At 39.3% G+C, this 67017-nt stretch overlaps 5 protein-coding genes across 6 annotated transcripts; 2 read left to right on the top strand and 3 right to left on the bottom strand.

Annotated features, from left to right (window-relative positions):
* Nucleotides 1-12137: 12137 nt before the first annotated feature.
* LOC103516402 (thioredoxin domain-containing protein 11-like) lies at nucleotides 12138-40466 on the bottom strand. The gene is made up of 3 exons (XM_026828811.1): nucleotides 40306-40466; nucleotides 39467-39706; nucleotides 12138-12427 (listed from the first exon to the last, which is right to left on the bottom strand). Exons 1-3 carry the CDS (start codon nucleotides 40420-40422, stop codon nucleotides 12167-12169), a joined length of 618 nt encoding a protein of 205 aa, XP_026684612.1. The 5' UTR covers nucleotides 40423-40466; the 3' UTR covers nucleotides 12138-12166.
* An 84-nt stretch (nucleotides 40467-40550) lies between these two features.
* On the top strand, nucleotides 40551-45172 carry LOC103516401 (serine--tRNA ligase, cytoplasmic-like). 2 transcript variants are annotated; one of them, XM_026828810.1, is made up of 4 exons: nucleotides 40551-40760; nucleotides 41990-42143; nucleotides 42535-42689; nucleotides 44655-45172. In XM_026828810.1, exons 1-4 carry the CDS (start codon nucleotides 40566-40568, stop codon nucleotides 44925-44927), a joined length of 777 nt encoding a protein of 258 aa, XP_026684611.1. In that variant the 5' UTR covers nucleotides 40551-40565; the 3' UTR covers nucleotides 44928-45172. The 2 variants fall into 2 exon arrangements, with proteins under 2 accessions (XP_026684611.1, XP_026684610.1); XM_026828809.1 differs by having other exon boundaries at nucleotides 42535-42705; nucleotides 44671-45172.
* A 182-nt stretch (nucleotides 45173-45354) lies between these two features.
* LOC103516400 (ribulose-phosphate 3-epimerase-like) lies at nucleotides 45355-47977 on the bottom strand. The gene is made up of 4 exons (XM_026828812.1): nucleotides 47787-47977; nucleotides 47342-47586; nucleotides 46548-46877; nucleotides 45355-46104 (listed from the first exon to the last, which is right to left on the bottom strand). Exons 2-4 carry the CDS (start codon nucleotides 47573-47575, stop codon nucleotides 46000-46002), a joined length of 669 nt encoding a protein of 222 aa, XP_026684613.1. The 5' UTR covers nucleotides 47576-47586; nucleotides 47787-47977; the 3' UTR covers nucleotides 45355-45999.
* A 4039-nt stretch (nucleotides 47978-52016) lies between these two features.
* On the bottom strand, nucleotides 52017-52960 carry LOC103516398 (ribulose-phosphate 3-epimerase-like). The gene is made up of 2 exons (XM_008481361.2): nucleotides 52774-52960; nucleotides 52017-52492 (listed from the first exon to the last, which is right to left on the bottom strand). The coding sequence occupies exons 1-2, from the start codon at nucleotides 52915-52917 to the stop codon at nucleotides 52388-52390; spliced, it is 249 nt and encodes an 82-aa protein (XP_008479583.1). The 5' UTR covers nucleotides 52918-52960; the 3' UTR covers nucleotides 52017-52387.
* Nucleotides 52961-55901: 2941 nt separating this feature from the next.
* LOC103516399 (PHD finger protein 14-like) lies at nucleotides 55902-66344 on the top strand (the record flags this gene model as incomplete). The annotated part of the gene is made up of 13 exons (XM_026828813.1): nucleotides 55902-56061; nucleotides 58168-58298; nucleotides 58402-58527; nucleotides 59097-59214; nucleotides 60439-60567; nucleotides 61460-61650; nucleotides 62506-62608; nucleotides 62893-62988; nucleotides 63759-63960; nucleotides 64355-64457; nucleotides 64763-64928; nucleotides 65334-65504; nucleotides 66186-66344. Coding segments are annotated over 13 exons (1848 nt in total), but the record flags the coding sequence as incomplete, so codon positions are not given.
* Between the last annotated feature and the right edge of the window lie 673 nt (nucleotides 66345-67017).

The following is a 67017-nucleotide window of genomic DNA, read 5'->3' as shown; positions in this document are numbered from 1 at the left end:
GTGCGAGTTTTACGGTCTGAGTCACTTAAAGAAGTTTGCTTATCAATCGTCCTCATGAATCTACCACCCCAAAGTTTCAACACAGGGCTGCAAAATAACCGGTTCTGCCGGGAATTGAACTAGAGATCTCTAGCGTGTAAACCTAGTTGGATGTTGCATCCATTCGGGCATGAATCAATATTTGGCAGGTTTTCAAAGGGTTCAATCTGCTTTGAAAGAACAAGGAGAAGTGCTCTCGATGACTGGCAGCATCTCAGGACGATCCAATCAATATGACTTGAGACCATGATGTCTAATAGCCTAATATTCCGGGAAAGGTTTTTGCCTAGTGATGTTAAGTCGGTGGAAAAAAACTTATTTAAGGTCAGAAAAAAACTTGTGCGAGTTTTACGGTCTGAGTCACTTAAAGAAGTTTGCTTATTAATCGTCCTCATGAGTCTACCACCCCAAAGTTTCAACACAGGGCTGCAAAATAACCCGGTTCTGCCGGGAATCGAACTAGAGATCTCTTGCGTGTTGGATGTTGCATCCATTCGGGCACGAAGGTTTATTAGAATTGCACAAAGCCGAAAAAACCTCGACTCTGCCGTGTATTAAACCGAGGCCTCTAGTATCCAAGATTCCAAAAGCATAGTGTAAGTACTAAGTATTCTTCCTATCCTAGTGTAGGTACTTATTCTGTCACGAAAGGTAATTCAAGTTGCACTTAAGTCTCTTCTCTTAATTCGTCTCCGCTTAAGTTATGACCTTGCTACCAATATAATCTTCTATACACTCTGCCGTGTATTAAACCGAGGCCTCTAGTATACAAGATTCCAAAAGCATAGTGTAAGTACTAAGTATTCTTCCTATCCTAGTGTACTTATTCTGTCACGAAAGGTTATTCAAGTTGCACTTAAGTCTCTTCTCTTAATTCGTCTCCGCTTAAGTTATGACCTTGCTACCAATATAATCTTCTATACTTATCTTCTGCACTTATCTTCCAAGCAATAGTCTCAGTGTAGAGTTCAAGAATTCAAGCGCCCAAACTACCTTTCATGTTGGGTATAATCAGCCACATCGAATTGCTAATTGTCGCAGATATACATACGACGTACAGGTGTAACTCATGGTATTCAGGGTGTCGAACATAAGTTGTATTTTCCTACAACGCGTTTCTGGTGATCCTCGCTCGCGTCAGTACTTGGTCCAGAAAATGTCTCTGGTCATCCAAAGGGGCAATTGCTCGAGCATCATGAGCACGTTGCCCTCTGGAATGATGTTAGAGTTAGACAAAGTGTATTATTTGTAAAAATATAGAACCCATTTTCTGATAAGTTAAGTTTGTCACTTTGTGTTTCTTTCAGAAACGGAACCGATTCCAATGGAGCGCCATGTTGGATTTCCTAAGAGGAAGAAAGAGGTGAAATCTCGAAAGGAATATACGACCATTCTCGGTTTATCTTGTGATCAACTTTCGATTCCCCAACGGATAATTTTATAATTAAAGACCCATTTTCTGATAAGTTAAGTTTGTCACTTTGTGTTTCTTTCAGAAACGGAACCGATTCCAATGGAGCGCCATGTTGGATTTCCTATGGTTTAGTTTCTATCACGCCAAAAGAGGGAAAGAGGTGAAATCCCGAAAGGAATATATATACGACCATTCTCGGTTTATCTTGTGATCAACTTTCGATTCCCCAACGGATAATTAAAGATCGCGTATAATATCTCTAGTAGCGCGGTCAAACTTTCTTGACTTGGCGGGGCGGAGCGCTACCGCGCTCCTTAATACTAAAGTTAATCAACATAGCGTGCTAGCGCGTGGTTCCTATCTGGATGGGTGACCGAAAGGGCGATTGCTGGTTGCTGGCTTTTCCCGGCTCTTAGTTGGTAGTGCGTCTGCCTTGTAAGCGCTAGGCCGCGGGTTCGATTCCCGCCCGGGGCGGATTTTATCCTGGTGGGATAATGTTTGTTCTCGGAACGGCTGGCTTTCATTTGCATAAATAGACTAGAACCGGGCTGATCAATTCACTTCTCATGAACCTACTCATATGCCATTGAAAGAAAAATTCCTATTGTTTATATACATTTAAATTAATCATATTTATTGTATTTTTTTAATTCAATATGTAATTGTCATTAGAGATATTATAAGACCTGGTGTGCCTCTAATGCTCCGATAAATTTTAATGAGTTGAACCTTGGAAGGTGATTTTTACTATCTCTTTCCGATTCAGTAGGGACATATTTTGGCACGCAATAATGTTCTGCGACAAAATAGTACATACGTTAATTACCGGTATCAGGGCTATAATCGCGGAATTTGCCCCTGCACCGAATTATATTGGGCCCTAAAATCTACCCAGTGTCCCCGAACTTGGGATCTTAATCATAAAAAAGGTTGTCAGCAAAAAGAAGGTTGTCAACAATATCGTTCACACAGTGCTATTAAATTCTATGACTCCTTGGAATTGGACATCTTCAAATCCATAGTCCACCGTCGCAAGGACTGCATTGGTAATGTGCCCAAAGTTAAAATGTAACTTATGAAATTATACTGTCCCAAATAATTATGTAAGCCCTTTAGACTGCGGGAGTAAAGGGACTTTTCAGTCTCATTCTGGCAGTATAAACAGGACATATTCTATTCTAGAATAAACAACCGTGACTCACCTCTAGTAAGTACCCAGTGAGTACATAGGCAAGGGTCCAGTTCTTCTTCCGTGAATTTGGTCTGGTAGCAGAGGAGATTCCTGTCTGGGGAATCTTGTGGACACCCGGAGGCAGCTGAAAAAACAAGATAGATACAGTCAGTATAGAATCTTCAGTGGTCCATCTGGATTTGAAATTGGCACTTACCTTTGTTTATTCAGATGTTAATCATAAAAAAGGTTGTCAGCAAAAAGAAGGTTGTCAACAATATCGTTCACACAGTGCTATTAAATTCTATGACTCCTTGGACTTGGACATCTTCAAATCCATAGTCCACCGTCGCAAGGACTGCATTGTTAATGTGCCCAAAGTTAAAATGTAACTTATAAAATTATACTGTCTCAAATAATTATGTAAGCCCTTTAGACTGCGGGAGTAAAGGGACTTTTCAGTTTCATTCTGGCACTATAAACAGGACATATTCTATTCTAGAATAAACAACCGTGACTTACCTCTAGTAAGTACCCAGTGAGTACATAGGCAAGGGTCCAGTTCTTCTTCCGTGAATTTGGTCTGGTAGCAGAGGAGATTCCTGTCTGGGGAATCTTGCGGACACCCGGAGGCAGCTGAAAAAACAAGATAGATACAGTCAGTATAGAATCTTCAGTGGTACCTACATCTGGATTTGGAACTGGCACTTATCTTTGTTTATTCAGGTCTAAATTCGAGACCCGTCTCCAGCAAATTGTCACATAAATATTTTGCTATGTATGTATTTCGTTTTATAGGTGTAATAGGTGTAAAGTGACAAGTTCGCGAATGATATAACTATGACAATTTGCTGAATACCAACCTGGAATTTAGACCCGAAACGACCACATCAAATAAAGGTACTTCCTTGAAAATATTTGTTTACCAACGTTGGACAAAATAAGCGTAACGTCCAATCTTAACCAGAGGATTGGTGGATGTGTCTCATTTTCTTTCTTCCAATGCATTACCAGTAGAATAGTTGATGCGTCCGATTTCCCCATTTTCTACAGCGAATTAGACAGGCGGCGCGGCGTGCCGGTTTAATTGTTTTTTTGTTTTAGAGTTTTTAGACAATTTAGACAGTAATTTCAATTGGTACAAACAGTCCTACACAACTATATGCTATTATTAACTTGGGTTGGTGGTTGGCAGATAGAACACTTTACAAACCCACCGAAGTATGTTTTAACATGATACATGATACCATAGACCCGGGGTTAATGACTGGGGTAAACCGTCACAACCAGAAAGTCTCTCTCTCAGACCCGTTTCCAGCAAATTGTCACATACATATTTTGCTATGCATGTATTTCGTTTTATAGGTGTACCTAGTTGTAAAGTGACAAGTTCACGAGTGATATAATTATGACAATTTGCTGATTTTGCTGAATACCAATCTGGAATTTAGACCCGAAACGACCACATCAAACAAAGGTACTTCCTTGAAAATATTTGTTTACCAACGTTGGACAAAATAAGCGTAACGTCCAATCTTCAACAGAGGATTGGTGGATGTGTCTCATTTCCCTTCTTCCAATGCAGTACCAGTAGAATAGTGGATGCGTCCGATTTCCCCATTTTCTACAGGGAATTAGACATGCGCGAGGAGGTTTAATTGTTTTTCTTTTAAGACAATGCAAACCATAATTCCAATTAGTACAAACAGTCCTACACAACTGTTGATATCATTGACTTAGGTTGCAGGTTGGCAGATAAAACGCTTTGCAAACCCGAGTCTCGAGTTGAGTTTGATTTACCAACTCGAGTCTGGCGTTAAATCTCTCAAAGCTCGTTATTCTAGGTATAAAATACCACGTTCACGATTGCTCGCACACAAAGGAGGTGTGTGAAATAACAAATGGGCTACGTCCATACAAGGAGACGGGTGTCGGGTATGATATGGGCACCTATAAATTTCAGCGACCCCGCGCTAGTCTGGGAGTTGTGCTGGAACTTTTATCCTTTTTCGGGGATTTTTCGGGTCTGTCTGAAATAAAAAGGGATTGAGGGATTTTTGAACATTTTAAGAGACTTGACGCTCGCGCCTCCTGATTTCAGTCTTAGCTTTGATTATTTTCAGAGACGTTAATGTTTTCTACAACAACTTATCGTTATTTCCGATACCTCCACTACCATAACGCTGTCAGTTGGCATTCGTAAGCTACAACTGAACAGCTCACATCAGATGCCTTCAAGCACACTCCATTTGTCAAGGGTCTAGGCATTGCCATGCCCTTGGGATCAATTTAATTTGAAGAAATCATTATTTTACTGATGAACTGACCGCCAGCTACTTCTTAAGCTAACTGTAAAAAAAAAGAAAAAAAATCCGAGATCTACAGGATTTGTAAAAATAAAACATCATAATTACCATTTCTTCCCTCATTTGGACAAACGAAAATTGAACACAAACGATGTATCAAATCATGAGCAAAAAAACACGAACACTTAGACAATAAATAACACAACAAAAAAGAGAGTCTTAAAAATAAATAAAAACACCGAGTAATGATTTGAACTTAAAAAAACAAGAAGGTCCGCGAAAACTTAAATAGGTCGCGAAAAGCTTGAAAATCCGAGATCTACAGGATTTGTAAAAATAAAACATCATAATTACCATTTCTTCCCTCATTTGGACAAACGAAAATTGAACACAAACGGTGTATCAAATCATGAGCAAAAAAACACGAACACTTAGACAATAAATAACACAACAAAAAAGAGAATCTTAAAAATAAAAACACCGAGTAACAATTTGAACTTAAAAAAACAAGAGGGTCCGCGAAAACTTAAATAGGTCGCGAAAAGCTTGAATCGCGAAAAACTTTCGGGAAAGTTCGCTCAGAAATGGGCAAATAGATCGTGAATTTCGTGATACGATGAAAAAAATCGGTAAGATCGTTGTCGGATCGGTCTGCACAGGACCAGAGTCAAGAGTCAACTGGGGATCGGATCTAGTGACCAGAAGAACCACACAGCTCTTGTGAGAATGTCCTCCGTGGTAAAGTTTGCCAGATAGAGGCAGTAGAACTTTCAACCCTTGATGGAGCGAGGTGACAAATTTAGGGATGTTATGGGACTTGATGTTTCTGAGAAGATATTATCCAATATTATTAGATAGTAACAGGACCAGAGTCAAGAGTCAACTGGGGATCGGATCTAGTGACCAGAAGAACCACACAACTCTTGTGAGAATGTCCTCCGTGGTAAAGTTTGCCAGGTAGAGGCAGTAGAACTTTCAACCCTTGATGGACTGAGGTGACATATTAGGGATGCTATACCTACACAAGTACACAACCTTCACATAATATATTATAGATTATAGGACTTGATGATTCTGAAAAGATATAGTATCTAATAGTAGGCATACTGGTATAGGTATGCATATAACAGAAGTCTTATGTCCCCTTAGTAAAGTTTGCCAGGTAGAGGCAGTAGAACTTTCAACCCTTGATGGAGCGAGGTGACAAATTTAGGTATGTTATGGGACTTGATGCTTGTCAGAAGATATTATCCAATATTATTAGATAGTAATATTATAATGTAGATAAATATAATTATGGTGTTCGTTAACTGAATTTGAATACGGGGTCCGCTGCTCGTATGAACGGGTCTATTCTTTGAAAAAGCAACCTAGCTCCGTGGACCAGTGGGTATTATCACACCAGAGATCCCGGGGTTGATTCCAGGCAGAGTCGTAGATTTTTCAGGTCCATTTCGTGCTTGGAATTAGGGGTGTGCATGTAGGACCTACTCAGCATCGTGAGGACATTTGAGAAGTAAGTAATGCCTCATACCCACAAAAAAATGTGAAGGGTCTTCTAGTTTCACCAAAAATAGGTAAATAACAACTAACAACTACTATTCATGATATTAAAAAAAAGGTCCGTTTTGTGAAGTGTAGGTATATGTATATGGACAGATGGACTCGTCAAAAAGGATCTTAAAACTTTGGCAAGGGCAGAGGTTAAGGCTTCGGCGTTGAATCGCAGAGAGGCTTTGAGTGTGCTATATGCTACGTTCGGTGTCCTGCCTTATGTATCAGAAGCGAAGGGGAGATGGTTTTAGGGGGTTGAAACTGGTCTTGAATTTAATAGCGGAGATAAAAGTTAAATCCTTGGAATTATCGATCTGATTGCTTGATTTTTATCTTGGGATGAAGATTAGCCAAGGTTTGATACAGGGAACTGTAACAGAAAGGAGGTCTTATGCCGAAACATAGGAGGACAAGATAAGAGAAAGCCACTAAAGACAGCCATTCCGAAAAAGAACATTATCCGTTCAGGATAAAATCCAAACCGGGGCGGGCGAAAACTATTCCGCGCCTAAGGCAGACTACCTTCCAACTACATATATTAGGCTTACAATCTTAAAATGTCAGCTCGACCAAAAAAGGTTAACTGCTGCTTGGTGTTCAAAGTGTATATCCACTTGATGTCTTAGATCTTTAGAAAAAGGATAAAAACTAGAATGGTTTTTTCATTCCAATTCTAAACTGATTTTAGACTGAGAGCCCGCGTCACTCTAATCCCAACCTCCACTGATTCCTATGGCGTTGAATCGCAGAGAGGCTTTGAGTGTGCTATATGCTACGTTCGGTGTCCTGCCTTATTTATCAGAAGCGAAGGGGAGATGGTTTTAGGGGGTTGAAACTTGTCTTGAATTTAATAGCGGAGATAAAAGTTAAATCCTTGGAATTATCGATCTGATTGCTTGATTTTCATCTTGGGATGAAGATTAGCCAAGGTTTGATACAGGGAACTGTAGGTAACAGAAAGGAGGTCTTATCATGCCGAAATAGAGGAGGACAAGATAAGAGAAAGCCACTAAAGACAGCCATTCCGAAAAAGAACATTATCTGTTCAGGATGAAATTCAAACCGGGGCGGGCGAAAACTATTCCGCGCCTAAGGCAGACTACCTTCCAACTACATATTAGGCTTACAATCTTGAAATGTCAGCTCAACCAAAAAAGGTTAACTGCTGCTTACTGTTCAAAGTGTATATCCACTTGATGTCTTAGATCTTTATAAAAAGGATAAAAACCAGAATAGTTTTTTCATTCCAATTCTAAACCGATTTTAGACTGAGAGCCCGCGTCACTCTAATCCCAACCTCCACTGATTCCTACTCAGACTATTAAATACTTGCTAATGTCTTTCCAATGCAGAAAAGAGATCAAGGGTAGAGCTGTCCTTTGGACTCGCCGTAACTGATTAAATTCAATTCGGTCAGACAGAAGTTCGCGTTCGAGAAATGGAAAAAAATGCTACCTTTTTAATTTTCTTCCATCTGAATAGGTCGCCTGCAGAAAACCTCTAAATGAAAATACCTTATGAGTAATTTGAATAATATATTGTGCATAACTAATCAAGGGTAGAGCTGTCCTTTGGACTCGCCGTAACTGATTAAATTCAATTCGGTCAGACAGAAGTTCGCGTTCGAGAAATGGAAAAAATGCTACCTTTTAATTTTCTTCCATCTGAATAGGTCGCCTGCAGAAAACCTCTAAATGAAAATATCTACCTTATGAGTAATTTGAATAATATATTGTGCATAACTAAATTAACTGAATTTGAATACGGGGTCCGCTGCTCGTATGAACGGGTCTATTCTTTGAAAAAGCAACCTAGCTCCGTGGACCAGTGGGTATAATTATCACACCACAGAGATCCCGGGGTCGATTCTAGGCAGAGTCGTAGATTTTTCAGGTCCATTTCGTGCTTGGAATAAGGCGTGTGCATGTAGGACCTACTCAGCATCGTGAGGACATTTGAGAAGTAAGTAATGCCTCATACCCACAAAAAATGTGAAGGGTCTTCTAGTTTCACCAAAAATAGGTAAATAACAACTAATATTCATGATATTAAAAAAAAGGTCCGTTTTGTGAAGTGTATATGGACAGTTGGACTCGTCAAAAAGGATCTTAAAACTATTAAACAGATAGCAAGTTAGGGCGGTATTCGAACTTTAGACCCAGGTACAAAATATGACTAACTTCAAACTAGTAAGTTATCTACCTCCTAGGCTGAGATATAATAGATAACCCTAAACTAAACAGATAGCAAGTTAGGGCGGTATTCGAACTTTAGACCCAGGTACAAAATATGACTAACTTCAAACTAGTAAGTTATCTACCTCCTGGGCTGAGATATAATAGATAACTCTACACCAGTAATTACAACTAATGTATGTGATTAACCAAGAGCTAATTATAAAGCTATACTAATGTATGTCATTAACCAAGAGCTGATTATAAAGCTACGTGCACACTTTATTTATTTGTTATTATTATTATTATTATTTATTGAATCTGAGGTGCAATTTTTTCAACTGCTAAGGCAACAATTTGGCACCTACGAGCAATACGAGCATGTCTTATCAGACTCTAGAGTAGTCCTCACAATAATTACCTACCATCTGACAGACTCACAAACAGACATACAAACATACCTACTGAAATATGTGTTCCCAGTGTGTATGGACCTTTAAAAATAAAACTAACTTGTCCAGTGTATATGCACCTTGAAACTAGCTAGTAAGAAGGTAACAGAACGTAAGGTAAAAACGAAAGAAATTTTCAGCACAAACATAGGAATTACTAGGAGTTATCTCTATGAATAATTTCAATAATCCCTCTTAATAAATTTATGGATACCTAACCAGATAATCTCTGCTATTAATAAATGAAGTAATGAATCCTTATATTCCCTATGCTCATACCTATGCTGTTATTCTTAAATAGCTATTAATTATTATGTCCTATGAATATCTATGAATTCTCAGAGATTTACCTTATTATGCCATTCATGCATTTGATCTGGGCATAATAAGTATTTTTCTTCTGCCCTTACAAGATTAATTATTATCATTATTATGTTAATAAAGATCGTTTGTTCTGGTAATAAGATGTCAAGGAGCCTTCTTCCTTGGAGAAATGTGAAGAATTCGGACGCCTTAAGGACGGCAAGTCTAAAAGCATAAGGCGATCCTCTAGTGGCCGGAACCAGGCCCGTACCTAGGATTTTATTGAGGGGAGGGGGGGGGAGTCCAAACAGTGCTGTACCGGTAGGTACCTACTTTTAATCAGTGTTGAAAAAAAAAGCCTGAAGCCTAATTCTACATATTACAAGAATCTCTTCTGTTAGGTACCTACCTACTGTCCAAGTTTGATATTGGATAGGTGAGTTTAAATTTTTTAAATGATAAAACAAAACCTTATTCTTCTTCAAGTTATCAGGATTCGAACCCAGCACCTCCAGGTTGAGAGCCAGTGCTGTTAGAGAACAGAGGTGGGTAAAGATTTTTCAATGTCTGGATTGATTGAAAGCCAAAATTCTGCCACATACTGTACTCGTTTACTGTGACAGCCCGCCACCTTGACCCAGTTAATATCTGAGAACCTATGTGCTGTATCCTAAGCCACCCACTACACCTAAGTCCACTTCATTATGCCATTATGATCCAATTTGCTCTCTCTTCCATCACGGAAACGCAGGAGCATTGTTTGGGAGAGAGGAAAATAAAATGATAGAAGGAACTGAACACCGAACAACGCAAAAGAGGTCTTATCATCCCGAAATCGAAGAGTAAAGGACAGGATAGGAGCCACCCCGTTCCGAGAACGAACCTTACCTGTTTAGGATAAACTTGGATAAAGAATGCTCTGGGCGGGAATCGAACCTGCGAACAATATTTTGTACCTTACAAGAGATTTGATACCTAGATTACCTAGAGGGAACTGTAACTCATCGTTCCGAAAGGTCTTGTCGTCCCGAAAGCGAAGAGAGAAGGAAGACAGGATAGGAGAAAGCCAGCCTTTCCGAAAACGAACAATGTCCCTTCAGAATAGAATCCGCACCAGGCGGGTATCGAACCCGCGACCTAGCACTTACAAGGCAGACGAGCTACCAACCAAGCTAACTAGGCTGGCGAGAAAAATGTACCGTTTTCGCGAAATAGAAACCGAGTCAAGCGATGTGCGATCACACATAAGCACAGAGCTTTCAATCTACTTGTGAGTAAATGTTTTGAATTGTCTTCCAACAATGCAACAACAATATCTATTGAATCTCATAACGCCATACGGATCTAAGCAGGGTTCAGGGTTAAACTCAAATCGGTTTTCGTCCGAGTACAAACCACATTAGTGTGAAGTTATTTTGGCAACAAACAATGAATTAAAATAGATTGGCAGCGGGTTCGATTCCCGCCCGGGGCGGATTTTATCCTAGATGAGGTTTATTCTGTTTCTCCTATTCTGTCTTCCTTCTCTATTCGCTTTCGGGAAGATAAGACCCTAATTCCCTCTATCAAACCTCTTAAAAAAAGCTCATTGAAAATTAATTTTTATGACTTAATCGACCAATTCGCAATATTTCTGGCAAAATTTTATATTCTCACTTAAGCAGTCAATTGTTTCGTTTCGATATCGATTGGAACTTAAAATACCCCCTGTGATAATAAAGTTCTGTACCAACCTCGGCTAAGATTGAATCCAGGTCCTCCTGATTACCATACGTGCGTCTTGGCCACTACAAAACCGAGGTAGGCTATCAAACCTCTTAAAAAAAGCTCATTGAAAATTAATTTTTATGACTTAATCGACCAATTCGCAATATTTGTGGCAAAATTTTATATACCTAGTGTAGATGAAAATATGGACTGAAAAATCACCAAGTACATTTCTTTCATCACATCTCGAACGTTTATTTTTAACAAATTCTCAAATAGATTTACAAAACTTTGGGTTTCACAGAAAGCTCAACAAAATTCCGTACATGATATTTTAGATATAAAAATACATATTTGAAGATTCATATAATAACAAGAAAATATACAACAACAAACCTAATAAATGCTTTGTTTATCCATTAAAGTTGTAGGGTATTCCCCTACATAGGTAATTATAGTTAATTCGATGAAAAAATAAAAAATACAATGTTCGCCGAAATTCACAAAATACTCAAATAGATTTACAAAACTTTGGGTTTCACAGAAAGCTCAACAAAATTCCGTACATGATATTTTAGATATAAAAATACATATTTGAGAAGATAAGTCATATAATAACAAGAAAATATACAGTAACATACCTAATAAATGCTTTGTTTATCATTAAAGTTGTAGGGTATTCCCCTACACAATGTTCGCCGAAATTCACAAAATATGCAAAATCGACGAAAAATATGCATCTAACAGTTAGTGGTAGGTACAAACAATTTACATTATAATTATCACAATGGCAATGGGTAGTAAGAATAAGTAAGACTTAGTTCATGTGATGGCAAAGTTCCTTAGTTTACTCATAATTATCTAGTACAGGGGTTTCCAATTTCCATGTGTATGCGGGCCACATCCTACATTGGGAGGTACTTCGCGGGCCACAAATGTACATAGGGGAGGGCCGCTAGTTGGAAACCTCTGATCTAGTACATAATAAGTAGTTTTTCCCCAATAATTACGAGTTTACGAGTTGATGCCCTTGCACTCAACCTTTGCTATTCCTCTAGCAAGGGAAAGAGACGTTTAACCTCTATATAAAAAAAAGCATCTCTTACCAATGAATTATTAAAGTTGAGCAATACAAGGGATGGAAACACTTTGGTCACATACAGGGAGACTTGAGAGTTGAGGACGGCCGCAAATTTGATCTCCCTGTAGGCATCGTACTCTAGGAACTTCACAGCCACACTGTAGAACACTTTGTACAGACGAGCCCCCAGAGCAGTGTCCAAGTCTGCACACAGTACTACCAGACCCTGTAGAAACAGAAGAAAGTACTACGAAGAAATACGTAAAATTTAGGACAAGTTTGATAGATTGTCAATGCGAATTAAGTACAAACAAACATTAATTTCCTTCCTATAGGATAAGGAAAATAAAAATATGTCAACTTATCTGGACGTAAATTTAAATCTTATGATAGTATTGTCTAGTCCAAGATTTTTCGTATACTTAAAGCTTAAAACAGAATAGAATAGAAATGTCATTTTACACATAATGAAGGGTAAAAACTAAAAACCCCATCACTAAAGACCTTAGCAAAGACCTGCGGTAGACATTCAACCTCTCTTCTTCTTCTTTTCCCGAGTACAGACGGGGTCGGCGTTTTTCGTCAGCCTCTCAATCACCTAACTAGGGTGATTGCTTTGGGCTGATTTACGAGTTCACGCCCATTGGATGACAGAAATCAGATAAATAAATAAAGATCTGAATGGATATCAGTGATATCACAAACATTAGATGACTCTTCCTCTTGGAGTCATGTAAATTTTGATGTTAGAGTCACGGCTCAGGATAATATACCTATGGTATGGTTATCTTGTATTGTCCTTCTCTGAAACTATTTTTGCCCCATAACCCCACTAAATATCTGCACCCCAGGCTCTCCCCTCGAGCTTCATTTTTCTCCTTTACCTACTGTAGACCAGACTCCGAAAATTGGGACCATACACCCTCTCCCCCCGGTACATCACTGTTTGGATCCCCGGACATTTCCATCAACAAAATTCTGGATACGGCCCTGAAAGTGCCTTCCAAAATGAGCCTGTAGGCAGGGCGTGCGAGGCTAACTAATTATAAACTTACCTGTTGACGTAACGATGGCTAGAAGAAACACGAGGCAGAACCTCCATTCACCCTGGAAACAGAAAAGTGAAACAGAAGAAATCAGTGAGAATTCAGCATCATGTGTTATACCTATTATGACGTATACTCGTATCGAAAAATGAGCATCACGTGTTATAAAAAATGAACAAAAATCACCTACAAATTGCAAGTTTTTCCTTCAAGTTCTAGGTACATGTCCATTTCGAACTTGATGATTAACAAACAGTAGCAATAATAAGTAGCAACCTAGGAACTTTCTGTGACTTATAGGAATGATATCTGCAAGGATTCCTATCCAAGTATACTTAAATGGATAATTTGAAAGATAGGTAAGTAGATATACATAAATCCTTTACGCTTTACGTTTTTCTTTTCAATGAATGGATCATAGAATTCAGTGTCCTTGAGACTGATTGAATAGTAAGTTTTTTCAATAGATACATACTTACTATTAAGTATCTACAATAAATAGGTACAAACGTACTATGTATGTACTTATTATATGTAGAGATGAAAGATAGGTAAGTATACATAAATCCTTTACCCTTTACGTTTTTCTTTTCAATGAATGGATCATAGCATTCAGTGTCCTTGAGACTGATTCAATAGTAAGTTTCTACAATAGATACTTACTTACTATTAAGTATCTACAATAAATAGGTACAAATGTACTTTGTATGTAGAGATGAAAGATGTACGTATTACAATTTACAACACATAGGTAATGTAAAAATGTATTAACCACATAACTAACTACATAAGAAGAGTGAGTAATGTGAGTATAATAATAGGTATTGTAGTTGTGGGTGCATTCAGGTAGTAAGTACCTGCGAAGATGCCTATTTAGAGTCAAGTACAAAGAAAATTGAAAAAACAGTCTATGTATTATTATGATATTAGCTGGCCATCAGTACAGGAAATGATCAATCCTACACCATTTTTCAATCATCCAGAAGTTCATGTAGATTTTCCATTAGGTAAGTTGATCTGAAAATGTATTGATGATTAGGGGTAGAATAAAATTATTCCTTGTTTATCCTTTCTGAATTTCTGAACAAGACTGAGTCCCCTTACTCCAGCAGCCTAAACAAGGTCTTGTCTATATTTGGTGGGATAAATAATACGGTCAAACTTTCTTGACTTGGCGGGGCGGAGCGCTACCGCGGTCCTTAATAATATGTATGTGTATGATCTAATGATTATAAATTTTTGGGTCAAATTATGGCAAACCAAACCCCGGTCCTAAAATTAGTCTAGAATGTCTAGATGGACATACACATGTATGCTCGTAATTCGACTAGTATGCATAATCTGTATTACGTTTAGTCAGAGGTTAAGTGATGGAAATTGCCCAAGGCGTTAACCTCGTAAAGTCACCAAGTGGTACGCTGCTCACAGAATGCGTATACGAACTACGAATACGATTACGGAGGAAATTATTCAACAAATTGACCAATTGGTCACTTGGTCAGAGAAGCTGCGGTTTACGAGTAATGCAGTAACAAGAGTACAAGACCATCTTCTTGGTCTTACCATCTTCAAAAACTACATAAGTGGATACTTCTGAGGACATTAGCCAGTTATGGTCAGTTACGACTTTACCAGACTGTGGGATTAATCTTGTCAAGGTTTGAAATTTGCATCCTGTTGTGTGTTTGGAGGAAGTCTCTCAAACTGGGTCTATAAGTTGGTCCATTAACTTTGGGGTCATTGGAGTGAGTGATCTGTGCTGTGGTCGAGAGGAACTATCAATAGGATCACGTGACACGGGAGGTCATTTGTGAGGAAACAAAATAGAAGATGTAGCTATGGTGTCCGAGGTGTTCCTTTATTTGTCGCCCCTTTTACAAGAGACGCGCATTCGATTATGTGAAATAAAAGTTAGTCAAACATGGCTAAACGTTATACAGTCACATTAAAATCCTGTCAATCAAAAAGGGCAGGAAAAAAGAGCTACCTTGGGTAGATTCGAGGTTTAACATTATAAGTATAGCTACTAGGGTTTTTAACCTCGATTCGATGACAACCTATCTATTCACCAACTTAAACTCACCCAGGCTGAGTGGGGCTTAACTACTGGCAAAGCTATAGCAGCACGCGATTATCCAGATGGCCAGCCATCCGGATACCAACCACGCGCAACGTTTTTAACTTTAGTGATCCATCGGAAACTGATGTATTCAACCTGATATTGTCGTAATTTCACCACTGAAAATTGGGACCAAATCCTATCCCTTGCCTGAGATTGAAACCTGCGATTTCGGGCTTAGGTACCTACCTACCAGATAAACGCCCCATTTTGCTAATTCCGGTATCTTTTTCTAGTAGATAAATTCTGGGATTTTTATTATTTTTTTTTTAGCCAGAGTTAAGCTTTGGATTTCACAAGGATCTGTGCGCAGATGGGCCTAAAATTTCATACCACGCACACTTCGGTAAATTTTTACGCCCTTACGCGCCGGAGGTGATTTCCTTATAGTAAAAGGAATTCACACAACCGCGGGTACGCTATAAATTAGGGACGTTTTCGCTGCACGTAAAGAAAAAAGCGCTTCTAACTCTTGACCAGTGTTCTTAAGGGATTTTTATCCCTTTTCGGGGATTTTTCGGGTCTGTCTGAAATAAAAAGGGATTGAGGGATTTTTGAACATTTTAAGAGACTTGACGCTCGCGCGCCTCCTGATTTCAGTCTTAGCTTTGATTATTTTCAGAGACGTTAATGTTTTCTACAACAACTTATCGTTATTTCTGATACCTCCACTACCATAACGCTGTCAGTTAGCATTCTTATGTTTTGTAGACAGGAGTACGCGTGGTTCCTGTTTGTTTGCAGACACACAGCGAGGTAGATGTGAACGCCTAGCTCCCGGTTTCGTATCCCTCGCACGAGGAACGATACGAGACTCGTCTGCGTGAAGCGTTCACTTCGCTCGAACACGATGGAATCCTCCGCCTCGCGCGCAGGGAATAGGATTAACGTGGGAAACCCGCGCGGTATGAACGGGTAGGAGAGATCATTCGTGTCTCCGTCTATACGCGCGAAGCGAAGCTCCCTCACGTGAGACAACATGTGGGAGAACAAATACACCGTGTGAGAGTACACGTGACATAGGCCGCAGTATTTGGAGTAGAACAGCACAACCACGCTCGCTGTTGAGTTGTGAGTGTGGGAGAGGAAATTCCCAGCGTTAAGTTCTAATAGAGTAGACTCGTGTAGGGCATCAAATTTCCTATTCAGGGAAACTACACCCTTTGCTTGCTCTGATAGATCGTTGCTCCTCTTATACCGCGTGAGCTTATCGTCCAAATAATCCTTCACAAACAGGACCAGACTATCCCGTGTGATATTAGAGTTAAGCAGATAGATATTCTCATTATTATTCACAACGTCGACTATAATCGCGAGCGTCTCGTCCTTGTACGAATCCAGATCGATGTTCAAGTTGTCGAGAAAGTATCGATACCGCTTCGAATCGATAGAGAGGAAATTCATCGATTTATTTGTCGCGCAGTCTGCGAAATTGTCACGCTTACCCGGCTGGCTGTCAGGCGCGACACCATCTTTTCTCGAACTATAGGAAGTTTCAGAGTCCTTTCCATCGACAACGGATAGATCAGGCATCCCCAGGATCCGATTGGCAAGTCTGAGTAGCTTGCACATATGTTTGGAATTCTCGTAGATCAAATTGACAATGGAATATTTGTCAATGTACTTCCCGCTACCAACAGAGGCGCTGGGAAACGTGTTCGCCGCTGTCACTTTGGTGCTTGTATTGAACAGCTCATTCACATTCGAGCTAGTTAGGGGAAACAGAACACCCGTCTCTTTGTTTACATTCAGTACATAGCTCGTGCCGTAGTTCAGTCCAAAGACATGGCCATCTGTCTTGTCCATTGTTTCATTGACGAAACCTTTCGTCCGACCTAAGAAAACAGAAGGAAGAACTATTCTAGTCATGATTTATTTGTGGTCAAGCTGAGAGTTTCTTCACAATTTTTGTGGATATCACAGCATTACTAAGAGCCTCCTTTAGTTGACATTTTTATAATTTTTCTTTTTACTCAGGTAATGCCGCCACTGGTCGCTACTCGATTAAAGTAGCTACTCAATTGTCTTCACGAGGCTGAGTGCACCCCGAACTCCAAGCACAGAGCCGAAAAAAACCTCGGCCCCGCCCGGAATCGAACCCGGACCTCCTGCGTGCAAGCCTAGTGTGATACCCACTCGGCCTTCACGAGGCTGAGTGCACCCCGAACTCCAAGCACAGAGCCGAAAAAAACCTCGGCCCCGCCGGGAATCGAACCTGGACCTCTTGCGTGGTGCAAGCCTAGTGTGATACCCACTCGGCCACGGAGCGGATTTTGATCAAATTCGGTACCCATATTAAAAACATATTGGAAAATTTGTCACGTAATTTAGAGTCCAATTGGGCCTTTAGGGGCCTCGTAAGGTGCCTTTTTCTGAGTTATACAGTTCACTGAACCACTTAGTGGATACTCTTAAGGACCTCTATGCAACTCGAGATGTTGAAACAAGGTTGTACATCAATGCATACAAACCTACCTCACTTCAAGCCACAGAACTCACATTGCTGGAGGCAAAACCAGATCGGAACGTAACCTTAGCTCGGCACCGAATTAATGCGAGTCTAAAAATGGCCAAACTTGTGCCACCTTAACGTTTGAACTTGAAAACTTGAAATACCTAGGCACAGGGCCTTGCTCAGAAAGAGTTAGGCCAGCCTGATCAGGTGGACCTGATCAGGTCCGCCTGTCAGGTCTACCTGATAGTGAGAGGCCGGTCTTAGGAAAGTACCTATAAAAAGTATAGGGCTTCTAGTATTGGGTACCTACATATAGCTTAATTTTAAGAAATTTTCCTTTAACACAAACATGGAGATTAAGTATCATGTTGACTCTGTGCTGGTCCATTTTTGAACGATTTTTATGTATCGTCAATTGGTGCAAATGTCCGAAGTATGTTTTAACATGATACATGATACCATAGACCCGGGGTTAATGACTGGGGTAAACCGTCACAACCAGAAAGTCTCTCTCTCTCTCTCTCAGAAAGAAGCACTCCTTGCACTTGTAATGAGAGAGTGCAACTTTGGTACAATAATAATTGCAGGATTGGAAACCAGTTTTTTGATCAAGAAAAGAACAAAAGAAGTTTGTTTGAGCAGTGGTTTTGTGAAGAAACTAGTTACCCGAGAGAGAGAGACTAGAGAAAGAAAGAAAGAAATAAAGTAGAGAGAGAGAGACAGAGAGAAAGAGGTTTGACAGAAGGCAGAGGGAACTGTAACAACGGAGGTCTTATCGTCCCGAAATCGAAGAGAGAAGGAAGATAGGATAGGAGAAAGCCGTTCCGAGAACGAAACTTATTTCTTTAGGATAAAATCGCCTCCAAAATCGAAAAAAAAACCTGCCAGTCAACTAAAAGATATAGCTTATGCAGTGAATGGTACGAGTAATTTACCCCGCTTTAGCACGGCCTTATTAGAGAAAATACAAATACACAAAACGAATTAATGGCTACGTCCATACAAGGAGACGGGTGTCGGGTATGATATGGGCACCTATAAATTTCAGCGACCCCGCGCTAGTCTGGGAGTTGTGCTAAAACTTTTTGTTGTATAACAATAGAAGATTAAATAACTCGAAGGACATGTTACATATTTATATCATTTACATCAGTTATAGTTTGGCCTGTTAAGAGTGTTAAGCTAACAGCCAGTTAAGTTCGTTTTGATTTGTACAAGCTTAATAGGGTTGTTAACAGGCTGTTAGAGGCTGAAAAGAAGGTTGGTGAAACCCACCATACCTATATCTCCTTCACAATTGAAATTTAGGACCAAAAATGGGTCCCTGCTGAAAAAGATGGTCTTGTACTTTACAGGCTACGAGTTTGAGTGAGAGTAAAATTGCAAAATAAGGGTGTGAGTGAGGGTAAATAAGGGTAAAATCGCAGCAAAACCCTAAAATACGCACTTCATACGCTTCGCTTTTAAAGTACAACACTCTTCTTTGCAGGACCGTATCTGGGACATTCTTACATAACTGCTCTGATCTTGAACTAAATATGACTAATCTACTGATACATAGCCACAGACACGAGCTTAATCTGCCTAGATCTATCTATTTAGCACACTTTTAGAACATGAATAATACCTCGTCGATTTTTAAGTACATAGAAGAGAAAAAAAAGTAACACTTGTTGACTAAAAAACTCAATAGAGTATAGAGATCCAAAGCTAGAAAACGAGAGACCCATAGCTAGAAAAATCTCGAGCTTATAAAAACTTTGAGCTCTACAATGTCATGATATTGTCACACGTCACCTTTAAGCATTCTCAAAGGCTATGTCCCTGGAACTTTTTGTTGTATAACAATAGAAGATTAAATAACTCGAAGGACATGTTACATATTTATATCATTTACATTAGTTATAGTTTGACCTGTTAAGAGTGTTAAGCTAACAGCCAGTTAAGTTCCTTTTGATTTGTACAGGCTTAATAGGGTTGTTAACAGGCTGTTAGAGGCTGAAAGGAAGGTTGGTGAAACCCACCATACCTATATCTCCTTTGCAATTGAAATTTAGGACCAAAAATGGGTCTCTGCTATCATTTACATTAGTTATAGTTTGGCCTGTTAAGAGTGTTAAGCTAACAGCCAGTTAAGTTCCATTTGATTTGTACAGGCTTAATAGGGTTGTTAACAGGCTGTTAGAAAAGCTGATAAAACCCACTTTAAAATTATCTCCTTTAAAATTGAAATTTAGGACCAAAAATGGGTCCCTGCTGAAAAAGATGGTCTTGTACTTTACAAGCTACGAGTTTGCGTGAGAGTAAAATTGCAAAATAAGGGTGTGATTAAAGGTAAATAAGGCTAAAATCGCAGCAAAACCCTGAAATACGCAATGCATAGACTTCCGCTTGTACAGTACAACACTCTCACTTTCAGGATTGAGTCTGGGACATTCTTACATAACTGCTCTGATCTTGAACCGTAAATCAGCAGAAACAGTGCCAGAGCAAAGGCGGGAGAGTATCACATTTCTGTGTTTTCAAGTGTGAATTTATTGAAAACCATAAAATATTCAACGACAAATAATGAGATCGCGATAGTCAACAAAGCAACAATAAGGAATCAGCATCAACAATGAAACAACAATTTCTAACCATACAATGTGACCAAAGAGTAGGTATCGCGTTTCAAAGAATCAAAGAAATAGGCACAAAGAGATGTTAGATACATATTTTAGGTGCCTATTTCAAATTCCAAGTCGGTAAAGGAAGAAGAGGAGGAGGAGGAGGAGGAGTAGGCAAATAATCCTTTCAACTGATCCAAGAAGAAACAAAAGGATTTTTTATTTACATAGAAAAAAAAGAAAAAGCCTTATTTATTTGAAAATAGCCACAATGTCAGGCATTCCTGTCCCCTATCCGTACGTATAATAAAATTCATTGTAATATAGGCTGCACATGCACATATGTAGGTAGGTAGGTACCTATGTAAACAAAAACTTGATACATTTGTGGTTTGAACTGGCTGGAATCAGATTATGCTCAGATTAATTGTGACTGAGCAAACCATTAACTTTGGGGTCATTGGAGTGAGTGATCTGTGCTGTGGTCGAGAGGAACTATCAATAGGATCACGTGACACGGGAGGTCATTTGTGAGGAAACAAAATAGAAGATGTAGCTATGGTGTCCGAGGTGTTCCTTTATTTGTCGCCCCTTTTACAAGAGACGCGCATTCGATTATGTGAAATAAAAGTCAGTCAAACATGGCTAAACGTTATACAGTCACATTAAAATCCTGTCAATCAAAAAGGGCAGGAAAAAAGAGTTACCTTGGGTAGATTCGAGGTTTAACATCATAAGTATAGCTACTAGGGTTTTTAACCTCGATTCGATGACAACCTATTCACCAACTTAAACTCACCCAGGCTGAGTGGGGCTTAACTACTGGCAAAGCTATAGCAGTACGCGATTATGCAGATGGTCAGCCATCCGGATACCAACCACGCGCAACGTTTTTAACTTTAGTGATCCATCGGAAACTGATGTATTCAACCTGATATCGTCGTAATTTCACCACTGGAAATTGGGACCAAATCCTATCCTTTGCCTGAAATTGAAACATGCGATTTCGGGCTTAGGTACCTACCTACCAGATGAACACCCCATTTTGCTAGTTCCGGTATCTTTTTTTAGTAGATAAATTCTGAGATTTTCATTCTTTTTTTTTAAACCAGAGTTAAGCTTTGGATTTCACAAGGATCTGTGCGCAGATGGGCCTAAAATTTCATACTACGCACACTTCCGTAAATTTTAACGCCCTTACGCGCCGGAGGTGATTTCCTTATAGTAAAAGGAATTCACACAACCGCGGGTACGCTATAAATTAGGGATGTTTTCGCTGCACGTAAAGAAAAAAGAGCTTCGAACTCTTGACCAGTGTTCTTAAGGGATTTTTATCCTAGCAAAACCCTGAAATACGCAATGCATAGACTTCCGCTTGTACAGTACAACACTCTCACTTTCAGGATTGAGTCTGGGACATTCTTACATAACTGCTCTGATCTTGAACCGTAAATCAGCAGAAACAGTGCCAGAGCAAAGGCGGGAGAGTATCACATTTCTGTGTTTTCAAGTGTGAATTTATTGAAAACCATAAAATATTCAACGACAAATAATGAGATCGCGATAGTCAACAAAGCAACAATAAGGAATCAGCATCAACAATGAAACAACAATTTCTAACCATACAATGTGACCAAAGAGTAGGTATCGCGTTTCAAAGAATCAAAGAAATAGGCACAAAGAGATGTTAGATACATATTTTAGGTGCCTATTTCAATTTCCAAGTCGGTAAAGGAAGAAGAGGAGGAGGAGGAGGAGGAGGAGTAGGCAAATAATCCTTTCAACTGATCCAAGAAGAAACAAAAGGATTTTTTATTTACATAGAAAAAAAAAGAAAAAGCCTTATTTATTTGAAAATAGCCACAATGTCAGGCATTCCTGCCCCCTATCCGTACATAGTAAAATTCATTGTAATATAGGCTGCACATAATATGTAGGTAGGTAGGTAGGTACCTATGTAAACAAAAACTTGATACATTTGCGGTTTGAACTGGCTGGAATCAGATTATGTTCAGATTAATTGTGACTGGGCAGAGCTATTGTAGTCAGATACAGTGGTGTAGCGTGAGGTTTTCAAAAAGGGAAAGCTATAAATCCAGATACAGTGCTGGTGGTCTCATAATCCAGGATGAATAATCACTAATCCGTAATCAACTAATCACTAATTATTTCTGGTAAGTAGTGAGTAAGGGATGAGAAGAAAAACCATTGAGAGGAAGGAAACCGGTGCTTCCCTATCTTCCCTGAAGAACGCGCCACTGACAGATAATAAGTCTGAAGATAAAACAGATAAACTGAAGATATTCATAGCTAAAAATATAGCAATACATTTGCGGTTTGAACTGGCTGGAATCAGATTATGTTCAGATTAATTGTGACTGGGCAGAGCTATTGTAGTCAGATACAGTGGTGCGTCATAAGATTTGCAAAAGGGGAAGCTACATATAAACCCAGATACAGTATACCGATCTGCTGGTGGTCTTATAATCAAGGATGAATAATCAATAATAATCACTCATTATTTTTGGTATGTAGGTATAAGGGATGAGAAGAAAAACCATAGAGAGGAAGGATTTTTCTTTCCCCTCAAGAGGTTTTGATAGAGGGAACTGTAACTGCTAGGGTCTTATCGTTCCAAGAACGAATCTTATGCCTTCAGGATAAAATTCGAGCCCGTAGCCTAGCGCTTACAGAGAGGAAAGAAACCGGTACTTCCCTAATTTCCCTGAAGAACGCGCCACTGGCAGATAGCAAGTCTGGAGATAAAAAGATAAACTGAAGATATTCTTAGCTAAAGATATAGCGTATCACTTCCCCATAGGATTTATGTAAGGCTGGGGGTTTTTGCTGAGGAATTTTGCAATAGATTTGCATCTGAAATATTTGCCCTGTTCACGCCCATTGGATGACAGAAATCAGATAAATAAATAAAGATCTGAATGGATATCAGTGATATCACAAACATTAGATGACTCTTCCCTTGAAGTCATGTAAATTTTGTTAGAGTCAGGGCTCAGGGTATGGTAATCTTGTATTGTCCTTCTGTGGCACAATTTTTGCTCCTAGAATGATGTTCGTGAGAAAATCTCTTGAAAATTGTGACTTCAGAGTGCGGCAAAAAATAAAATATTGTATTGAGAAGGTTAAGGATATTAAAGATAAAATTAACACCTACCTAATAGAACATGAGGAACTAGGAACTCAACTAGTATAGGGTTAAACCTGATTTTTCCTGAAGATGGATACCAAATGCCATAATAGAGACTATTAGAAACATCTCAAATTTCAACCTACAAGCCTACTGCTATTCTCGTTTTCTGTAGAGGGGCTTCAACTCTGCCAGTCTTCATCCTTGCCATTTTCATTAAATTTACATGTAAATGTGCTTGTTTATGTATGTAGTTATGTACACACGTATGAATATTACATAGGTACCCACATATACCGATATCTCAATAGTAAGGCTTAGATTTTACATAGATAATATACATATAATTACATAAGTACGTAGGTATAAGTATAACTAAACCAAATAGTGTAAATCTTAATTAAAAGTTCTTAATTATAAATTTCTACTCGTAAATTATCGTTATTGTGTCAATAAGTCTAAATGAAAAGGTACCTAGGTGTATCTAGATTGCTTGGACCTATACAGACGTACCCATGAAGGTACAGTAGAACCTCGATTATTTTTCAGCTCTCTATTATTTCAACTCCAAAATCCATTGTTTTTTTTCTATTTTTCAAAGGATATCCGAAGGATATTCGATTATTTCAACCTCGATCATTTCAACTACCCCCGGTCCCAATGAGTTGAAATAATCGAGGTTCTACTGTATGTACATTGTACATATACCGACCTATATGTAAACTTACCTGTTGACGTAACGATGGCTAGAAGAAACACGAGGCAGAACCTCCATTCACCCTGGAAACAGAGAAGTAAAACAGAAGAAATCAGTGAAAATTCAGCATCATGTGTTATACCTATTATGACGTATACTCATATCGAATATATTCGTATCGAAAAATGAGCATCACGTGTTATAAAAAATGAACAAAAATTACCTACAAATTGCAAGTTTTTCCTTCAAGTTCCACGTCCATAAAGAACTTGCTGATTTAACAAACAGTAGCAACAATAAGTAGCAACCTAGGAACTTTCTGTGACTTATCGGAATGATATCTGCAAGGATTCCTATCCAAGTATATTTAAATGCATAGGTACTTCGAAAGATAGGGACCTATATGAGTTCTGATTAAAGGGCAGGTCCCGCAATATTGCATGGCCACTGGCTTCAATAATGGTCTCTTTTTTTGCTGATTCATCATTTCTGAGGTCAAGGTCGCGTAGTTGGTCTTCCCCTGCAGAAATAGACCATGGAGGACCTTGGATGAAACTCGGTGAATTATGAGGGGGTTGTACTCGTACAGTCTTGATGTAGCCATTCTCATGGAGGCTCCAACTTCTCTAGTCTAATGGAGCGAACGAAGAGAGTTTCTAATTTAGTTTTTAGCCAGCCTAGTTAGCTTGGTTGGTAGTGCGTTTACCTTGTAAGCGATTCCCAACCGGGGTGGATTTTATTCTGAACGGATAATGTTTGTTCCCGGAACGGCTGGCTTTCTCCTATCCTGTCTTCCTGCTCTCTTCGATTTCGGAACGATAAGACCTTAGCAGTTACAGTTCCCTCTGTCAAACTTCTTGAAAAAATAAATATTTTTTTATCAGTCAGTTTTATAAGAGGTTTTATAGGACCTGTAACTGCTAAGGTCTTATAGTCCCGAAAGAGAAGAGAGAAGAAAGACAGGATAGGGGAAAGCCAGCCGTACCGAGAATGAACCTTATTTGTTTGAGATAAAATTCCCCCGGGCGGGAATCGAACCCGCGGTTTAACTATTCTCTTCTGCTGGGAACTAAAAGCTCCAACCAACTTCCAGGGATATTCTAACCCACAAACCAATCATTAACATATGTTTTATGACGATGTATTTATGTATGACAATGTATTTAATAATTATTGATATTTTGAGTCGATACCTACGGCCTTGCCTATGTACTTACATGCTGGGAACTAAAAGCTCCAACCAACTTCCAGGGATATTCTAACCCACAAACCAATCATTAACATATGTTTTATGACGATGTATTTAATATTTTACGCCAATAATTGATCTCTTGAGTCGATTCGGCCTTGCCTATGTACTTACAGTATTACGTAATCGGGTTGTAGTCTATGTATGTCCATATTGTCCATAACAACCCATGAAGACCCGGAGTGCACTCCTACTTACAATTACTTTCTTTCATAATAAATGATTTGCTCTTAGTCATCGTCTTGGGTGACGTACGCTCAGGGCTTGATTCAAAATGGCGCCCGGTGGCTCGAGAGGAACTTCCAGGCTATAAATACCCCTTAACTCCGTATAGCAAGCCCACTCTGAGACTTGGTGTAGGGGCAAACAGCCCTGAAAGTTAGGTTAAGCTTACACGAATCTAGAACATACCTACATCTATATTCTATCTCATCCTAAATTTCTTGGAATTCCCCACAATTTTGCCCGTGGCACCTGTTCTTTGGACATGCTAGTCCAAAGCAAAGTTTAGTCCAAAATGGTAGACACCAAAAATAGAGAACATCTCAAATCAGCAAATTTCTCAAGGACTCGCGCAGTTGTAATTATCTTCAGGTGACTCATTGGACTGTGGGTAGGTTCAAACGATTTAACATCACTATCGATGAAATCGCTTCTTCTTCTTCTTCTTCTTCTTCTTCGTCTTCTTCTTTGAGATTTGATAGAGGGAACTGTAACAACTGACATCTCATGGTCCCGAAATCGAGAGAGGACAAGATATGAAAGAGCCAACGAACCTTATATCTGTCTGATAAAGTTCGCCCGGGGTGGGAATCGAACCCGCCACCTAGAGCTTACAAGACTTATTCGTCACGGATACGGCCCATGTCCGTTCCGTCACCTTAAGTCTATCTTTTTCCATATTACTTTACCTAAAATTCCCTGACTTTTCCAGTCTCCATGAAATTCCCTGACTTTTCCCGGTTTTCCCGGTTTTCCAGTCTGGTAGACACCCTGTATTAAACAGATAGCAAGTTAGGTCGGTATTCGAACTTTAGACCCAGGTACAAAATATGACTAACTTCAAACTAGTAAGTTATCTACCTCGTAGGCTGAGATATAATAGATAACTTTACACCAGTAATTACAACTAATGTATGTCATTAACCAAGAGCTGATTATAAAGCTACGTGCACACTTTATTTATTTGTTATTATTATTATTATTATTTATTGAATGTGAGGTGCAATTTTTTCAACTGCTAAAGCCACAATTTGGCACTTACGAGCATGTCCTATCAGACTCTAGAGTAGTCCTCACAATAATTAGGTACCTACCATCTGACAGACTCACAAACAGACATACATACCTACCTACTGAAATATGTGTTCCCAGTGTGTATGGACCTTTAAAAATAAAACTAACTTGTCCAGTGTATAATTGTATATGCACCTTAAAACTAGCTAGTAAGAAGGTATAACAGAACGTAAGGTAAAAACGAAAGAAATTTTCAGCACAAGCATAGAAATTACTAGGAGTTATCTCTATGAATAATTTCAATAATCCCTCTTAATAAATTTATGGATAACCAGATAATCTCTGCTATTAATAAATGAAGTAATGAATCCTTATATTCCCTATGCTGTTTATTCTTATTAAATAGCTATTTATTATTATGTCCTATGAATACCCCCCGACCACAAAGTCTGACGTGTAAAACCCATTAATAAAAATTATTGTCGAATAAATTGATTGCCGCAACCTTTAACGAATAAATACTGAGCTCGTAAAACGCATTTATCAATAAAAAATAAATAAACTGTAGGTAAGTATGGGTATAAAGCTATGAAGTCTATTATTCACCTATACCTACAGGTCTCTCTATCTACTATAATGGTTTTAATGGATAGTGATTACATATTATTGAGATCAAAGGGAAAATTTTCGCTTGGTACTGTAGTGAGAGTGTGGAAGTTGGTTCAATATTGGTCCAATGGAATGACATTTGTTATGCTAATCAGTGGTTCGTAAATTTTTGCTTGACAGTCTACATTAAAGGTAAGAAGGGTGGGTAGGTAGGTATGATCTTTCTTTCTCCAACTCGATTACTATACGTCGCTTCTGGGATTCGAACAGGAGTGCTCTCGGTTATAAATCAAACGAATCTCTTTTAGCAACTGCACGAAGGGAGTAAAGCTGCCTTTTAGAGGAGCCTAGTTTTCACAAGTGTCCAAAAAAAGAGCCGGGCCCCCCCCCCCCCCCTTAATACGGCCGTTATCACGGAGAGGCATGGATGTAAAAATAATATGCCTTGAGTTATAGAAATGCGTCTTGATAAAAATTCCTTCATCGGATGGGATTCGAATATTCGATCAAATTTCAACGAGAAATTTTTACTAAACCAATATTCACTGATCGATATATTTATAAAACTGTGTTTGAGTAGAAAAATTTCAATTCGACCTAATACATGTCAGTAATATTATTTTTCGTTCATTTAAAAATCAAACCAAAATTGAGTCATAGTTCTGAGTTCCTCTGAAATTTTTCACTTCATCCAGATTCAGTGTTCAATTTTTTTCCAAATTCTATACTAACCTACTAACAAGTCGGATTGGATCTGCCACGCCGAGACAGTGCTGTTAGAGCACAGAGGTGGGTAAAGGTTTTTCAATGTCTAGATTGATTGAAAGCCAAAATTCTGCCACATACTGTACTCGTTTGGTGTGACAGCCCGCCACCTTGACCCAGTTAATATCTGAGAACCTATGTGCTGTATCCTAAGCCACCCACTACACCTAAGTCCACTTCATTATGCCATTATGATCCGATTTGCTCTCTCTTCCATCACGGAAACGCAGGAGCATTGTTTGGGAGAGAGGAAAATAAAATGATGGAAGGAATTGAACAACGCAAAAGAGGTCTTATCATGCCGAAATCGAAGAGTAAAGGACAGGATAGGAGCCACCCCGCCGTTCCGAGAACGAACCTTACCTGTTTAGGATAAACTCGGATAAAGAATGCTATTGGCGGAAATCGAACTGCGAACAATATTTTGTACCTTACAAGAGATTTAATATTTAGAGGGAACTGTAACTCATCGTTCCGAAAGGTCTTGTCGTCCCGAAAGCGAAGAGAGAAGGAAGACAGGATAGGAGAAAGCCAGCCTTTTCGAAAACGAACAATGTCCCTTCAGGCCAACTCGATTACTATACGTCGCTTCTGGGATTCGAACCGGAGTGCTCTCGGTTATAAATCAAACGAATCCCTTTTAGCAACTGCACGGAGGGAGTAAAGCTGCCTTTTGGAGGAGCCTAGTTTTCACAAGTGTTCCAACTCGATTACTATACGTCGCTTCTGGGATTCGAACCGGAGTGCTCTCGGTTATAAATCAAACGAATCCCTTTTAGCAACTGCACGAAGGGAGTAAAGTTGCCTTTTAGAGGAGCCTAGTTTTCACAAGTGTTGACAAGTGAATTCACTTTTCTCAAATCGGTTGGTACGTCGCTCCAAATGGGCCCCATGGCCCCAGTTTGCCGACCCCTGTGCTACAGTTTGGGACACATGTAAGGTCACTCTCTTTTGTTCGTTGGGTGTCCAGTGTCCACTAGGGCAGAATTCCAATTGTTTGAAACTTTTCTCTTTGGCAAGGAAGTCATATAATAACAAGAAAATATACAACAACAAACCTAATAAATGCTTTGTTTATCCATTAAAGTTGTAGGGTATTCCCCTACATAATTAGTTAATTCGATGAAAAAATAAAAAATACAATGTTCGCCGAAAATAACCCTATAATAACCAGGGTCACTGCTCGTTTGTGCCAGTTCCTTTGGTAGCAATATTCCACGGACGTGACTTCTGCACAAGTACCATAAAAAATACAATGTTCGCCGAAATTCACAAAATATGCAAAATCGACGAAAAATATGCATTTAACAGTTAGTAGTAGGTATAAACAATTTACATTATAATTATCACAATGGGTAGTAAGAATAAGTAAGACTTAGTTCATGTGATGGCAAAGTTCCTTAGTTTTACTCATAATTATCTAGTACAGGGGTTTCCAACGTCCATGTGTATGCAGGCCACATCCTACATTGGGAGGTACTTCGCGGGCCACATATGTACATAGGGGAGGGCCGCTAGTTGGAAACCTCTGATCTAGTACATAATAATTAGTTTTTCCCCAATAAGTACTACCCCCCCCCCCCCCCACAACTTTTCAGAAATTCAGTCCGATCGAATTTTGAGCGCCGCAGGCGAAAATTTTCAAAAAGTATTCTCTTAATTGTAGCTGAACAATTAAAGGAGGTCAGTTTCCATGACAACTCAATGTACAAATCCCAAAAAGCTTCGCGGTCTGGCGGGCTACATGTGGCCCGCAGGCCGCTAGTTGGAAACCTCTGATCTAGTACATAATAAGTAGTTTTTCCCCAATATGGCGTTGAATCGCAGAGAGGCTTTGAGTGTGCTATATGCTACGTTCGGTGTCCTGCCTTATTTATCAGAAGCGAAGGGGAGATGGTTTAGGGGGTTGAAACTTGTCTTGAATTTTAAAGCAGAGATAAAAGTTAAATCCTTGGAATTATCGATCTGATTGCTTGATTTTTATCTTAAGATGAAGATTAGCCAAGGTTTGATACAGAGAACTGTAACAGAAAGGAGGTCTTATCATGTCGAAATAGAGGAGGACCAGATAAGAGAAAGCCACTAAAGACAGCCATTCCGAAAAAAGAACATTATCCGTTCAGGATAAAATCCAAACCGGGGCGGGCGAAAACTATTCCGCGCCCAAGGCAGACTACCTTCCAACTACATATTAGGCTTACAATCTTAAAAATGTCAGCTCGACCAAAAAAGGCTAACTGCTGCTTGGTGTTCAAAATGTATATCCACTTGATGTCTTAGATCTTTATAAAAAGGATAAAAACTAGAATGGTTTTTTCATTTCAATTCTAAACCGATTTTAGACTGAGAGCCCGCGTCACTCTAATCCCAACCTCCACTGATTCCTACTCAGACTATTAAATACTTGCTAATGTCTTTCCAATGCAGAAAAGAGATCAAGGGTAGAGCTGTCCTTTGGACTCGCCGTAACTGATTAAATTCAATTCGGTCAGACAGAAGTTCGCGTTCGAGAAATGGAAAAAAATGCTACCTTTTTAATTTTCTTCCATCTGAATAGGTCGCCTGCAGAAAACCTCTAAATGAAAATATCTACCTTATGAGTAATTTGAATAATATATTGTGCATAACTAAAAATTAACTGAATTTGAATACGGGGTCCGCTGCTCGTATGAACGGGTCTATTCTTTGAAAAAGCAACCTAGCTCCGTGGACCAGTGGGTATTATCACACCAGAGATCCCGGGGTTGATTCCAGGCAGAGTCGTAGATTTTTCAGGTCCATTTCGTGCTTGGAATTAGGGGTGTGCATGTAGGACCTACTCAGCATCGTGAGGACATTTGAGAAGTAAGTAATGCCTCATACCCACAAAAAAATGTGAAGGGTCTTCTAGTTTCACCAAAAATAGGTAAATAACAACTAACAACTACTATTCATGATATTAAAAAAAAGGTCCGTTTTGTGAAGTGTATATGGACAGTTGGACTCGTCAAAAAGGATCTTAAAACTATTAAACAGATAGCAAGTTAGGGCGGTATTCGAACTTTAGACCCAGGTACAAAATATGACTAACTTCAAACTAGTAAGTTATCTACCTCCTAGGCTGAGATATAATAGATAACCCTAAACTAGTAATTACAACTAATGTATGTCATTAACCAAGAGCTGATTATAAAGCTACGTGCACACTTTATTTATTTGTTATTATTATTATTATTATTTATTGAATGTGAGGTGCAATTTTTTCAACTGCTAAGGCAACAATTTGGCACCTACGAGCAATACGAGCATGTCTTATCAGACTCTAGAGTAGTCCTCACAATAATTACCTACCATCTGACAGACTCACAAACAGACATACAAACATACCTACTGAAATATGTGTTCCCAGTGTGTATGGACCTTTAAAAATAAAACTAACTTGTCCAGTGTATAATTGTATATGCACCTTAAAACTAGCTAGTAAGAAGGTATAACAGAACGTAAGGTAAAAACGAAAGAAATTTTCAGCACAAGCATAGAAATTACTAGGAGTTATCTCTATGAATAATTTCAATAATCCCTCTTAATAAATTTATGGATAACCAGATAATCTCTGCTATTAATAAATGAAGTAATGAATCCTTATATTCCCTATGCTGTTTATTCTTATTAAATAGCTATTTATTATTATGTCCTATGAATACCTATGAATTCTCAGAGATTAACCTTATTATGCCATTCATGCATTATGTTAATAAAGATCGTTTGTTCTGGTAATAAGATGTCAAGGAGCCTTCTTCCTTGGAGAAATGTGAAGAATTCGGACGCCTTAAGGACGGCAAGTCTAAAAGCATAAGGCGATCCTCTAGTGGCCGGAACCAGGCCCGTATCCAGGATTTTATTGAGGGGAGGGGGAAGAGTCCAAACAGTGCTGTACGGGGGGGGGGAAAGGAGGGTCCAAATTTTCGGAGGCCGGCCCACAGTACACGAGCAAAAAAAGAAGGCTATTAAATAAACAAATGTAATATTTTTTACCAACTTATGTTATCTGTTATTCGTTAGGTACCTACTTTTAATCAGTGTTGAAAAAAAAAGCCTGAAGCCTAATTCTACATATTACAAGAATCTCTTCTGTTAGGTACCTACCTACTGTCCAAGTTTGATATTGGATAGGTGAGTTTAAATTTTTTAAATGATAAAACAAAACCTTATTCTTCTTCAAGTTATCAGGATTCGAACCCAGCACCTCCAGGTTGAGAGTCAGTGCTGTTAGAGCACAGAGATGGTGGGTAAAGATTTTTCAATGTCTGGATTGATTGAAAGCCAAAATTCTGCCACATACTGTACTCTTTTAGGTGAGTTTAAATTTTTTAAATGATAAAACAAAACCTTATTCTTCTTCAAGTTATCAGGATTCGAACCCAGCACCTCCAGGTTGAGAGCCAGTGCTGTTAGAGAACAGAGGTGGGTAAAGATTTTTCAATGTCTGGATTGATTGAAAGCCAAAATTCTGCCACATACTGTACTCGTTTACCATGCCTTTTCCACAAGTTTGGCCATGCCTCGGGATGAACTAGCGGGATTCCGGAGCGAAGCGACGGAATTCAGCTAGTTATGAATAAGAATAAGAAATGTTTTTATTGTAATATAAGTTAGAAATGTAACAAATTACAAAGTCATACAAATGATAATGAGGGGGAAAAGAAAAAACAAACAATAATTAGTATTTATAAAAAAGAATAGGTCATACAAGAAATCATGTAATCGGGTTGTAGTCTATGTACGTCCATATTGTCCATAACATCCCATGAAGACCCGGAGTGCACTCCTACTTACAATTACTTTCTTTCACAATAAATGATTTGCTCTTAGTCATCGTCTTGGGTGACGTACGATCAGGGCTGAATACAAAATGGCGCCCGGTGCCTCGAGAGGAACTTTCCAGCAGGCTATAAATACATACCTACATCCCTTAACTCCGTATAGCAAGCCCACTCTGAGACTTGGTGTAGGGGCAAACAGCCCTGGAAGTTAGGTTAAGCTTATACGAATCTAGAACATACCTACATCTATCACATCCTAAAAATTTCTTGGAATTCCCCAAAATTTTGCCCGTGGCACCTGTTCTTTGGACATGCTAGTCCAAAGCAAAGTTTAGTCCAAAATGATAGACACCAAAAATAGAGAACATCTCAAATCAGCAAATTTATCAAGGACTCGCGCAGTTGTAATAATTATCTTCAGGTGATTCATTGGACTGTGGGTAGGTTCAAACGATTTAACATCACTATCGATGAAATCGCTTCTTCTTCTTCTTCTTCTTCTTCTTCTTCTTCTTCTTCTTCTTCTTCGTCTTCTTCTTTGAGCGCCATTATGATCCAATTTGCTCTCTCTTCCATCACGGAAACGCAGGAGCATTGTTTGGGAGAGAGGAAAATAAAATGATAGAAGGAACGAACAACGCAAAAGAGGTCTTATCATGCCGAAATCGAAGAGTGGACAGGATAGGAGCCACCCCGCCGTTCCGAGAACGAACCTTACCTGTTTAGGATAAACTCGGATAAAGAATGCTCTGGGCGGGAATCGAACCTGCGAACAATATTTTGTACCTTACAAGAGATTTGATACCTAGAGGGAACTGTAACTCATCGTTCTGAAAGGTCTTGTCGTCCCGAAAGCGAAGAGAGAAGGAAGACAGGATAGGAGAAAGCCAGCCTTTCCGAAAACGAACAATGTCCCTTCAGAATAGAATCCGCACCAGGCGGGTATCGAACCCGCGACCTAGCGCTTACAAGGCAGACGCGCTACCAACCAAGCTAACTAGGCTGGCGAGAAAAATGTACCGTTTTCGCGAAATAACTTGACCCAGTTAATATCTGAGAACCTATGTGCTGTATCCTAAGCCACCCACTACACCTAAGTCCACTTCATTATGCCATTATGATCCAATTTGCTCTCTCTTCCATCACGGAAACGCAGGAGCATTGTTTGGGAGAGAGGAAAATAAAATGATAGAAGGAACTGAACACCGAACAACGCAAAAGAGGTCTTATCATCCCGAAATCGAAGAGTAAAGGACAGGATAGGAGCCACCCCGTTCCGAGAACGAACCTTACCTGTTTAGGATAAACTCGGATAAAGAATGCTCTGGGCGGAAATCGAACCTGCGAACAATATTTTGTACCTTACAAGAGATTTGATACCTAGATTACCCTCTTTTTTTGCTGATTCATCATTTCTGAGGTCAAGGTCGCGTAGTTGGTCTTCCCCTGCAGAAATAGACCATGGAGGACCTTGGATGGATGGAACTCGGTGAATTATGAGGGGGTTGTATAGTCTTGATATAGCCATTCTCATGGAGGCTCCAACTTCTCTAGACTTATGGAGCGAACGAAGAGAGTTTATAATTTAGTTTTTAGCCAGCCTAGTTAGCTACGTTGGTAGTGCGTTTACCCTGTAAGCGATTCCCATCCGGGGTGGATTTTATTCTGAACGGATAATTTTCGTTCTCGGAACGGCTGGCTTTCTTCTATCCTGTCTTCCTTCTCTCTTCGATTTCGGGACTATAAGACCTTAGCAGTTACAGTTCCTTCTATCAAACCTCTTGGAAAAAAAAAAATGTTTTTTTGTCATTCAGTTTTATAAGTGATCCAACCAGACGTTAAGGTTTTGTAAACCTTGATGATAAGTTCTGTCTACTCGTGCTAAGGCCTAGACTAATAGAGTAGGTAGGTATACTAATCTACTGATACATAGCCACAGACACGAGCTTAATCTGCCTAGATCTATCTACTTAGCACACTTTTAGAACATGAATAATACCTCGTCGATTTTTAAGTACATAGAAGAGGAAAAAAAAGTAACACTTGTTGACTAAAAAGTAACACTTGTTGACTAAATCTCTATACTCTATTGAGACTAATCTACTGATACATAGCCACAGACACGAGCTTAATCTGCCTAGATCTATCTATTTAGCACACTTTTAGAACATGAATAATACCTACCTTGTCGATTTTTAAGTACATAGAAGAGAAAAAAAAGTAACACTTGTTGACTAAAAAGTAACACTTGTTGACTAAATCTCTATACTCAATAGAGTATAGAGATCCACCAAAGCTAGAAAACGAGAGACCCATATTGTCACACGTCACCTTTAAGCATTCTCAAAGGCTATGCCCGAATCGTCCCCTAGCATTCGCAGAGGTGACATGTGATTACCGCAGATTGTAGCCCCGGGAGGTTTACATATTCGCTCAAGTCTTTGTCGGTCTACAATTCTACATTAACTATACTTGAGAAACTGTTGTTTTGTTTACTTGCATCTATGAATCGGATAATATTGTAAACGGACATAAAGAAATTATCTTACTCGTATCTCATTCTATTTTATACTATTCCATTCTATTCTGTCATAAAATCATAAACGATCTCATAAGAATCAGCTTAAAGAAAGATCCACCAAAGCTAGAAAACGAGAGACCCATAGCTAGAAAAATCTCGAGCTTCTAAAAACTTTGAGCTCTACAATGTCATGATATTGTATCACGTCACCTTTAAACATTCTCAAAGGCTATGCCCGAATCGTCCCCTATCCCCTAGCATTCTCAGAGGTGACATGTGATTACCGCAGATTGTAGACCCGGGAGACCTACACAAACATTCGCTCAAGTCTTTGTCTACAGTATACACTAACTACACTTGAGAAACTGTTGTTTTGTTTAATTCCATCTATGAATCGGATAATATTGTAAATGGACATAAAGAAATTACCTTATCTTACTCATATCTCATTCTACTTTATCCTATTCCATTCTATTCTGTCATAAAATCATAAACGATCTCATAAGAATGAGAAGCCATAAATTGTTTATAGCCTCGGATGCCAATAAAACCCACAACAGGAGGAAAACTCGAAGAAAATTGCTGTTATTAGATCAGAGAAGAAACAGTGTAGGTATATTTCCTGCTATTTAACTCTTTCATAATTGTTTTCTGCCCGTGATTAACTTATCTTTCATCAGGTCAAGAGGTGCGGATCGTAAATATGACATATTAGCAATTGGCACCTTACGTAAATACAATGTGTTGGAAGAAGAACACTGGAGGAAGAGGAGAAAGAGGAGGAGGAGGAGGAAGAAGAAGAAGAAGAAGAAGAAGAAGAAGAAGAAAAAGAAGAAGAAGAAGAAAAAGAATCACATTGAGAAATCACATTAGGAAAAAGAAGAAAAACAAGAAGAATGAAGAGGAGGAGAAGGAGGAGGAGGGGGAAGAAGAAGAAGTAGGGGGGGAGGAGGAGGAGAAGAAGGAGGAGGAGAAGAAGAAAAGAAGGCGAAGAAAAAGAGGCAGAAGAAAACTTCTCACTGAGTGAAAAACTGAAGAAGAAGAAGAAGAAGAAGAAGAAGAAGAAGAAGAAGAAGAAGAAGAAGAAGAAGAAGAAGAAATCACATTGAGAAATCACATTAAGAAAAAGAAGAAAAACAAGAAGAACGAAGAGGAGGAGGAGGGGGAAGAAGAAGAAGTAGGGGGAGGAGGAGGAGAAGAAGGAGGAGGAGGAGAAGAAGAAGAAGAAAAGAAGGCGAAGAAAAAAAGGCAGAAGAAAACTACTCACTGAGTAGAGGTGAAAATGATTAACTTATCTTTCATCAGGTCAAGAGGTGCGGATCGTAAATATGACATATTAGCAATTGGCACCTTACGTAAATACAATGTGTTAGAAGAAGAACACTGGAGGAAGAGGAGGAGAAGGAGGAAGAGGAGGAGGAAGAAGAAGAATCACATTGAGAGATCACATTAGGAAAAAGAAGAAAAACAAGAAGAATGAAGAGGAGGAGAAGGAGGAGGAGGGGAAGAAGAAGAAGAAGTAGGGGGAGGAGGAGGAGGAGAAGAAGAAGAAGAAGAAGAAGGAGGAGGAGGAGGAGGAGGAGAAGAAGAAGAAGAAGAAGAAGGAGGAGGAGGAGGAGGAGGAGAAGAAGAAGAAGAAGAAGAAGAAGAAAAGAAGGCGAAGAAAAAGAGGCAGAAGAAAACTTCTCACTGAGTAGAGGTGAAAAACTACTTCCCTGCGGAACGCCGAAGTTAAGCATCATTGATCGTGGTATGCATCTGTATGGGTGGTCACAGTCGGACGTCTTTACTCTATGAGTAATGAATAATTAATGAGCAGAATTTCCTCTATTTATTTCACCACTCAGCAAGATAAATGATTCAACATTAACAGAACAAATGCTTTTCTCAGATCCAAGATCTTGTTATGAAGAAAGGAAAATATTATTTATGGAAGACACCTTGGTCGATGATTATGAGTTTCCTTATTTGTGCCAAACCTACGTTCCATTTCCATCAGGGTTGAAGACATTATTCTTTATTTGCTTACGTCATAGGTTACCTACCGTTCATATGTAAAATCTACTTATATGAGTAAATACATAAATATGTATGTTCTCTACATACATAAGTTTACATGTTATGTGCTACTCTCATGCTTATTTGCTTACGTCATAGGTTACCTACCGTTCATATGTAAAATCTACTTATATGAGTAAATACATAAATATGTATGTTCTCTACATATATAAGTTTACATGTTATGTGCTACTCTCATGAATTTACCCGTGGTAGGTATGCAAATCTACAGGTTTGAATCGACATTGACATTTGGCACAATATTTGGCAGGTTTTCAAAGGGTTCAATCTGCTTTGAAAGAACAAGGAGAAGTGCTCTCGATGACTGGCAGCATCTCAGGACGATTCAATCAATATGACTTGAGAGCATGATGTCTAATAGCCTAAGTCGGTGGAAAAAACTTATTTAAGGTCAGAAAAAAAAAAAAAACTTGTGCGAGTTTTACGGTCTGAGTCACTTAAAGAAGTTTGCTTATCAATCGTCCTCATGAGTCTACCACCCCAAAGTTTCAACACAGGGCTGCAAAATAGTCGGTTCTGCCGGGAATCGAACTAGAGATCTCTTGCGTGTAAACCTAATTTAAAAAAAAAAAAAAAAAAAAAAAAAAAAAAATGTATGTGATTCTGCGCACACACACCTTGTAAAATTTCCGAAACGAAAACTCTCCATTGGTACATTACATTGCATTGAAATGGGGTTCTTTTCTGACGAGATTCCTGTGTGAGTCCAGTGTGTAGGACCAATCTGATTTTCAGTTTCCCACTCTTCCACACGGATGCTACAGCTTGGACACCAAGTTCCACCACACATACAGCCACACCGCTAAATGCTACAACTCTTGCTTTACCCTGTACTGACTACCATACGTCACCTGCCCCGACGGTAGCTCTTTAGATCGTTTCAGTCGTCCGTACACCCCCCTGAGGTGACTTACCAAGTGGTTATACTTGGTGTAGATATTATACAGACAGCGGACGACATGGTTGGCTTTCCGTCGGCTTCGCGAGCGGGATACCAGGCTCCTTACCGCGGATTGAATCAACCGATAGTATTTCATACGGACCAGATAAAATTTCCTTTGATATTTGTCCGCATCTGTACATTACATTGAAATGGGGTTCTTTTCTGACGAGATTCCTGTGTGAGTCCAGTGTGTAGGATCAATCTGATTTTCAGTCTCCCACTCCATCACACTCATGCTACAGCTTGGACACCAAGTTCCACCACGCACACAGCCACACTGCCAAATGCTACAACTCTTGTTTTACCCTATACTGACTACCATACGTCACCTGCCCCGACGGTAGCTCTTTAGATCGTTTCAGTCGTCCGTACACCCCCCTGAGGTGACTTACCAAGTCGTTATACTTGGTGTAGATATTGTACAGACAGCGGACGACATGGTTGGCTTTCCGTCGGCTTCGCGAGCGGGACACCAGGCTCCTTACCGCGGATTGAATCAACCGATAGTATTTCATACGGACCAGGTACTTCTTGATGTTTAAACTCGCCTGTAGGGTCAAAAAAAAAAAAAAAATCCCCGTTTTGCTCTGTACCTATACAAAACGCAAACAAGAGTTTCAAGCCCTATGTGGCTGGGTGGATTGCTCACGAGTAATATGTACCAAAGAGCAGTGGTGAGCAGTATTCAAATAAGGGGAGAACATATGACTTGACAAGGAGAAGTCTGGAGTTTTGACTGGTGAAAAAGCGCATTACTTAGAGGGCGCTGTGCCCACCTCTGTGGTCGAGTGGTCAAGAGCACTGACTCTCAACCTGGAGGTGCTGGGTTCGAAATTTTCTGACCGAACTTTTCTGTTCTTGGAACGACATGGATGTAAAAGAATGTGCCTTGAAGTAATGCAAAAGCAGTTCCAAGCACCAATCATTTGTAAAGAGGGTCAAAAAAAAAAGAAGAAAAAAAAAAATCTGATCCAATCTAAATTTACTTACGTCATTATTTGACTTGAACCGCGACAAATGTGAGGTGGAATCAATCTTGCTGATCGGATTCAGGACATGAGTTACAAAGCTGATGATATGATCGGCATGTAGGTGTCCCTTATATTGGATAGCATGAACTTCTTGTCCTGCTTGAATATAGATCAGAATGACTGGATACCGGGTTAACTTGGTGAAGTGATTACGACAAGTGCTGCCCGGATGCCAGCAGTTGATTGCCAGGAATTTGATCTGGAAGAAAAAATGATTGTTTAGGGATCAGTGTTGTTTGAGCATTGCTAGCAGCTACTACATAACTATTTACATTGTTCCAAAAAGATTAAAATTAATGAAAAATAAATAGGTGAATGACTGGATACCGGGTTAACTTGGTGAAGTGATTACGACAAGTGCTGCCCGGATGCCAGCAGTTGATTGCCAGGAATTTGATCTGAGGGGAAAAAATGATTGTTTAGGGATTAGTGTTGTTTGAGCGTTGCTAGCAGCTACTACAGCAGCTACTACATAATTATATACATTGTTCCAAAAAGATTAAAATTAATCAATGAAAAATAAATAGGTATTTTGAAATTGACCCTAATATTGAAAAAAAAAAACAAACAAACAAACTAACAGACAGAAAGTCAAACAAAGAATTGGAATGATAAGAGCTAGTTACTAGTTCAATTCAATAGGGTGAACTTTGTCCTAAACAGATAAGGGTATGAACCTTATCCTAAACAAAAGGTTCATTCTATCAAAACTAAAAACACAATTGATGACACCAAGGAATAGGTCAAGAAATAAGAAAAGGCTAAAAAACTAAATACCTCCAATACTGGGCTACTCACTTGTTTGGAATAAAATCTACATGTCACATCAAACTCTTGTCTGGCCAGTTGACTGTCAGCATCCCATGGAGCATACAGTAGAACAACAGAGATGTCAGATTTGAACCCCTGTTGCATTGCAACAGCTAGGTTCCCCTCATAGAAATCCGAAACACAGGAGCTGTTTGATGTTTGGAATTGATGCTTGAGCACTTGCTGAGAGCCAGCATTTTGTTCATAAATATGGGTGTAAGTCTCCATGTAACATGTAAACTTACTCCATGATTGTGTTATTGCAGGTGATTGGTAAAGGGGAGAAGGTGGGTGATTCTGCCCCAGAAAAGGACGAACTGGATGATAAATATTTGATAGCCACCTCAGAGCAGCCAATCTGTGCCGTACATCGAGACTCTTGGCTGCCTGAAGCTAGTCTACCTATCCGATATCTGGGAGTGAGCACTTGTTTCCGACAAGAGGTGAGTTGTTTGGCTAGGGGATGTTGAACAGAGAGACTAGTGTCTAGCTGTGGGGCTATAAACAGGGAGAAGAACAGCTAACCCTAACCAGCCTAGCTAGCTGGTTAGGTAAATATTTTTCTAGCCAGCCTAGTTAGCTTAGTTGGTAGTGCGTCTGCCTTGTAAGTGCTAGGCCGCGGGTTCAATTCCCACCAGGGGCGGATTTTATCCTAATTGGGATAATGTTCGTTCTCGGAACGGCTGGCTTTCTCCTATCCTGTCTTCCTTCTCTCTTTGATTTTGGGACGATAAGACCATAGCAGTTACAGTTCCCTCTGTCAAACCTAAAAAAAAAAAAAAATCTAGCAACTTAAAAATAGGTAGTTTTCTATAATTCTAATTCCCCATTTTACTTACCTAAAAATTAATTTCAATATTTTTTAATAATGATAAAACAAGTCAATTTCCAACTTCTAAGAAATATCTATCAAATCACAAATAGCCCAACACTGAAAACTGATGTGGCTCCTAAAATTAGGTGCCATAACTCCATATCATATGGAAGTTTAAACTCCCCCTGCCCTGTTGATAGATGATAGCAGCCCACACACACAATATCAACAGGCAACTATAATAGCACAAAACCACAATCATGTATTGACTGATAAGACTGTGAACTTCAATGTTCAATGTCAGATCTGAAGATTGGTGGTTCACATTCAAGATAATTCAGCACAGTGGTTCAAAGACTATTGACTGTTATAAGCATTTAACTAAATTCCTATTAACTAACACCATAACTGCAACAAAGACCAGGGAAATGGAGCTAGGTATAATCAAAGACAGTCTGAGAGTCTCTATACTTACCAAACTGGAGCATTGTAACTTTTTGCCTACAGGTAGAATTTCAGTGGGATGTTAATCTAGTCAATACTCAAACTCAATAGTCAATACGAGGCCTTACACACATTTTAAGATAGGTATTTCTATTAGATTTTTTTTAATAGATGAACAAAATAACCAGACAAACCGAAATTCGAAATTAACTTGATAAAGTGACAAACTTCCAAATTTGCTAAGTTCCTACCGGGTCTCCCGCGTGCATGGCGAGTGTAGTGACCACCACACCATGGGGGCTGACACTTTCGTGAACAGGCTACTTACAGTGCTTTATTATTTTTTTTTTTTTCAAGCAGGGCTTTACTTTTTATTTTTATTATTTTAGACTAACCACGAGTTTATTTTCCCAGGTTGGTTCCCATGGCCGTGATACACGGGGTATATTCCGTGTGCATCAGTTTGAGAAGGTAGAACAGTTCGTGTTAACCTCCCCTCATGACGATGAGTCGTGGAAAATGCTGGATGAGATGATTCAGAACTCAGAAGAGTTCTATGCTGATTTAGGTGAGTTTTTCTACGCTGAGATTTGATTAATATGAGTTCTATGCTGATCTAGGTGAGTTTTTCTATGTTGAGATTTGATTAACATGAGTTCTATGCTGATTTAGGTGAGTTTTTCTATGTTCAAATTTGATCAATATAGGCCGAGCCCCGGCGCTTCAAACTATTGACATTCGCGCGCCTACCGTCTCTGTGGTTTAGTGGTCAAGACGCTCGCCTGGTAAACAGAAGGGCATGGGTTCAATCCCAGCCGAGGTATAGAATTTTATCCTTAATATAATTTGAGAATTTGACCACAATAATAGTAAGTAGTAGTTAACTGGAGTAAAGGGACTTTTCAGTCCTATGCGAGCAGTATAAATAAGGAACTAATATTATTTCTTCTTCTCCCTAGGTATCGCCTACCGTGTGGTCAACATCGTGTCGGGCGCCCTGAACCACGCTGCCGCCAAGAAGCTCGACCTCGAGGCTTGGTTCCCCGGTTCCGGGGCGTTCCGAGAACTCGTCTCCTGCTCCAACTGCCTCGACTATCAGTCACGCCGTCTCCTGGTCCGCTACGGGCAAACTAAGCAAAAAGTCGATAGTCGATCGATTCACGGGTTGGAAAACCTCGCGCCGCGCCGGCAAGGAATATTTTTCATACAGAGATGATCTTTGTTTTTTTTCTGACCGTGAGATCTACGCGACCGCATGCGCGACCACGCGTGTCATCTGCGCGATTCTCGAGACCCACCAGACGGAGACCGGGGTTCGAATCCCGGACTGCCTGAGGAAGTTTGTGCCCGCTGTGTACTTGAATGAGGCGGGGGAGATTCCGTTTGTGAAGACGGCGCCGATTGATGAGGAGGAGACGAAGAAGCAAAAGAAACAGAAGGAGGGGATGAAAAAGAAGTGAATGGGGGTAGCTGAGACTAGGGGTCAGGACCCCAAGGGGTACAACGGAGATTAGGGGCCAGGGCCCTGTTCCCTAATGAACCTCGCAGGCATTTCATACTTCTCCAAAGTTATGATGTAATATTACTGAAGAAAAATACTTCAATACTTTATACCTATACTATAACATTACCTGGAAATTCTGGCCCCGGAAATTCAAGGCTTGGGGGGGAACATGGAAATTAAGGAAGGATTACAATATTTACAATAGTTGCTGTGACGCCAAAATATTACGAAATGCGAAGTTGTAAATGTAGTGACCACCACACCATGGGGGCTGACACTTTCGTGAACAGGCTACTTACAGCTTACAGTGCTTTATTTTTTTTATATTTTATTTATTATTTTTTTTTTTCAAGCAGGGCTTTACTTTTTATTTTTTATTATTTTAGAATTTAGACTAACCATGAGTTTATTTTCCCAGGTTGGTTCCCATGGTCGTGATACACGGGGTATATTCCGTGTACATCAGTTTGAGAAGGTAGAACAGTTCGTGTTAACCTCCCCTCATGATGATGAGTCATGGAAAATGCTGGACGAGATGATTCAGAACTCAGAAGAGTTCTATGCTGATTTAGGTGAGTTTTTATTTTTACTTTCCTTATCCTATAGGAAGGAAAGTAATGTTGTTGTTTACTAATGCAAAGGAATTGATTATGCCATTTTCCTAGAATCGGGAGAAATTTGATTAATATAGGCCGGGTAGCGCTTCGAACTCTTAACGTTCGCACGCCTACCGGCACGCTTGTTTGGAATAAAATCTTTTCTCGCTACTCAGAGCAGTCAGAGCTAGATTTCTAGCACGATGGCATCTCAACCACATTTAAGAATGAACATGTACAATTAAATGAGTACGAACCTACTCCACACACAGTTCATTTTTGAAGACGGTCTACGCAGGTTGACGCTGAATTCTGACTCCATTCTGTTTTCAGCCTAACGCAAGTTCTTCTTCTTCTTCTTTAAGATACTCGGGGTATATTCCGTGTACATCAGTTTGAGAAGGTAGAACAGTTCGTGTTAACCTCCCCTCATGATGATGAGTCATGGAAAACGCTGGACGAGATGATTCAGAACTCAGAAGAGTTCTATGCTGATTTAGGTGAGTTTTTCTATGCTGAGATTTGATTAACATGAGTTCTATGCTGATTTAGGTGAGTTTTTCTATGTTCATATTTGATCAATATAGGCCGAGCCGCGGCGCTTCGAACTATTGACATTCGCGCGCCTACCGTCTCTGTGGTGTAGTGGTCAAGACGCTCGCCTGGTAAACAGAAGGGCATGGGTTCAACCCCAGCCGAGGTATGGAATTTTATCCTCAAAATAATTTGGGAATATGACCACAATAATAGTAGTAGCCTACTGCTGGAGTAAAGGGACTTTTCAGTCCTATGCGAGCAGTATTATTATTTCTGCTTCTCCCTAGGTATCGCCTACCGTGTGGTCAACATCGTCTCCGGGGCTCTCAACCACGCCGCGGCCAAAAAGCTCGACCTCGAAGCCTGGTTCCCCGGGTCCGGGGCGTTCCGAGAACTCGTCTCCTGCTCCAATTGCCTCGCCTATCAGTCACGCCGCCTGCTGGTCCGCTACGGGCAAACCAAGAAGATGAACGAGAAAATCGAATTCGTGCACATGCTCAACGCGACCGCATGCGCTACCACGCGTGTCATCTGCGCGATTCTCGAGACTCATCAGACGGAGACCGGGGTTCGAATCCCGGACTGCCTCAGGAAGTTTGTGCCCGCTGTGTATGTGAATGAGGCGGGGGAGATTCCGTTTGTGAAGACAGCGCCGATTGATGAAGAGGAGACGAAGAAGCAAAAGAAACAGAAGGAGGGGATGAAAAAGAAGTGAATGGGGGCAGCTGAGACTAGGGGTCAGGACCCCAAGGGGTACAACGGAGATTAGGGGCCAGGGCCCTGTTCCCTAATGAACCTCGCAGGCATTTCACACTTCTCCAAAGTTATGATGTAATATTACTGAAGAAAAATACTTCAATACTTTGTACCTATACTATAACATAACCTGGAAATTCTGGCCCCGGAAATTCAGGGCCTGAAAAAAAAAAAAACAAAAAACAAAAAAAAAAACATGGAAATTAAGAAAGGATTACAATAGTTGCTGTGACGCCAAAATATTACGAAATGCGAAGTTGTAAAATTACTACTTTCTGGAACAAAATTAGAAAAAATAATAATAATCATCACGCACGTTTTTTTTTTTTTTTTTTTTTTACTTTCTGGAAAAAAATAAAAAAAAAAAAAAAAAAACATCCCGCACGTTTTTTTTTTTTTTTTTTTTTTTTTTTAATAAACGATAATGTTCCAGTAAATTTATTATCAAAATACCACAGATTAAATTCAGAATAAGTTACTTTAAGAGTGTCATGGAATGTACATAGTTGTATTGGAAGATAACCTCAGTTACACATTGACAGTACCTAGGTAACACATTTCGTGTGGCCATTACATCACTGAAATGCTTTTTTCAACGTTTAACCAAGGATAGGACAATATAAATGCATTTAGAGTCAGAAGTGATATTGAGGTATTTTTAAACTCGTCACTTCTGTCTCTATGATCCACATAATTATTTTTCAATACTTATTTTTCTTCTATTCTTTCCTGCTTAATTTATTATTTTTGTTTATTTTTATACATCCTAATGTAAGTATGAGTATTAAGCTGATTTTTCAATATACAAAAACTAGCCAAACAAATCTTTCGAATCTCTTGGAAAAGTCTCTGATTGAATACATTTAGGTAGGACGAACTAAGAAGTATACCTTTGCTCAATCTGCAGCTCTACTTGCTAAAAATTTACCCACAACCTTTGATTTTTTTTCATACTAATCAGTTCATCTCCATTTTTTATAGCACCTTAATTTATTGAGCACCTTGGAATTCTTTCAGAAGCCATTGTCTCATCAACTCAGATATTTCTGTACAGAAGATTTCAGAGTGGAAATGGCTTGTTTTCTATCGGGACAGTTGATTACAGCTGTTCCCGATACTATCCAGTTTGCTCCAGCCTGGGGGAAAACGAAAATTTTGTTCAGTATGACATTTTATATTCCAGTACCTACAATGTATGTGGGAAGGTAGAACAACTAGGTAAGGGTAAAAAGTGGTCCTCGCTACTGGAAATTACCCTGTCAGACATTCTGTATCCAGTGTTATGGGGGAGGAAAAAGTGAGAAAAGGAAGGAATCACAAAGTCTAGGAACAGTCAAGACCTGGTAAAATATCTTGAAAACTTGCTTACGAACAAGATCAGTGGATGTGTGGAGAGGCTAAAAGAGAGCCAGAAAAAGAGATGGTTAAATACTTACCTTGGCACATTCATCAATAGTATTGGGTCCAACACCTCCATCCACTTCAATGTTAAGCGTTGGATAGTTCTCCCTCAGCCATTTCACTTTGGGCATCATATCTTGCATGAATTTCTGTCCACCAAATCCAGTTAAACACTTACCTTGGCACATTCATCAATAGTATTGGGTCCAACACCTCCATCCACTTCAATGTTAAGCGTTGGATAGTTCTCCCTTAGCCATTTCACTTTGGGCATCATATCTTGCATGAATTTCTGTCCCCCAAATCCTGGCTCCACTGTCATTATAAGCACCAGGTCTGCAGACTCAATATACTCGGCTATCACATCAACGGGAGTTTTGGGCTTGATAGCAAGGCCCACTTTCATTCCAGCTTCTTTTATTTGGCGTATGACTTGAGGAACATTGTCAACGGGTTCAACATGGAATGTGTATTGGTCTACGTTAGCATCGGCCATGGGTTCTATCCACTGAAATTTGAGATTAAATAATATCATTAGTAGGTACAGTTGGTGTTAATTCATAGCTAAGCATACTGCAGTTCTTTTATTCCAGAAGGGAAAACAAAGTGAAAATCTTGCATAGGTAATTGGTACACACATCTTGCAACACTTGGCCCACTTTCATTCCAGCTTCTTTTATTTGGCGTATGACTTGAGGAACATTGTCAACGGGTTCAACATGGAATGTGTATTGGTCTACATTAGCATCGGCCATGGGTTCTATCCACTGAAATTTGAGATTAAATAATATCATTAGTAGGTACAGTTGCTGTTAATTCATAGCTAAGCATACTGCAGTTCTTTCATCTCAGAAGAGATAATCTTGCATAGGTAATTGGTACACACATCGCAACACTTTTGGGTCAATTTTTCCCCCAGTTAATTATCAATGAAAGATCATTAAAAAAAAAAAACTGTTGCATTTCTCCTACCTGTTGTGGATTTTGAACCATCATGTGGGTTTCAAAGAAAGCCTTGGGAATTTTATTCCTCAAACACTTGACAACAGGATGACCAAAAGTGAGATTTGGTACAAACGTTCCATCCATGACATCTAGGTGCAAATAATCAGCACCTGAGTCCAGAAGATTTTGTGATTCACTGTGCAAATTGGACAAGTCTGAGTTTAAGATGGATGGACCAATCATGCACTGGACGTGGGACATGGTTGGTGGTTCTGAAACAACAAAGGAATAAGGCATTACTTAAGCTTAGAGAATTAGAGGCAAGTCTTTATTTGGACATGAGAGATCTGTCTTCTTCTGGAATAGGATCCAACTTGCCAAGAAGGTAAACATAAAATCTAACCCAAGTTATTAAGCAGCACTCTGCTACCCTTCAATATTCTTTTTAGTGTTACCTAGGTATGAAACTTACATTTAGTCGAAACTCTCCAGGATCTAATGTCACACAGGGAGTTGTGTAAAACTGTTTCCACAAAACAATCAGACTATCAGAGCACAGAAAAATTAAAATGGACTAATTTTAAATAGAAATTAATAAGACAATTATTTTCTAAAATAAAGGGAAGAGGACCAAACCGTGTAAAAATTGGATAACTGATAAGAGAAAAGAGAAAGGTGATAACGATGAGAAATTTTGAAGGTTATCTTTTTCATTTGAACTGCACCAGATACGACACACGGTACGGCAAATAACGCAATGAACATTCCTTGCCGGCAAAATCACGGAGGTTCCGATTGACTGGATTGTTTGGAAACTCGAGAAAAAAGTGCAGCCTAATTTTCGTCGATGCCGGTAAAAAAAATAAACACAACAAATGCGAAGCACAGGGTGTTCAAAAATCAGAACAGTTTTGAAATTTTTGAATACCTACCTAGGTCTTTTACTTTTTTTTCTGATTTTAGTGCATTAGTACAACCAACTTTTAAGAATCTGAAGATTTTCTTAAGTTCTTAAATTCAGGATCTGACGAAAAGTAAGTTGTCCATGTTTTTAAAACTTGTACATTTGCCTATTTACCCACCTATTCCTACTAATCTAGCTTTATGTACAAGAAGCCTTCCAAAAGAGGAAGAATATTTAGTTACAACTATAATAATGAAATGAAATAATGAAAGAAATATTGAAGGAACACAAATGTGCTGTTTTTGTAATTTTCAATCCACCCTTAATTTTATATTTTTATTTAATAATTGAATAAGGAAAATCTTAGGAAACTCCAAGGCCATTTTAAACCTCCATAATAGTTACTTCCCCCAGCATAGTTAAATTATTTAGAGCTGTTGATAAATAATTCATTTTTTTTTCTTTTTTTTTCAGATGGATTTGCTCTGGATGATGATCTATCTGCCGATACCTTGAAACCTCTGACAGTCACTCAGATCAAACAAGTCAGGGTTCTTATTGACGAGGCTATGATTCAAAATGAAAAAGACTTGATTGCTACGGAGAAAGAAAGGAACAATGCCCTGCGGGAAGTAGGTAAGAAAGAGAAATACATTTTCATTATAAATGTAAATTTGAAAAGTAGTGAAAAAAAAGTTTCTCCTTTATGCTTCTAAAAGCAGGGCTGTATTCTTGCTCCCCTTCATCAAAATCCTGGATACAGCCCTGACAAAAAAAAAAAAAAAAAAAAAAAAAAAAAAAAAAAAAAGAAAACCAAAAATTTTTCAAAAAAAAATGGTTGGTGGTTCTGAAACAACAAAGGAATAAGGCATTAGTTAAGCTTAGAGAATTAGAGGCAAGTCTTTATTTTAGTTGTGTCTTGGACATGAGAGATCTGTCTTCTTCTGGAATAGGATCTAACTTGCCAAGAAGGTAAACATAAAATTTAACCCAAGTTACCCATTCATATTCTACCCTTCCATATTCTTTTTTAGTGTTACCCTGTTACCTAGGTATGAAAACTTACATTAGTCAAAACTCTCCAGGATCTAATCTCACACAGGGAGTTGTGTAAAACTGTTTCCACAAAACAATCAGACTATCAGAGCACAGAAAAATTAAAATGGACTAATTTTAAATAGAAATTAATAAGACAATTATTTTCTAAAATAAAGGGAAGAGGACCAAACCGTGTAAAAATTGGATAACTGATAAGAGAAAAGAGAAAGGTGATAACGATGAGAAATTTTGAAGGTTATCTTTTTCATTTGAACTGCACCAGATACGACACACGGTACGGCAAATAACGCAATGAACATTCCTTGCCGGCAAAATCACGGAGGTTCCGATTGACTGGATTGTTTGGAAACTCGAGAAAAAAGTGCAGCCTAATTTTCGTCGATGCCGGTAAAAAAAATAAACACAACAAATGCGAAGCACAGGGTGTTCAAAAATCAGAACAGTTTTGAAATTTTTGAATACCTACCTAGGTCTTTTACTTTTTTTTCTGATTTTAGTGCATTAGTACAACCAACTTTTAAGAATCTGAAGATTTTCTTAAGTTCTTAAATTCAGGATCTGACGAAAAGTAAGTTGTCCATGTTTTTAAAACTTGTACATTTGCCTATTTACCCACCTATTCCTACTAATCTAGCTTTATGTACAAGAAGCCTTCCAAAAGAGGAAGAACATTTAGTTGCAACTAAACCTACTGATGAAAGAAATATTGAAGGAACACAAATGTGCTGTTTTTGTAATTTTCAATCCACCCTTACCTACTTCCCTACTTGGTCAAATTTATTGAGACCTTTCTGCAATAATAGTCTAACATAGGGTGCCCCGAAGGTAAGACATCCCTAGGTCTGCAATGGGCCTTTGAATTGATCATCAATCAAAATCGAAACAAACATAATCCCCCTTTTTCTTATGCTCTTTTTCAGTGGAGAGAGACCCAAACAAAAGAAGAATCAAGCCTCCAACTCAAAACTATTTGGATTTTGAAGATCTCGGAGAGAGTTCCGATGATAGTGATTTCCGAATAGAAGACCATGCAGAGGACAGTGATGATGATACCATCAATTCCGATGACTCCAATGGTATACTGGATTTTGAGTCTTAAATCCAATTTTACCTTCCACTCTAGAACTTTTTTTTTTTTTTTTGTAAGGCACTTTAACTCTGGCTACAAATAGGTAGTAGGTTGTTCACACCTAGTTACTTTTTTTAAGAGGTTTGACAGAAGGAACTGTAACTGCTATGGTCTTATCATCCCGAAATCAAAGAGAGAATGAAGACAGGATAGGAGAAAGCCAGCCGTTCCAAGAACGAACATTATCTCATCAGGATAAAATCCACCCTGGGTGGGAATCAAACCCATGGCCTAGCACTTACAAGGCAGACACACTACCAACTAAGCTAACTAGGCTGGCCTAGTTTTAGTAAATAAGGGTCAGCCTAGTTAGCTTCAAAGGTAGTGTACTTGCCTTGTGAGTGTTAGGTCATGGGTTTGATTCCCAGCTGTGACAAACTTTTGTCCTAAACAGATACCTAAGGTCCATTTTGTAGCACTGCAGTTTTTTTTTTTCTTTTAGATAGGTAAGTAGGTACTTAGGTACCTACTCAGTAATTTTAATTGTTAATAAAATAATTATTTTATTTCTGCAGCCGAATTTTCGTCGATGCCGGTGAAAAAAATAAACACAACCAACGCGAAGCACAGGGTGCTCAAAAATCAGAACAGTTTTGAAATTTTTGAACACCTACCACTTACCACTACCTAGGTTATTTTTATTTTTTATTTTAGTGCATTTCTTCAGTAGCTTTTTGTTAGGTTTTGTCCATGGATATAACCCTACAGTAACACCCGTATTTATGAACAAAAATTCTCGGTCTCAGATTAGTCTTAAACAAATTTTGGCCAATCAGACGTTTGGAATTGATGCTTGAGCACTTGCTGAGAGCCAGCATTTTGTTCATAAATATGGGTGTTAAGTCTCCATGCAACATATAAACTTACTCCATGATTGTGTTATTGCAGGTGATTGGTAAAGGTGAGAAGGTGGGTGATTCTGCGCCGGAAAAGGACGAACTGGATGATAAATATTTGATAGCCACCTCCGAACAGCCAATCTGTGCCGTACATCGAGACTCTTGGCTGCCTGAAGCTAGTTTACCTATCCGATATCTGGGAGTGAGCACTTGTTTCCGACAAGAGGTGAGTTGTATGGCTAGGGGATGTTAAACAGAGAGTAGACTAGTGTCTAGCTGTGGGACTACAAACAGGGAGAACAGCTAACCTTAAACCTTTTCAAAAAAAATTTAAAAAAAAAAAAAAAAAAAAAAAATCCCCGTTTTGCTCTGTACCTATACAAAACGCAAACAAGAGTTTCAAGCCCTATATGGCTGGGTGGATTGCTCAAGGGTAATATGTACCAAAGAGCAGTGGTGAGCAGTATTCAAATAAGAGGAGAACATATGACTTGACAAGGAGAAGTCTGGAGTTTTGAGTGGTGAAAAATCACATTACTTAGAGGGCGCTGCGCCCACCTCTGTGGTCGAGTGGTCAAGAGTACTGACTCTCAACCTGGAGGTGCTGGGTTCGAATCCCGGCCAGGGCGGAAATTTTCTGACCGAACTTTTCTATTCTTGGATATGTAACACATTTCGTGTGGCCATTACATCACTGAAATGCTTTTTTCAACGTTTAACCAAGGATAGGACAATATAAATGCATTTAGAGTCAGAAGTGATATTGAGGTATTTTTAAACTCGTCACTTCTGTCTCTATGATCCACATAATTATTTTTCAATACTTATTTTTCTTCTATTCTTTCCTGCTTAATTTATTATTTTTGTTTATTTTTATACATCCTAATGTATGAGTATTAAGCTGATTTTTCAATATACAAAAACTAGCCAAACAAATCTTTCGAATCTCTTGGAAAAGTCTCTGATTGAATACATTTAGGTAGGACGAACTAAGAAGTATACCTTTGCTCAATCTGCAGCTCTACTTTCTAAAAATTTACCCACAACCTTTGATTTTTTTCACACTAATCAGTTCATCTCCATTTTTCATAGCACCTTAATTTATTGAGCACCTTGGAATTCTTTCATGAGCCATTGTCTTATCAACTCAGATATTTCTGTACAGAAGATTTCAGAGTGGAAATGGCTTGTATTCTATCGGGACAATTGATTACAGCTGTTCCCGATACTATCCAGTTTGCTCCAGCCTGGGGAAAATGAACATATTGCTCAGTATGACATTTTATATTTACATACAATGCATGTGGGAAGGTAGAACAACTAGGTAAGGGTAAAAAGTGGTCCTCGCTACTGGAAATTACCCTGTCAGACATTCTGTATCCAGTGTTATGGGGGAGGAAAAAGTGAGAAAAGGAAGGAATCACAAAATCTAGGAACAGTCAAGACCTGGTAAAATATCTTGAAATCTTGCTTACGAACAAGATCAGTGGTTGTGTGGAGAGGCTAAAAGAGATGGTTAAATACTTACCTTGGCACATTCATCAATAGTATTGGGTCCAACACCTCCATCTACTTCAATGTTAAGTGTTGGATAGTTCTCCCTCAGCCATTTCACTTTGGGCATCATATCCTGCATAAACTTCTGTCCCCCAAATCCAGGCTCCACCGTCATTATAAGCACCAGGTCTGCAGACTCAATATATTCAGCTATCACATTAACAAAAAAAAAAAAAAAAAAAAAAAAAAAAAAAAAAAAAATGCGGGGACATAATAACAGTCAGTTTCTGGCATTTGATATCAATCAACCAGTTTAATCTTTAGTTACTTGCGTGCGTGTGTCTTGATTTCAGGCGTGTGTATACAGTGTGATGCAGGAATGTGTCGCACGTATTTCCACGTAACCTGTGCTCAGAGGGAGGGACTACTGAGTGAGGCCACATCAGAAGAGGTAGACCAAGCGGATCCTTTCTACGCACACTGTAGACTACATGCTGATAAGGTAAGATGATGGTTTTTTAGAGGTTTGACAGAGGGAACTGTAACTCTGCTATGGTCTTATCGTCCCGAAATCAAAGAGAGAAGGAACACTGGATAGGAGAAAGCGAGCCGTTCCGAGTACTAACATTAGGTATCCGTTCAGGATGAAATCCGCCCCGTTCGGGTATCGAACCCTCAACCAAGCGCTTACATACAAGGAAGGCGGGCTACCTTCGAAGCCAACTAGGCTGGAGAATCTGGAGATTCGAATTCTTTCATTTAGGTCAACGCTATTATTTTAGCCCTATTTAAAATATTTACTTCATTCATTTATGGATCTTTTATAACCAATAAAATTCTTTCCGGTTGGGTGGAAGAGCTCACTAAGTGAGAATCCTGCCATTCTTTTTCTTCGCCTTTTCCCGTGTACAGACGGGGTCGGCGTTTTTCGTCAGCTTCTCCATCAGCCCTAACTAGGGTGATTGCTTTGGGCTGACATTTGTTTTTGGCTACAAATTTTACGAGTGGCTGCCCCTCGCACTCAACCTTTGCTATTTCTAAAATTCAGGCTGGTATACTCCCTGTTTAAAGTTCCCCAGCCAGACTAAGCTGGTCTACTCCCTGTTTAACGTCCCCCAGCCAGACTACACCTCTTTCATTCATTGGGATTATTTCAAAATTATAAATCAATCCCTCTCCCCTCCAGGTTCTCATCAAGAAGCGCAAGCGAAACTTTCTCTCCATGCAGACTCGTAGCGCGCTCATGCGAAGACAGCGCGAACTAGAAGCAGAAGCCAACGAGAAAACCTACGTGAGAATCCAGAGGAAACTGGGCAAGTACAAGGTCAAATATGTGGACATGAAATCTCTACGTAACCCACCCTGGGGTAAGTGTCTATGGACTGCTACTTAATGTAGAATAGACAGCGCACTAATGTAGAATAGATAGCGTACTACTGTAGAATAGATAGCGCACTAATGTAGAATAGACAGAAGTTAATGAGAAAATCTACGGGAGAATCCAGAGGAAACTGGGCAAGTACAAGGTCAAATATGTGGACATGAAATCTCTACGAAATCCACTCTGGGGTAAGTCACTGTTCGAGAGAGGTACAGAGTTTTGTAAGTAGACCAAGCGGATCCTTTCTACGCACACTGTAGACTACATGCTGATAAGGTAAGATGATGTTTTTTTAGAGGTTTGACAGAGGGAAGTGTAACTGCTAAGGTCAAAGAGAGAAGAAACACTGGATAGGAGAAAGCGAGGCTGGTATACTCCCTGTTTAAAGTCCCCCAGCCAGTCTAAGCTGGTCTACTCCCTGTTTAACGTCCCCCAGCCAGACTACACCTCTTTCATTCATTGGGATTATGTCAAAATTATAAATCAATCCCTCTCCCCTCCAGGTTCTCATCAAGAAGCGCAAGCGGAACTTTCTCTCCATGCAGACTCGTAGCGCGCTCATGCGAAGACAGCGCGAACTAGAAGCAGAAGCCAACGAGAAAACCTACGTGAGAATCCAGAGGAAACTGGGCAAGTACAAGGTCAAATATGTGGACATGAAATCCCTACGTAACCCACCCTGGGGTAAGTGTCTATGGACTGCTACTTAATGTAGAATAGACAGCGCACCAATGTAGAATAGATACCGCACTAATGTAGAATAGAATAGAATATACCTTGTTTATAATGTTTATACTACCAGCATAGGACTGAAAAGTCCCTTTACTCTCGCAGTCTAAACAAGATCTTATTTATTTCATAGGTAATAAAATTACATTTTAGGGAAAAATATTTAAGACCTGTTTAAATAAAAAAAAAAAGTAGCGCACTAATGTAGAATAGATAGCGCACTAATGTAGAATAGACAGAAGCCAACAAGAAAACCTAATTGAGAATCCAGAGAAAACTGGGCAAATACAAGGTCAAATATGTGGACATGAAATCTCTACGTAACCCCCCCCCCCCCCCCCCAAAGAATCAAAATGAATTTTAATTGTGTTAAAGTATATTTACGTTAAAAGCCCGAACGAGCCCAGAATTTAATAAGAAATTTTCCTTTATGTTTTGAGCATTTTTGCCAAATTTCAAACAGACAAACTCTATGCAAAACCGTCGAGTCAAAACTTACACCCGTATTTATGAACAAAATACTGGAGCATCAATTCCAAACATCTAATTGAACAAAATTGTCTTCAGTCTGACTTGAGAGTGAGAATTTTCGTTCATAAATACGGATGTTAGACCTCATCCAGCCTAAAAACATATCTCCTTTCCCAAGATCGATGAAGACGAAGTACAAGGCTTTCTCTTTTTCCACATGTTTTTCCAACAATTGTCTAATGGCAAAGATCGCATCCATAGTATGCAAAATCATCGAATGCAAAATCATCGAGTCAAAATAATAGAATAGAAAAATGCAAAATCATCGAGTCAAAATAATAGAATAGAATATACTTGTTTATCCTGCTCGAATGAGACTAGCCTTCGAGCCCGAGAGAGACTTACTCAAAACAAGACACATGTTTCCTTCTCTCGTTCCAGTGCCCACTCAGAAGTTGGCCCGGCCGCTCACCTCGAGTGCCACGCTGTGCCGGGCCCTCCTACACAAGGCCCGCCTCATGGAGGTAGACACCGGCGCTGTAGCCCAGGCATAATCCCCCTTTTTCTTATGCTCTTTTTCAGTGGAGAGAGACCCAAACAAAAGAAGAATCAAGCCTCCAACTCAAAACTATTTGGATTTTGAAGATCTCGGAGAGAGTTCCGATGATAGTGATTTCCGAATAGAAGACCATGCAGAGGACAGTGATGATGATACCATCAATTCCGATGACTCCAATGGTATACGGGATTTTGAGTTTTAAATCCAATTTTACCTTCCACTCTAGAACTTTTTTTTTGTGAGGCACTTTAACTCTGGCTACAAATAGTAGGTTGTTCACACCTAGTTACTTAAAAAAAAAAAGGTTTGACAGAAGGAACTGTAACTGCTATGGTCTTATCATCCCAAAATCAAAGAGAGAAGGAAGACAGGATAGGAGAAAGCCAGCCGTTCCAAGAATGAACATTATCCCATCAGGATAAAATCTGCCCCAGGCGGGAATCAAACCTGCGGCCTAGTGCTTATTATTTACCCACCTATTCCTACTAATCTAGCTTTATGTACAAGAAGCCTTCCAAAAGAGGAAGAACATTTAGTTGCAACTAAACCTACTGATGAAAGAAATATTGAAGGAACACAAAGGTGCTGTTTTTGTAATTTTCAATCCACCCTTACCTACTTCCCTACTTGGTCAAATTTATTGAGACCTTTCTGCAATAATAGTCTAACATAGGGTGCCCCGAAGGTAAGACATCCCTAGGTCTGCAATGGGCCTTTGAATTGATCATCAATCAAAATCGAAACAAACATAATCCCCCTCCCTACTTGGTCAAATTTATTGAGACCTTTCTGCAATAATAGTCTAACATAGGGTGCCCCGAAGGTAAGACATCCCTAGGTATGCAATAGGCATTTGAATTGATCATCAATCAAAATCGAAACAAACATAATCCCCCGTTCAATGTGGAATTTGTCGCCTACTTTCTCAATAGGTAATATGAGGCAACAGAGGAAGAATGTACAAAAAAGAGAGTGGGGAAAAAAGTGTGGAAGAGAAGAGAGGGGGAAAAAAAACAAAAATTTGGAAAATTAATCCTAATGGGACTAGAACCTCTAGTAACTGGAGGTTATAATTTTAGTTCCGATGATAGTGATTTCCGAATAGAAGACCATGCAGAGGACAGTGATGATGATACCATCAATTCCGATGACTCCAATGGTATACTGGATTTTGAGTTTTAAATCCAATTTTACCTTCCACTCTAGTACTTTTTTTTAAGAGGTTTGACAGAGGGAACTGTAACTGCTATGGTTTTATCATCCCGAATTCAAAGAGAGAAGGAAGACAGGATAGGAGAAAGCCAGCTGTTCCAAGAACGAACATTATCTCATCAGGATAAAATCCATCCTGGGCCTTCCACTCTAACTTTTTTTTTTTTTTTTTTGTAAGGCACTTTAACTCTGGCTACAAATAGGTAGTAGGTTGTTCACACCTAGTTACTTTTTTTAAGAGGTTTGACAGAAGGAACTGTAACTGCTATGGTCTTATCATCCCGAAATCAAAGAGAGAATGAAGACAGGATAGGAGAAAGCCAGCCGTTCCAAGAACGAACATTATCTCATCAGGATAAAATCCACCCTGGGTGGGAATCAAACCCATGGCCTAGCACTTACAAGGCAGACACACTACCAACTAAGCTAACTAGGCTGGCCTAGTTTTAGTAAATAAGGGTCAGCCCGATCCAAATTGCCAAGAAGGTAAACATAAAATTTAACCCAAGTTACCCATTCATATTCTACCCTTCCATATTCTTTTTTAGTGTTACCTAGGTATGAAAACTTACATTAAATTTAGTCGAAACTCTCCACGATCTAATCTCACACAGGGAGTTGTGTAAAACTGTTTCCACAAAACAATCAGAGCACAGAAAAATTAAAATGGACTAATTTTAAATAGAAAATAGAAATTAATTAGACAATTTTCTAAAATAAAGGGAAGAGGACTAAACAGTGTAAAAATTGGGTAACTGATAAGAGAAAGGTGATAACGATGAGAAATTTTGAAGGTTATCTTTTTCATTTGAACTGCACAAGATGTGACACACGGAACGGCAAATAACGCAATGAACATTCCTTGCCGGCAAAATCACGGAGGTTTAGGTAGTGTACTTGCCTTGTGAGTGTTAGGTCATGGGTTTGATTCCCAGCTGTGACAAACTTTTGTCCTAAACAGATACCTAAGGTCCTTTTTTTAGCACTGCAGCATTTTTTTTTAGATAGGTAAGTAGGTAGGTACTCAGTTATTTTAATTGTTAATAAAATAATTATTTTATTTTCTATTTCAGGTCCTGATGAAGGGAATGCAGAGAGCAGCAGTGATTCTGATGAGAGCTTGGCTGAAAAAACAACCAACGGGGCTAAACCTGGCCCACATACCCCTGTCAACATTCTCACTGCAGCTCAGTTGAAAGATCAGGTAATCCAAACTCCATGTCAGGCTGGGGGTGTGAAACTGGGAGTAGACCAGCTTAGTCTGGCTGGGGGACTTTAAGGATACCAACCTGAAATTTCCCTTGAAGATAAGTAGTCATCTCTTGTTGAAACATTTTTTCTACTGTGGCTTGGCTGAAAAAACAACCAACGGGGCTAAACCTGGCCCACATACCCCTGTCAACATTCTCACTGCAGCTCAGTTGAAAGATCAGGTATTCCAAACTCCATGTCAGGCTGGGGGTGTGAAACTGGGAGTAGACTAGCTTAGTCTGGCTGGGGGACTTCAAACAGAGAGGATACCAGCCTTAAATTTCCCTTGAAGATAAGTAGTCATCTCTTGTTGAAACATTTTTTCTACTGTGGATGTAGTTTGATGTAGGTACCTAAGTGAGTTGTGGATTGTGGAATTATCTAAAAAGTACTTAGGTAAGTAGGTTTAAAATTACCTTCTTAGCTAATTACTATGAGATCATGCTTTTTTACATTATTATTTTTTAGTGAAAATACAGCAGGAATTCTTAGCAATTAAATTTCTTATCAGGTACCGTGGAATTATCTAAAAAGTACTTAGGTAAGTAGGTTTAAAATTACCTTCTTAGCTAATTACTATGAGATCATGCTTTTTTACATTATTTTTTTATGGTAAAATGACCTAGTAGTCAAATAACCCAACATTTGCAAACAACAACAACAACAACATTATTATTTTTAGTGAAAATACAGCAGGAATTCTTAGCAATTAAATTTCTTATCAGGTACCTACTTACTATTTTGGTTTCAGTTGGAAGACTTCAGCAAGTTCAGTAAGATCTTGGTGTGTTGTGTTTGTCTTGGAGAGCGTAGTGATGATGTAAACGAAATAGTGGAGTGTGACAGCTGTGGAGTGACTGTACATGAGGGTAAGGATACAACCTACTTCTAACCTACCATATTTGTCATTCTACTTGTAAGTACAATAACTAGTGTTCAGTCCAGTTTAGAACTCACTCAGAAAGAGTGCCCTCAGAAAGAAGAAGAAGAGTGCCCTCAGAAAGAAGAAGAAAGATTAAAAACATTATTTGACACTAAAATTTAATAAGCAAATGACTTTTAGGTATTAAACATGTTTGCCAATTTTCATCAAAATCAGACAAACAATTTAAAAATTCTGAAAAAAAAAAAACCCTTATGGAACAGCAAAAGGCCAAAAGTCTATTGAGAAAAAAAAAAGAAAAAAAAATCGTTGTGTTCAGTTGAATTGAACATTTTTGCCTAATGTCATTAAAATTGGGACTAACTGTTTGTGTGGTTATAATGGTCAAATAGAGAAAAGCTTTTTTTTAAAAAAACTCTGTCCTGCTTATTTTTATCTACTGTGGATGTAGTTTGATGTAGGTATCTAAGTGAGTTGTGGAATTATCTAAAAAGTACTTAGGTAAGTAGGTTTAAAATTACCTACTTTCCTAATTACTATGAGATCATGCTTTTTTTACATTATTTTTTAGTGAAAATACAGCAGGAATTCTTAGCAATTAAATTTCTTATCAGGTACTTACTATTTTGGTTTCAGTTGGAAGACTTCAGCAAGTTCAGTAAGATCTTGGTGTGTTGTGTTTGTCTTGGAGAGCGTAGTGATGATGTCAACGAAATAGTGGAGTGTGACAGCTGTGGAGTGACTGTACATGAGGGTAAGGATACAGCCTACTTCTAACCTACCATATTTGTCATTCTACTTGTACAATAACTAGTGTTCAGTCCAGTTTAGAACTCACTCAGAAAGAGTGCCCTCAGAAAGAAGAAGAAGAAAAAGAGTGCCCTCAGAAAGAAGAAGAAGAAAGATCAAGAACATTATTTGACACTAAAATTTAATAAGCAAATGACTTTTAGGTATTAAACATGTTTGCCAATTTTCATCAAAATCAGACAAACGATTTAAAAATTCTGAAAAAAAAAAACCCCTTACTTATGGAACAGCAAAAGGCCAAAAGTCTATTTCTATTGAGAAAAAAAAATCGTTGTGTTCAGTTGAATTGAACATTTTTGCCTAATGTCATTAAAATTGGGACCAACTGTTTGTGTGGTTATAATGGTTAAATAGAGAAAAGCTTCTTTTTTTTTAACTCTGTCCTCCTTATTTTTCCCAGGATGTTATGGTGTTCAGGATACTGCCAGTATTTCGTCCACAGTTTCCTCCTGTTCTACAGAACCTTGGTTCTGTGAGTCTTGTAGAGCTGGCATTGCAGAGCCCACCTGTGAACTGTGTCCCAACTTTGGTGAGAATCATTTGAGGGGATTGTTTGAAAATATTAAAAATGGCCATGCTCAACGCGACCGCATGCGCTACCACGCGTGTCATCTGCGCGATTCTCGAGACTCATCAGACGGAGACCGGGGTTCGAATCCCGGACTGCCTCAGGAAGTTTGTGCCCGCTGTGTATGTGAATGAGGCGGGCGAGATTCCGTTCGTGAAGACAGCGCCGATTGATGAGGAGGAGACGAAGAAGCAGAAGAAACAGAAGGAGGGGATGAAAAAGAAGTGAATGGGGGTAGCTGAGACTAGGGGCCAGGACCCCAAGGGGTACAACAGCGATTGTGAAAAATCACTTCAAAAGACCACAGTATGTACAACTGCTTAGGACTATGTACCTAGTATATTCTTTGGTTTCGTTGTATGGAACAGATGTACCTTAATAAATAAAAACCTATTCTCTTTCACAGCGATTGGGGGCCAGGGCCCTGTTCCCTAATGAACCTCGCAGGCATTTCACACTTCTCCAAAGTTATGATGTAATATTACTGAAGAAAAATACTTCAATACTTTGTACCTATACTATAACATTACCTGGAAATTCTGGCCCCGAAATTCAAGGCTTGGAAAAAAAAAACATGGAAATTAAGGAAGGATTACAATAGTTGCTGTGACGCCAAAATATTACGAAATGCGAAGTTGTAAAATTACTTTCCAACTGCACTACTGACTGTTGGGACTGCTGGCATGATAAGTATTTCATTTTACATTTGAATATTGAAAAATCACTTCAAAAGACCACAATATACAACTGCTTAGGACTATGTACCTAGTATATTCTTTGGTTTCGTTGTATGGAACAGACGTACCTTAATAAATAAAAACCTATTCTCTTTCATTTTCTTCCCAAATATCAGGTGGTATATTCAAGGAGACGGACGTGGGTAAATGGGTCCACTTGGTGTGTGCCCTATACATCCCTGGAGTGGCGTTTGGCGAAGTGGACCGACTGAGCAATGTTACCCTGTTTGAGATGCCCTACTCGAGATGGGGAGCCAAGTCTTGTGCCCTGTGTCCAGATGAGAGCTACGCCCGTACTGGTGAGTTTTCTTAGAAAAAGAAATTTACGATTTATTATGGACTCAACAAGTAGAAATGAATGCCGACCCTCTCATAGTGTTTATAGACTTCAAAGAGAAAAAATACCTTTTCCTCACCTTTTCCCGAGTACAGACGGGGTTGGTGTTTTTCGTCAGCCTCTCAATCAGCCTTAACTAGAATGATTGCTTTGGGCTGACTTTTGGTTTTGACCACAAATTTTACGAGTGGACTTGGTTCTGTGAGTCTTGTAGAGCTGGCATTGCAGAGCCCACCTGTGAACTGTGTCCCAACTTTGGTAAGAATCATTTGAAGGGATTTTTTGAAAATATTGAAAATGGCCCTTCTTTAACTCAATTATGTTTTTGTCACTTCTGGACTGAAACATTCCCGTTGGTAATGAATCATTGCCTTAACAACTGCACTACTGACTGTTGGGACTGCTGGCATGATAATTATTTCATTTTACATTTGAATATTGAAAAATCACTTCAAAAGACCACAGTATGTACAACTGCTTAGGACTATGTACCTAGTATATTCTTTGGTTTCGTTGTATGGAACAGACGTCCTTTTATAAATAAAAACCTATTCTCTTTAGTGTTGACCCAGCACCTAAATGGGAAGTATTGTGTCTCTTCTCACCCATCTGATGAGAGGCATACTACGGGATGGGCATGCTACGACATAAACCAAACGAGTGTAATGTAGCAGTTGTTTCTTTGCTAAGAAATAAAAACGGCGCTGAAACGCCAGTCTTAAAAAAAAGAAGAAAAAAAAAAAAAATGCTGTGATCCACAAAAATTGTAAAGAGGCCCTCAATTTCACCACAAATCATAATGTAACTTTTTCCTTTCTCTCACAGCTGGTGTACATGGAGGTGGTGTTCCCACAGCCGCCCCAGAGGAAACTGGGCAAGTACAAGGTCAAATATGTGGACATGAAATCCCTACGTAACCCACCCTGGGGTAAGTGTCTATGGACTGCTACTTAATGTAGAATAGACAGCGCACCAATGTAGAATAGATACCGCACTAATGTAGAATAGAATAGAATATACCTTGTTTATAATGTTTATACTACCAGCATAGGACTGAAAAGTCCCTTTACTCTCGCAGTCTAAACAAGATCTTATTTATTTCATAGGTAATAAAATTACATTTTAGGGAAAAATATTTAAGACCTGTTTAAATAAAAAAAAAAAGTAGCGCACTAATGTAGAATAGATAGCGCACTAATGTAGAATAGACAGAAGTTAATGAGAAAATCTACGGGAGAATCCAGAGGAAACTGGGCAAGTACAAGGTCAAATATGTGGACATGAAATCCCTACGTAACCCACCCTGGGGTAAGTGTCTATGGACTGCTACTTAATGTAGAATAGACAGCGCACCAATGTAGAATAGATACCGCACTAATGTAGAATAGAATAGAATATACCTTGTTTATAATGTTTATACTACCAGCATAGGACTGAAAAGTCCCTTTACTCTCGCAGTCTAAACAAGATCTTATTTATTTCATAGGTAATAAAATTACATTTTAGGGAAAAATATTTAAGACCTGTTTAAATAAAAAAAAAAAGTAGCGCACTAATGTAGAATAGATAGCGCACTAATGTAGAATAGACAGAAGCCAACAAGAAAACCTAATTGAGAATCCAGAGAAAACTGGGCAAATACAAGGTCAAATATGTGGACATGAAATCTCTACGTAACCCACCCTGGGGTAAGTGTCTGCTTCAGAGAAGAAAGTTTTCTTTGTTAGTTTGATCAAATAGAATAGAATAAACCCTGCATATACTGCCAGATGAGGCTGAAAAGTCCCTTTACTAAACAAGGTCTTATGTATTTGGTACAATATTTGGAATATCTCGAACGGACTCGAAATTTAATGAGAAATTATCCTATATGTGTTGAACATTTTTGCCAAGTTTCATCAAAATCGGATGAACCGTTGGAGAGTTATCGTGGGTGAAACATACAAACTTAATGCAAAATCATCGAGTCAAAATAATAGAATAGAATATACTTGTTTATCCTGATCGAATGAGACTAGCCTTCGAGCCCGAGAGAGACTTACTCAAAACAAGACACATGTTTCCTTCTCTGGTTCTAGTGCCCACTCAGAAGTTGGCCCGGCCGCTCACCTCGAGTGCCACGCTGTGCCGGGCCCTCCTACACAAGGCCCGCCTCATGGAGGTAGACACCGGCGCTGTAGCCCAGGCCCAGTCCGACCTGGCCACTCTAGCCGACATGAACAAGAAATGGCACATCCCCCTGGCGTTCAATGTGGAATTTGTCGCCTACTTTCTCAATAGGTAATATGAGGCAACAGAGGAAGAATGTACAAAAAAGAGAGTGGGGAAAAAAAGTGTGGAAGAGAGAAGAGATGGAAAAAAATAACAAAAATTTGGAAAATTAATCCTAATGGGCCTAGAACCTCTAGACTCTAGACCCATTAGAGGCCTTCAGCCTACCAGTGTCAAACATGGTATGTATCTTGTTGTTGGGATGCTCTTAAATTTAGAAGAATGTACGAAGTAACCATGCAAACATCCTCCACAGAAAAAAAGCATTTAATCATTTCAAAGGTTCTTTTTAAATTTAAATAATTTATTTAATATTTATACAAAAATATTTAAACATTATAGTACTTTCGTAACGAAATCCTTAATAAGGGCTATTTTTATTTATTTTTTATTTTCTCAATAGGAATGGACGCCTTGGGAAGCTGACAAGGGAACAGCGCGCCCTGGCGGTGGAAAATGATAGTTTGCAGTCCGAGCAGAGCCGCCTGCAGAAGACGTATGATGAGGTAAGTCCCTGGCTGGGGTCACTTAGGTTAAGCAACGTTGAGTGTGAAACCACCGAGAGCTTTTTTTTTTCAATACTACTGAAGGCTTCATTACTTTAACTACTGATGTCTTTATCGTCCCGAAATGGAAGAGAAAAGGTAGACAGTTTTTGGAGAGAGTCCTAGCTTAGACATTAACCTCGCCCAATGAGCTAACCATTCCATTATTCCTTCTTTATTTATATTTCAAAAATAAACAATGGATCAATTACTTTGGACCGAAAATTTAATGGACTTTTCTCATTGCTCGTTTTGTTTATTTCCAGCTCATCAGGACCTCTGAGAAGAGAACCCAAGAGTGTTCTGACATGAGAACCACTCTAGAACTATACCACAAGGTATTACTACAAGCAGTGCCCAATAAGAAGTTACCCAACTTGGATTCGATTGGGAAATCCAACCTACATGTCACGTCTAACCATCATCCTCTAGGTATGATATGGGTTTTCTTTATTTTACCTAAAGATATGCATTATAAGCTAAAGCTTTACGTCGAACTGCCTCGGTGGCGTAGTGGTCAAGACGCTCGCCTGGTAAACAGGAGAGCGTGGGTTCGATCAAAGCCGAGGTATGAAATTTTGTTCTCATTTATTTGATAATTTGACCACATAATATTGGAGCTCTAGGACTTCGGTTTTAGAGAATGCTCCCGGCGTTAACCTCGTCCTGTCCGGGGTTCGAACCCAGCACCTCCGGGTTGAGAGTCAGTAGTCAGTGCTCTTGACCACTCAGCCACAGAGGTGGGCAACTCTTTTTCTTTTCTTGGAGGGTTTCAGCAGTCATTATACCATTTGGTTCTCTTTTTCAAATCTTTTTCTTATTTTCTCTCTTTTACAGCTGGTGTACATGGAGGTGGTGTTCCCACAGCCGCCGCTCTCAAAGCAGGCGTGGGGTTCCCCATTCGAAACCTAATGCGAACCTGTTCCTCCTCCCCTGGTACCCCCACTACTACTGTTACCATGGCAACCAATAGCTCCACCAGTGGCGTTACCATGACGACCGGTTCAGGTATTTATTTCAATACAGTTAGCAACAAGTTCATTTATTATTCAGTGGCTTCGGTATATTTTACACTAATTTTACTCCTATATCACTTCCTGTTCCTCCTCCCCTGGTACCCCCACTACTACTGTTACCATGGCAACCAATAGCTCCACCAGTGGCGTTACCATGACAACCGGTTCAGGTATTTATTTTAATACAGTTAGCAACAAGTTCATTTATTTTTCAGTGGCTCCGGTATATTTTACACTGATTTTACTCCTATATCACTCGGAACTGGCTTTCTCCTATCCTGTCTTCCTTCTCTCTTCGATTTCGTGGCGATAAGACCTTAGCATAAACACTTCCCTCTATCAAACCTCTCTCCTATCCTGTCTTCCTTCTCTCTTCGATTTCGTGGCGATAAGACCTTAGCATTTACAGTTCCCTCTATCAAACCTCTTTTTTTTTAGGTTTGATGGAGGGAACTGTACCTATTCAGGTCTTACCGTCTCGAAATCGAAAGGATATGAGAAAATCAGCCATTCCGAAAACGAACCTCTATCAATTATCAAACCTCTTTTTTAGGTTTGATGGAGGGAACTGTACCTATTCAGGTCTTACCGTCTCGAAATCGAAAGGATATGAGAAAGTCAGCCATTCCGAAAACGAACCTCTATCAATTAACCAACCAATCAAATATTTCAGGTGTGCTGAGTCACAAATGCGGCTTGTGTCATTTGAGTCACGACCCGCACACGATGGCCAAGTGTGACACGTGCCACCTCTATTATCATCTGGCCTGTTTGGATCCGCCCCTGCTCAGGATGCCCAAGAAAACCAAGCTCATGGGATGGTAAGTCTGGTAGCATGGAGGACGTGGGTTCGGACCCCGACTGAGATATGGAATTTCCAACGAGGAGCTTTTTTTTGGAAATGGAGTGTGTATTTAGTCACGACCCGCACACGATGGCCAAGTGTGACACGTGCCACCTCTATTATCATCTGGCCTGTTTGGATCCGCCCCTGCTCAGGATGCCTAAGAAAACCAAGCTCATGGGATGGTAAGTCTGGTAGCATGGAGGACGTGGGTTCGGACCCTGACTGAGATATGGAATTTCCAACGAGGTGCTTTTTTTGGAAATGGAGTGTGTATTTTTAGAACTAAACGACTTAAAAAAAAATCTCTAAATTTGAAGAACCTAGTAAGGTGCGAATGACCGCTACCAAGCTCTCCCGATTTTTTTCATTTTTTTATATATAATCTTAGAAAGACCCAAGTTTAAATCCTTTTACAATATAAGGGAGTGTTGGATTTATGTATCAGCACCAGTGAGTACATATCTATTAAATCCCATCCCCTTCCTCATAACCCTATGCCCACCACTCACGCTCAGACAGTCTGAACGTGTGGGGCGGAAAAAGCTTCAGACCTAGGTCTGAGAGTGAGAGTCCGGTATTTAGGCCCTTCAAGTTTCTAGACTTTTTCGGTATTTTTTTTTTTTTTTTTTTTTAAAAAAAAAAAAAAAAAAAAATAAAA

Source organism: Diaphorina citri, unplaced genomic scaffold (genome assembly GCF_000475195.1).
Source record: "Diaphorina citri unplaced genomic scaffold, Diaci psyllid genome assembly version 1.1 scaffold1561, whole genome shotgun sequence".
NCBI classification, from domain to species: domain Eukaryota; kingdom Metazoa; phylum Arthropoda; class Insecta; order Hemiptera; family Psyllidae; genus Diaphorina; species Diaphorina citri.
This window is presented reverse-complemented; position numbering and strand designations above follow the sequence as displayed.

What these genes read in the sequence shown, in the direction of transcription:
- LOC103516402 (XM_026828811.1), bottom strand. Translation starts at nt 40,422, where the DNA reads ATGCAACAGGGGTTCAAATCTGACATCTCTGTTGTTCTACTGTATGCT. An exon ending in GTAGATTTTATTCCAAACAA is followed by an intron (nt 39,707 to 40,305) that starts GTGAGTAGCCCA and finishes TTTTTCTTCCAG; the next exon opens with ATCAAATTCCTGGCAATCAA. An exon ending in GGTTCAAGTCAAATAATGAC is followed by an intron (nt 12,428 to 39,466) that starts GTAAGTAAATTT and finishes CTGTTTCTACAG; the next exon opens with GGTCTGGTAGTACTGTGTGC.
- LOC103516401 (XM_026828810.1), top strand. Translation starts at nt 40,566, where the DNA reads ATGATTGTGTTATTGCAGGTGATTGGTAAAGGGGAGAAGGTGGGTGAT. An exon ending in GCACTTGTTTCCGACAAGAG is followed by an intron (nt 40,761 to 41,989) that starts GTGAGTTGTTTG and finishes TTATTTTCCCAG; the next exon opens with GTTGGTTCCCATGGCCGTGA. An exon ending in AGAGTTCTATGCTGATTTAG is followed by an intron (nt 42,144 to 42,534) that starts GTGAGTTTTTCT and finishes TCTTCTCCCTAG; the next exon opens with GTATCGCCTACCGTGTGGTC.
- LOC103516400 (XM_026828812.1), bottom strand. Translation starts at nt 47,575, where the DNA reads ATGTCCCACGTCCAGTGCATGATTGGTCCATCCATCTTAAACTCAGAC. An exon ending in TGGTTCAAAATCCACAACAG is followed by an intron (nt 46,878 to 47,341) that starts GTAGGAGAAATG and finishes CTCAAATTTCAG; the next exon opens with TGGATAGAACCCATGGCCGA. An exon ending in CTATTGATGAATGTGCCAAG is followed by an intron (nt 46,105 to 46,547) that starts GTAAGTGTTTAA and finishes GTTTTCCCCCAG; the next exon opens with GCTGGAGCAAACTGGATAGT.
- LOC103516398 (XM_008481361.2), bottom strand. Translation starts at nt 52,917, where the DNA reads ATGACGGTGGAGCCTGGATTTGGGGGACAGAAGTTTATGCAGGATATG. An exon ending in CTATTGATGAATGTGCCAAG is followed by an intron (nt 52,493 to 52,773) that starts GTAAGTATTTAA and finishes CATTTTCCCCAG; the next exon opens with GCTGGAGCAAACTGGATAGT.